Genomic DNA, 69,842 nt, shown 5'->3' with positions numbered 1-69,842 from the left:
CATATAAAGTGTGTGTGTGGAGGGAGAGAATCACATTTTCATTACTTTGAAAGATTTGTAGGAAATAAACCACCCACAAAAAAAGTCTGCCTAGTAAACGTCAGGATGTGATGTAACCCCATGGGTCAGGAATGACCCGATGCTTGCACAGGGGACCTTTACCTTACCTTACAATTCATAATATGAACAGAGGTTTTCTGTTCTACTATTATGTTTTAACTCCCCAGCCAGGGTAGGGATGAAAAGCAATGAGGCTGGAAAGAGGGGAAGGAAGAGAAACACAGAAGAACTAGATGGGGGGTGGGGGGCGGAGAGAAAAATGAAGGCATACCAGGTTGGCTGAGAGGCTAAGCAAACATTTCATGCTAAGCAAATATTTTCTTCAGCCTCAAAATTTAAAAAGTTTGCAGTCATGGAGAGCTTTCTAAAAAAAATTGTTGCTAACAAGCCAGGAACAGATTGCCTGTCTGCTCTGCCTTGCCTGTGCCCCTAGTGGCTGAAGTGCACAACTGCACTAAAAGTAAAATTAAAAGTAAAATTAACTGAAATGCATTTGCTGATTGCAGAATGATTCCAGCTTCACTGGGCCCTCCGGCTGACTTGGTCCCTTGAATTGTGTACCCCCAGTTCCCCCTCTCTTGGCAGCCCTGGCTGTACGATGTTTCTAGTATTCTTAGTGCATTGAATAACTCAAAAGCTTGTACAATGTTGTTATTTAGGTTGGTCTTCACAAAAAGTATTACATGGCTTTTGGTTAACATCTGGAGACTTTGGAGAGGGAGCTGAACTGTGACAAATGGGAAATCTAGCCACTCACACTAAAAATCTTAATAAGGCAGCGCCCAAAGATAAAAGTAAAGACAAAATAAGGCCAGTCATTTACTGGATATAGGTATCAGAAAATAGTGCCTATCCCTGGCAAATAAGGGCAGCTAAAGCATAGGGGGAAGGCCTAGCATTTTGACACTATTCTCTAGAACAAAAAATGTGGTATGGCCTTTCACTTCCCAACTTGCTATTGGATGAGCATGGCCTGATGCATGTGCATTGTGCATGCAAGAGCTGGAGAGCAAGCATTGTGTAGAGCCTCACATACTCTGACTCGTAGTCCTAGCCCAGAGATTGTAAAAAAGTGAACATTTCCCAGATGTGCGACCAGGGTGATAAAGACTAGGTCATCGCCTCAGGGGAATTGATGCCTCCTGATTTTTGTTTTCTTGACTATTTCCCTCATTTTTGTTGCATTGTGGAAGGAAAGCTAACTAGAAACAAGCACTGAATTTGGAAATGTGCCACTGTGCTTCTGCCCATAGCAGCTTGAGGTGGCTGGGGAAAGTAAAAAATATATGCTCCTTTCTATTTTCTTCCTTGCTGTGTTGCTCCTTATGAAGAATAAGAGAATGCACCGTGGTGGATAACAAGGGAGCTTAATCCCTAAATGCTGGCAAGAGGAATTGCACACTCTAATCGCACTTCTCTCCATCCTGCCATTTAAGCTCTTTAAAGTGTTAGCTTTACTCACAAAAATCCTCCCCTCCTCCCTTCTAGCAAACTTCTACTTCTTGCTGCTTTAGAAGGATCAGGAGATTTCTGCTCTCTGTGCTGAGGTGATACCTCTTGGATGAGGTCTTGGATGAGGTCTTGGATGAGGTGGTGAACCCTGGAAGGTTTGGCCATACCAAAGGATTTTGGGGTGTAAACTGCAGTACATAGAAAGAAAGTTGAGTTCTGACTCAACTTGCCTAGTTATTTTAATCAAATAAAAACCAAGTGTGAAGCAAAAATACTTCACAGGCAGATAAAACACCTGATAGCTGGCATCTTTACATGTAGGGCGCTGTCACAGCGGCATAGGGTTGCCAACCTCCAGGTACTAGCTGGAGATCTCCCGCTATTACAACGGATCTCCAGTCGATAGAGATCAGTTCACCTGGAGAAAATTGCCGCTTTGGCAATTGGACTCTATGGCGTTGAAGTCCCTCCCCTCGCCAAACCCCGCCCTCCTCAGGCTCCACCCCAAAAACCTCCCGCCAGTAGCGAAGAGGGACCTGGCAACCCTACAGCTGCGTGACATTATTATTTACATAGATTGCCTCTTAACCCTCAGCATATCTGCTTTCCCTTTATGGTGACTTTGTTCGAAAGGAAAAGTAGATATGTTGGCAAGCCAATCAAACCACGACTGTGATCTTTTCCGTACAAGGACATCCCTCACCAAAAGAATACTAATTCAGCTTCTAACAGTCTTTCCCCATCTATTTATTTTGCATTGTGTTCAAAAGAAATCAAATCCTGTGTTTTAGTCAAGGATGCTCCCAGATTCCAAGGCACAAAAGTCTATACTCTTGCAACTCTAACTCTATTGACACCATTGATCATATAATTTTAGAATGTCCTCTTTATGAATGTCTGCGGGAAAAATTGCTATCTACTTTATTAGCTACCAAAAGATTTTTGAATAATGATCTTAAATGGCACGTTTCTTTTGAACGATTCGATCCCTGAAATAACTAAGGCGGTGGCCCAATATCTCGCAGAAGTGCTTAAGAGTAAAACTGCTTTTAATTAATATATTTTATAATATCTTAGTTTATACGGAATTTTATTGTATCCATCCAATCTATATTATGCTTTAAGTGTATTTTATATGGATTTATGATTATGGCATCGTAATTATGCCAATAAAGGTTTGTGTTTGTGTTTGTTTGTAGTCAAGGATGCATGTTCTGCAAGGGGGATTCATTTCTACAAATGCGCCCCTCTGTCCAGCGATCTCAAATAACCTTTGTGCTAATGGAATCTAGAGATGAGCAGAGAGAAGAGTGGCCTAATTAATATAATAAAACACTTGCTTTGGTTCACAAGCACATGGAAGCTCAGGAAATTGAAGGCCTGCTCATATTCCATAGGGGGTTCTTAAATCACATCACTTCATTTCTAATTTGGTGCTGTGCGGAAGTTCTTTTCCCTCTTCCCAGATGTATGGAGGTTAGCTGTGATTCCTTTGTGGTGAGGAAAAGGCATGCGCACACACTCAAAGTAGTTTACTTTTTTTATCATTACTTCACATAGTTTAGGATTCAGTCCTTGGTAAAATGAAGTCCGGTGGGTCTCTCTAAATCACTGGTTCCCAACCAGGGGTCCGTGGACCCCCAGGGGTCCGCGAGAACTAAATTAAGGTCCGCGAAACAAAGTTATAAACCCACACTAAATTAATATTTTCAATTAAAAGTTCTCTATTAGAAAAATATATATTCAAATATTACTCTAAGCTTAATGTTTAACTAACAGTTATGATTAAAGTTTATTTTCAAATTCTCAGAATTTTTATTTTGAACCTTGGGGTCCCTGAACCGAACAAAAAAGTCCTAGTGGTCCCTGGTCAAAAAAAGATTGGGAACCACTGCTCTAAATTGAAAAAGGTTGTTCTGAACTACCACAGAGGAAACTGAGACTAAATACAGACTATCTTCTAGAGCAGTGGTTCCCAAACTTTTCGGGCCACTGCCCCCCTTGGTTTCACAAACTCAACCCCAGCGCCCCCTACCCTATCTAACAACACAGTTGAAGGGGCCCACCTCTAACTCTCCCCTGCTGCCCCCTTGCCTCTTAGTGCCCCCCTAGGTAATCCCACCGCCCCCCAGGGGGTGGTACTGCCCACTTTGGGAAACACTGTTCTAGAGCTTACTTTCACCTTGGCTGAGTAACAAAAGAGAACGGCCACATAGGCCTACAGCATAGGGCGAAAAGGCCTGCAAAGGGGGAGGGTTTCTCCCACATTATGTACTCTGAGGAAGAGTGGTGTTCCACGTGTTCAGTGTCTCCGCTCATAGTGTTGCATGGATGGGAAAAACTACAGGTGCCGAACATGGCTCTATTTCTAAGCTCTTTAAAGAGACAGAAGTCCTCTTTCTTTTAAACAATGCTTAACGTGTGTAGCATAGCATTTAGATGTGTGGAATACGGGGAGGAGACTCACTCAGGGCATTCCGCATAATCAGTTTCTTACAAAATAAAGGTTCGTTTAAAATACGGCTGCCAACCTCCAGGCATAGCCTGGAGATCTCCTGGAATTACACTTGATCCCCAGACTACAGAGATCAGTTCCTCTGGAGGAAATGGCTGCTTCAGAAGGTGGATTCTGGCATTGTATCCCACTGACATCCCGCCCCTCCCCAAACCTTGGTCTACCCCCATATCCCTAGGAATTTCCCAACTTGGAGTTGGCAATCCTAAATTGTTACTCAATTGTTGTGCAAACATCCATATGCCTCCACTCAAGTTACACTTGTGTTAGAGGGATATTTTATTTTTGAGACATTCAAGACATAATCATTTGTGAAAATGCAATACTGCTGCAGTCCATTCTGATTATCTTTCCCATAGGGAATTTTAATATTTCTCTATTTTTCCTCACATTTTTTTTAGTATTCCTATAATCTCTAGCTATGCAGGCCCAGCACAGAAGCACTCATCCACTGAAGAACGTATGATATCCTGGCCCTGAAGGGTATGGTGGGCACCTATGTCAGTAATATTAATGAACCATTTTGATTGAGAGGCAATGTGAAAGATGACCAGAGACTCAGTTAGCATGTGTGTGACCTTGGATGGGTCACGTCCACTGAAAAAATGGAACACCCTATTTTTGCAACGTCCTTTATAACCTAGGATGTAAAGATTAGAAGTTGCCAGGTGAGGGGTACAGAACGGCATGTTTGGGAAGCCAGGGGTACAGAACGCAATGTTCCACTCTAGGCCAGTTCTGGGATCTGTTCCTAATAACAAGGATAGCCCACTTCTTAGCTTTGTCTTGTGTGTACCATTTGGGGTTATTGATTAGTCTACAGTTTAATTATAACTCATTATGTTCCAGTTACTATACAATTAGCACGATTGCCTATTCCTCCGGTTTTCCCCTTAGAGATGGCTTGCCATCAGGCACACGCTTTGAAAGAGAGCCACAAGTGTTCGGAATCCCCTTTGCTCAGAGATGGCTTTCTAAAAATACCCCATTCTCCACCGAAGGATTAAAGTGATTTTCCAGAGCAATTGCCTAGAGCAGGTTCCTAATCCTGCCACTGAAACTTTCCTCCTTAATTTTGTAGGCCTCACATATTCTCCAGTGATTTCTGGGAGGATCCTGTCAGGGGTGGAGGCAGAAATAGACAAAGGGCCAGCATTAGGCAGTGCTAGAAAACCAAATAAAGCAATAGAGAGGCAGTTGTGAAGTGCAGCGTGGGATCAAAGGAGGAAGACCAACATTTATTAGAAATGACGACATTTTGGGCTACATCCGCCTGCTAAAAGGATTGTGAGAGACGGCACAAGTGATCCTTGAAATGTTTGTCATTGAGGTTGCTAAAAAATATGGCAATTATATGTCTATTATCCAAGAAACCTAAAAAAGAACTATTCAGAGGCAGTGTACTCTAACTGCTGGATGTGTCAGTTGTGATGGTAGAAACGTTTATTTATAAAATCATACTCCGCATGACCATTATAAAAGACTTTATAGATCATTGTATCTGCTAGGACTGTACTGCAAAGGTATTCTTGTTTTCTAATTGACTGCCATTAGAGTCCTTCAGCCAATTCAGTATAATTCAGGGATTCACTATAATAATAAATGGAGTCTTTCTTCCCTTCACAGTGCCACTTACAATATGCCTAGGCATATTGCCCTTTCTTTGTGGATGAGATGCCAGAGGGACTTTGTGATAACATTTCCCTGCTTTACAATAAGTGTTTCTGATTGCTGAGTGGACACGAAGTGCTTAGAGTATACCTTTTGAAACAGTCAGCCCTGGAACCAGGCTCCCACCGAGCATGTGTTTGAAGTCAGATGAAAAGGATTTTGGAAACTTGGGTGGCTGATGCTTATTTATTTAAGCAGTGTCTCTATAAGAAATGTGGTTTGCTATCCCAAATGTGACCCATGACCAGATGTTCCAGTGCTATGAGGTATCAGTCTCTCATTACATGGCATTTAATTCCTTTAAAAGGAAATCTGAAGGACATGCCCTGTTGAGTTGTATTTGCTCTGTCATTGGCAAATCTGAGTGTGTGTTGGCAGTGGTGTGATTATTCAGCTTGGATCACATCTCTGTCTTGACACCAGGAGCACAATCACCACCATTTCGAGTGCAAGAAAAGACTCCCCGATTCCTTTAACAACAGCCTGACAGGCAGGAACTTAGCTGAGGAAACTTGTTCCACTACACCTCCTGTACAGGTGAAGCTTTACTTGCTAAATTCCTGTGAAGCCAGGCTGCTCTGAAAGCCATAAAACCAGAGCTAATAAAAGGGGGAGGGGACAACTCTTCTGTTCCTCAGCTTGTGAAGAGAACCCATGTGATTTTTTTTAAAATGGCAATTGGTAACTGATGAGCGAAGGGAGAAAAGCAAGGTATAAATAAAAATGAAACTTGTTGACTATACCTACTCACAAGAGCAGGGAAAAAACACGAACTAATTCTTCAGACACATTTTCCTAATTGCCCCAGTTTACCTAATATAGCTGCAGAATATTTATTTCTGCATGTAGAATTTCAGTTTTCTTGTAGGAATGGAAACATTTGGCACAGAAGCTGACCCTTAGGGCAGTCAGGGGAGATTATAACAAGCTCATTGTGTTTCTGGTAGTGAACAAAACTGAGAATGATTTCCAGGACATTTCCTCTGAAGGATCCAGAACTGATTTCAGTTTTGAGTTCTACAGGTCTAGAATAGGTCATTGATCTATACAGCCTTTAAATTACACATGCTTTTCAACCTCTGATAAGATCAAGAGACACAGAATCTGAGTACCAGAAGCATTTCTAGATATGGGGTGTGGGAATGGGAAAACTTTATAACTTCTGTGTCAGTCCAATAAAAAGGAGACATCCCTATCAGCACTGCAGCCTGTATATTCTAAGTAGGCGGACCCTGCTTAGCTTCTGAGATCTAACAAGATTAGGCTAGCCCTGGTATTCACATCTTAACCATACATTATAATAGGTCCTCCAAGAGAATGCCCTCTAGCCCCGCCTAGTGGCTAACCTTAATAAAACATAGGGAACATTTCTCACGGTGCTGAAAAGGTAATGGGGTTGAATTTATTATTTTTGATGAAACGTGGATTGGCAAAGGTGCAAGATCTTTACTTTGCTGACAAGAAACCCCCAAAACCTATCTTACTAAATCAGAATTATTTGTTGATATACTGGGTTATGATGATCATACCAATACCCTTTTGCTCAGAATATTTCATTTAAACATGTATACGTCAGACATAATACAGAATTCATGAGCTTTGTTTTTGTTTAAATCACATTGAAAACTACAAGTATGCAAGATCCCAAGTCAAACTCCCAAGTGTTTATTTTATTTAGGTAATTATAGCCCATTTTTCTACTTTCAAAAAAATCCAAGGTGGCTTACAATCATAATTAATACCAAGATAAAATAAAAACTTTAACAGAGAGAATGATTAAGCCATGGCGGAAAATAAATAGCAATAGCAGCAGACATTGTAAAAAAAAATAGCAGTAATAAATATCAAAGGACTTTCAGAACAGATAAGTTTTCATATTTTTCCAGAAGAATAGGGTTAGACATAGGGCCAAAGACGGCCTTTTCCACTGACTTATGCAAATGTAATGTATGCAACTGAAGACTCTCCAGTATTTATTCTGGCTATAGTTTCTTCTTTTGTTAGAAAAAAACTTAAGTTACATCATCTAGATATAGCCCTTAATATTTTTTGAAAAATTAAAAAAACGGGTTCTTGAAATTTCATGTTTAAAGCTTTGATGAAATGTATGATATTTATTTATTTAAAACATTTGTTAGCCGCCTTTCTCCCTTGCAGAACTCAGATACCTGAGCCATATTGGGCTTTAAAGGACAAAACCAACTACTTGAATTGAGCTCAGGGGTAGATTGGTAGCCAGTGTAATTGTTGTAGTATCGGGGACATATGTTCCTGATAACTGGCCCCGACCAGCAGTCAAGCCACAGCATTCTGTGTTATTGTTATGGTTTACATTTAAAAGGGTTATGTGGAAAAACTTTAGTATCAAAGGCAATTATCAAATTGCAGGAGAATTGCAGGAGAATTGTAGGGGGATTTTAATGACTCCTCTAATTTTAATCCCTCCCACTTTGTTCCAGGTTTATTCCTACAGAGTGCTGTGCAAATAATTCATACAGAATGTCATTATTTTAAAAAATAAGGAAGCATCTACCTGTAGCAAAGTCTTTTCCTCTTTGTTTTCACTCTGTAGAGATAGATACAGAGGACAAATGCCCCACAAATCTGGGGTTACCTAACACAGACTTTCCTAGAGAAGGGGTATCAGCTGAGATATAGGGTAGTGGGAGGGCAGGTGGCATGGTGTAGCCCAGGGGTCCTCAATGTGGTACCTGTGGGCACCATGGCATCCACCAACATCTTTTCTGGCACCCGCCAAGTGATTTTAGGATGTGGATGGGGCCAGGTAGGGCTTTTGCTCAACAAGGTTTCTGACTGACCACTGGAGATTTGATTAGCTGGCAGATTTTTTAATATGTTGCTTTGGCAGCAACTGCCACCACACAGTACAAAGATCTACACTGTGTTATTGAAGTTAAGCTGTGGCAATCATTGGCGCTGCCTTCTGCAGCAGCCACTTTGTTACTGCGCCCACCATGCTGTGGCAGCATTCCAAATGGGCTCAGAAAAGTCGGGGACCTCTGGTTTAGTCTGTCAAAGCCCCCTTGTCCCACAAGAGGTCTTTGGATGAAGGTCAAGATCAAAACACAATACTGGGGAGCAAATTCTCACTTCCCCAGGTAACGAGCCACCACCTGCCCCTCTAAGCTAACCTTCAGCCGAGAGAGCGAGGGACCAATCTCCAGCCATACCGAGTGTTAATCAAGAAGTCAGCCCTGCAAGGTAGGACACTTGCAAGTTGAGTTCCACAATTATTTGATACCTGTAGCCAAAATAGGCCAAGGTCCTGGATTTAGGTTGAAGCCCCCCAATCCAAAAAACACTACAGAATAATTAATAATAAGGTTTATTAAAAGAAATGTACAAAAGTATACAAATTTAGAAGCAGTGTAAAGCAGGGAAGAAAATGATAAAACTAAACAACTATCTTAGAACCCTTATTCAGGCTTCAGATGTCTGACCTAGATGTTATCTAGCCGGACTGAAGGTACAGGGTCCAGATAGAACTCCAAAGTCCAAAATCCAGGAAGCAAGTGTTCCAGCCACACAAAGCCCGACCTACAGTCAAAAGGATGGCAAGAAGGAAGGCTGGCTCAAAGGACCAAACTAGAATTAATGGTCTTGCTTTATGACAAGCTGGCCTGATCCTGTTCGGTCAATCAGGTGTATTGCTAAGACACATGACCACATACTCCTGTGGTCGGCATGTTCTCACAATCAAGCAACTTACCCATGCCCAGGGTTCCTTGCCCTAATGAGATGGAATGTGAGTGTGAAACTCCCTCCGGGTCTCTGGCCTTGAAGCTCCCAGGCCCATGTTCTCACTTGCATCGGAGCCTGACTTCATCTCATACCTTATCTCTCTGGGAACTGCAAGTCATCATGGCATTCCTTCCCCAGAGATAAGCTTTCAGTAACTTAACTAGGCCAAAACCTGAACCAACGTTTGAAAGGGGTTGAGCTAAACACTATCAAATATAACAACAGATAAATCTATTTATTTAAAAAGCACAAACATCATTTTTAGGAAGCCTGTATTTTAGGCCCTGTGTTTTTAAATACAATTGTGTACAATATATAATAAAAATAGATTTATTTGTTGTTATATTACATCAGTGGTTCCCAAACTTTTTCGACCACCGCCCCCTTGGTTCCACAAACAACCCCAGTGCCCCTGACCCTATCCTATAAAAAAGCATTATTCAAAATAGAGGTTTGCATGACTCGCTAAAGAAAATAATAACAATAAAATTTCAAAACAGTAACAATTGCACATCTATTCAAAATCAAATTAAAACTTTTATTGAATAAAAAATTTATTCAAGAAAACTGATGAACTGGATCCAGTGTACCTGCTCTTCAAAGTCTGTAAAAAAATTCTGATAGTTTCCACCAAATTTGCCAGCATGGTGTCATAGCTTGATCTGTTGTAAATTAGTGAACAACACAGTTGAAGGGGCCCACCTCTAGCACCCCCTGCTGCCCCCTTGTCTCTTAGTGCCCCCCTAGGTAATCCCATCGCCCCCAGGGGGGTACTGCCCACTTTGGGAACCACTATATTAGATAGTGTTTAGCTCAACCCCTTTTGTTTCCCCTAACTTTTAGGTTGAGTTTCTTTGTTCCTCTTTTTCTTTAGTTGTTTTCCAACATTTGAAAGGCCAAGAAACTGCTAGACAAGGCCAGTTTCTTGACATAGCCCAATCTTGTCAGGTCTCAGAAGCAGGGTCAGTACTTGTAAGGGAGACAACCAAGGAAGAGTGCAGAGGAAGGCAATGGCAAGACACCTCATCTGCCTTCAAAGCTCCTTGCTGGGGTTACCATAAATTGGCTGTGACTTGATGGCACTTTACACAGACATAGGGTGAATGAAACATTGACAGCAGTGGTGTACACTGAGTAATTATTTTCACTTATCAAACTCTCCTTAGCCAGTGAAACCCCTACACCTCTCTGTTTCCTCTCCAAGTTGTGATAGAATAATACAGGGGCCTCAACTTTTCTGAGCAGGAATCTATGGTCCTGCCACCTCTGCCCCCAAATTCCAAAAAGGACTGTTCAGGAATTTGTTCATTGCTTTCATTCTGCATTCTGGGTCTTCACTAATTAACAAGACCAGCTAGGCCTCGACATTTCTTCTGGGGCAGAAGTTTGGCCTGAATAGACAGGATCCAGTCCTTCTCTACATGGTACCCGGGCAGCCATTTGAGTTGGACTCCTACTCTCACCTGCTCATTCCCGTGCTGGAATTCAAGAAAGCACAATGCTTTGCTTGGGGCTAGCTAGCCAGGGTTCTTTTGGTTCTGGACATTCCCCAGCGAGAAGGGATGTTTTAAAGCAGTTAGCAAGGCATTTTCCACTTGGCTGGAAATTTCCATCAGCCAATATATAGCAGAGGCAGCTGGGACTTTATGGGACAAGAGGCTCTAATGGACAGGCAGAAGTATCTGGCCAAACCAAGTGCATTGGGGAAGCAGGCTGGCAGCAAGATCTCTTATGGGATGATAACATGGAGGGACCCAGATAGTCAACCAACAAAGCAATGCAGAGCTGGAGACCAGACTGCCCTCCTCAGCTGGGTACATAGCCAAAGTGTCATGGTATTGAGATCTAGGAAGGAGCAGAGAAGGAGGAACAAGTTATCCCCCCATAGACCCAACTAAAATAGTAGCAAAAGGGCTGGGCGCCCCTTGCGCCCCCTGTAGCTTAAACACAGGTCAAAGGGGATACAAAAGATGTCCCTAAGAAATCTGTGTTATTATAGATGTCAAGACAAAGATGGAAACTGGGAAAGATGGGAAAGTTCTTGCATCAATAGTGGGAATAGGAGGGTACCCAGCACACACCTGGTACAAGAGGTAGAGAAATAAAAAATGACCTGTTAATACAAACCCCCCTCTTAAGATTTCAATGCAATCCAGCAAGTAATACCAATTGGAGTTTTGTGCCATATCTTTACGGGGAAGCAATTTAAACTTCAAAGGATGAACAACCCTTTGGCACAATCCTTTGATATTACTCAGATGTTATTTACTCTATGGTTGTATGGACAGCTTTTGGCAGCATTCTAGAGCAACTCCCATTCTTTATGCCAAGAATTAACAGGATGTGTAAAAAGGTACAAACAGGGAATTGAGAGAGGAAAATAAACACTGCAAATCAGTTAAAATGAAACTAGATGTTCATTTCAACATTTCACCTCTAAAATGATTTCTGGCCCATGAAAACTGTATCACACTCAAGATCATTTTATGAAGATGATTGTTTATCAGCTCATGGGATTTACTTCTGTAAGTATGAATACTCAGTCTGAATTGTTCACTCTTTCACTCCATGATTTTGCAGAGTGAGGATTCTAATCATTCATAGTGTGTCTGATGCTTCTTTTTGGATTGAGTTAGAATTTACAAGGAAGATGAAAAAGGCAGGACAAAAAAAAAAGATACATCACATCACCAGCTCCTTTGGGTTTTTTTTTTTTTTTTAAAACTGTGAGTTTGTTATAGGGGAACTATTGCCAGGCTTCTAAAAGCCCTTGTTTGTGTTTACAAAGTAGAGAGATGTCCCAATTCGCATTGCTAAATTCCTAGTCGCTAACACCACGGCAAGGTGGCGCCATTCTCTGAGTAGGACGAAGTTCTCTCTGTAAATTGTTGTTCAGTACCACGCACGGTGGGGCTTTTGGACGCCCAACCTGTGAGTCGTTGTAGCCAAGGGGGTGGGGGCAGCATCCAGGAAAGGATTCACTCCAGTAATACCTCCTTTTCCATCTAAGAGGCCAACACTTCAACTGCCCTGCAGTGGCCGGGGGCCCGGGGATTCCGGCCCAAACTGCAGAAACCAAGACGTGGATCTGGGCAGGGTTCTTTGAGCAGGAAGTGGTTGTACACTGCCTCAGCACTGCAGATCTGGTGGGGCTGCCGCTGTTGCGCTTCCTCTCACAGATAAGCACAGCTGGAGTTCGAGGAAGCACCTTCCCCTTGCTTTGCATCAGCTGGAGCCCCTTCCAGGGTCGACATGGCATCAGGTAGGGATCAACGTACACCTCCTTAAACAAAAGAAATGCTCCTGTCTTCTTCGTGGCTTGTCACTTCTCCACCCCCCCCCCATCCATCCCACCTTTTATTCCTGTCTATCCACATTTCTCATGGCCTCTTGATTGAGCTGCAGTTTCTCTAGAGGCAGAATGCACCCCTGCAAACTTTTATGGGCATGTTCCCAGAAACCGGGGGGGGGGGGAGGGAGAGAGAGAGAGATTGCAATGGCAAGAGCCCTTTGTGACATGCATGCCCCCACCGGTTGGAAGCTGAAAGGATCCTGGGGTCTCCCCACTGGCGTTGGCGCGCGGCACCCACTGTTGTTAGGGTCTCCACCGCATATCACTCGTTGGAGGCTCCGTCGCAGAGTAAAGACGGGGGGAGGGGGGAGAGGCGGCGCGCCGGCAGGAAGAGCTGTGTAGAAAGCGGATGCTGTGAGCGGAGGGCTCTCCCACCCCATTTCCCTTTCTCCGCTACCTTCCAACGCTTTGCGCAGCGACAGCAGAGAGCTTCGTTTGAAGCAAGGCGGGATGCTGGGGCGAAAACGCACGGGGAAGGCTTGCCTTGGGTTTGCCGCTTTCCAAATGCACATCTCCCCCAGCCACATTCTCACAACTCAAACATAAGCCCCCATGCAGAGTTTTGAGAATTTTAGATGGGAAGAATGTGCATCTCGAGAGCGACAAGCCCAAGGCAAAACCTCCCATGCGTTTCCACCCATGGAGGTAAAGATCTTGCAGTGCAAATAAGTTCAATTCGTAGAGCCGAGGTTGGGAGATGGCCAGCGACCGGGCCTTTTGCTGGTACTTGCCGGTAACAATAATTAACCGCGATTTGTCTGCCAGTTGCAGCAGCAGCAGCCCTTTCAAGTCAACGGCCCGCGCGCCATTTCTCAAATACCGCCAGCCTCCCTCCTCCGCGGGCCTCCCGTCTTGGAAGGGCCGAGTTGGCTGTTCCTCCCAAAATCCAGGCTTCCCCTAACGCCAAATGCCGCCCTCCGCTCCCTATTCAAAATCTCCGCCTGCCGAAGCAACTCCAATTCCCCGGTCTCCAGGCCGGACATTTGCGTCATTGCCGTTGTGCAAACTTTCTCCCCCCAAAGGGTGGAAAAGGCGCAGCTGGCGCCACGCGCGAGCTGCCGGGATCGGATTCGGAGCGGGGCCGCCGCGCCCTAAGGGCGGGCTCCGCCTCCCTTGCTGCCAGGCCCCGTGCCGGGCATCTCGGAAGAAGCCCCCAGGCCTGTGTGGGTGGAGCCAGTCGTTGCACAATCTGCTTTATTGTCTCAAACAGCCCAAAAGCCGGGGGGGGGGCGGGGGGAGCGCCTACTGGCTGGCCACAAATGCCCCTAGCAACAGAGAGGGTTGCGTAGTTCCTTCTGTTTTTGAGATAGGGAGCTTCCGGTAGGAATGAATGGGGGGAGCTGGCAGAAGGCATTTACGCAAGGGAGGTTTTGCCTTGGATTTGCCGCTTTCTAGATGCGCATTTTCCCCATCCAAATTCTCAAAACCCAATAATAAGCCCCCCATGCAGACTTTTGAGAATTCGGATGGGAAAAATGCGCGCCTAGAGAGCGGCAAATCCAAGGCAAAACCTCCCGTGCGTAAAGGGCTTAATACTCCCTCTCCGAATCGTTATAGCCTGATCGCCTTGAAGCGTTTGCGTTTTAAATGAGGTGGTTTCCATGCATGGCTCATACAAAGAGTCTCTCCTTCCCACCCACCGCCCCAGTCCTATTGGTTATGTTTGCTTTAACTGAATAAAAAGCAATGCAGTCCCTTTCTTTGAAATCCAGACGGGGACGGCTGCTTAGAATCAAAAGAACGCCATAGTTATTTTAGGGTGCTTGCGGAAAGCGGTACGGATGCACTCAGGATTCTTGCCCTTTGGGGAAGAGCTCATAATAGTCACGATCCGTTTGAAGGCGTATGTAATTTCTATTAACAGTCAATAGAGCCAGGGGCGGGCAGCTTGGGATTTTCCATTTTTCCCAGGCGTGGGTGGGCGCGGGTTTGTTACTGCAGTACAGGGCGCGCGATTCCTCGGGCGTGAAGCCCCCTATCCTACACGCGTTCGTTCACTAGGGGCGAAAGCGCACGGTCGCTTGAGCCTCCTTTATTCCCTGTTCCAGCCAGGATTCAGCCAGGATCGAACGCACCCCACCCCACCCCACGTTCGTGCGTTCGATCCTGGCTGAACGTTCTTCGAACGTCCGTGCGTTCGATCCTGGCTGGAACAGGGAAGAACGTTCGTGCGTTCGATCCTGGCTGAATCCTGGCTGGAACAGGGAATAAAGGAGGCTCAAGCGCCCGCGCGTTTTCGCCCTAGGGTTTCCCGGAGCAGAGGGGTCGGACGGAACGCTGCCAAGGAGGGCTCACAATCCAGATCGCCACGCGCGGCTAGCCCACCCGCGCAACCCGAAACCGCGCAGGCTTCGAGAAGGGTGCTCCCAAGTGCATGGGATTTCAGCCCGGGTGTTCCCTGCAGGAACCGTCCCGGGCAAAGCGGAGTAGCAAACGCTGCCCCGTGAACTGATGCTCCCCCCGCGGTCGGCTGCGGGGCACTGTGGCCAGTCCCTTGGGGGGGGCACGGCGCTTTCCATCAATCCGCAGCGAGGGGCGCGGCCCGCCTCCGTCTCCGCCTTTTTGGTCGTGAGCCTCGACCGCAGCCGCGCCGGTGCCGAGACTTCCGCGGCGCATCAAGAAGGAGCAGGATGTCGTCGGGCATCGTGCCCCCCAAGAGCGGCTCCCCGCTGAGGAAGCGGGCCAGTCTTCAGGCTCCCGTCACAGGAGGTGAGCGTGGACGGGGAGATGGTAGGCAGTCCTTCCATCCCTGCCCCCCCACCCCACAATTAGAAGCTGCTTCCCACCGCGAGGGAAGCTGAGGATAATGCCCCATTGAGCCCCCCCCCATCTCTACCCCCCCCATCTCTACCCCCCTTCCCTGTGCTTTTCTCCAGGGGTGTTTCCCAGGGCTGCCTTAATGCATGGGCACACTGGGCAATTGCCCAGGGCCCCCACGTGCATAGGGGCCCCATGCTAATCTGTGCATGTTGTGACTTGCTGTCAATGAATAAATAAACACTATGCTCCGCTATAAATATTATAAACATAGTGTTATATTGTACAAGTGGTTGTGTTGATTAGTCTTTGCCGTACGGCATGTTTTTAAATGTTTAAAGACTGATTTTGTTGGAAGTACCAATAAATATATCTTTAATTTTATCGACCATTTACATTTTTGTTCCTGTGTAGGTAGGGGCCCCAGTACACTGTTTTCCCCAGGGGCTTATATTGCTGTTAAGAGGGCCCTGGTGTTTCCTATGGGTTTCAGCAGATGTCTGCTCTCTTGTTAGTCTACTGGCTGGCTGAACACTTCAGGGGTTGCAAGGAGAATAAAAGAATAAAGGGGTTGGTTTGTTTTAAGATGTATTAGTAGAGGAGCTTCAGTATTTGCCTGCCAGAATAGCTGTATGTTTGCACACCTGTTTTGCAAACATGGGGAGCCAAATGCCAGGCTTTTGAAGTTTGGGGAGGCACTGACTTGATGCAATGCTTTACTCCTTCTTTTCTAGTATGTCTGCCTGTTTGTTGAACACCAGAGATTATGCTACTTTTAGCTTTCAGCAAAAGGTTTTCAGGATGCTGAATTTAAAATCGCTGTTGAGGCAGGTAATTTAGTTAGCACTCTCTGGGGGTGGTTGTGCAAGCAGCGCATAAGTCATTGGGAGGATTGACTAGCATCTGGGGGATTGACTAATTGCATCTCTTCCAACACCTGCCATGCTAGCTTGTGGCAAGACATATGGATTCAACCCCTCCCAACCAAATGCACTTAGATCCTGAATGGCAAGTTAGCAACAGCCATGCATTTCCTGTGCAACAAAACCATTATGTGGAGAACAGAAAGCTAAATTGCCTTAACTAATTTTTTAAAATTTGGGGCCTAATTTGGTCAGAGATCAGTCCAGGAATCTCTTTGGAATTCCAGGCTGTGGCTTTGAGACACTAAAGAGATGTTGCTGCTGAGTATGGGTAAAGTGCATTTCTGTCCCAACGAGCAATTATAGGTAGTTTCTGTACATCAAGTCACGTCTAAGAAATAAAGCACCGCTTGTTCTTTCCTGCTTCATTGGTTTGCACTTTTGCTTAGCTTGGCCAGTATCTTTAGTTCTGTACAGGTTGCATAGGAGAGTTAAATGGCAGGGACAGAAGACAGATGTCCAAGTCTCCTGGTCTTAGTTTGTGAATGTTTTGCCTGCTGAAACGTGTCCTTTGTGGGAAACATGGAAGGCTTTATGCGCTTAAAAATAACCTGTTTCTGTTTTGGGGTATGTCTGCAGTGTGCAGTAACACGGGGACCGCAATAGCGTAGTTAGGTACATGGTGTTTGCTCTTCCTGAAGCAGGCTGCTTCTCCATCTGGCTTTTTCTCATGCATCCTTGCAAGCTCTTGTTCTTCATTTGGTGTAGAGATACCAAAGTAGCTGATAGCTAAAAACGTGTACCTTATATATGCACATAGTGTACCTGCCTAATGTTATGTAGTCCGTCTGATAACTTGTTAAGGGATGTAGGAGGTATGTATTTTTGAGACGGGGCATCATGCTAATGATAAATGTCCTGATTTTAAGTGTGTTGATTTCTGCACACTGTTTTTCCTCCCCCCTCCCCAGTTTACTAGACTATTTGGGTTGCATAAACGGTCACTTGTGGCATTTCCTTTAGATTGGAAATGAGAGCACTGAATGGGATTTCAATATCACAATGCTATGCAGTAGTGTTTATCCACCGTGTTACCAAAACCTATGTTTCCAGTAGCCCAATCTCATTTGTCCTTGGTGGCCTGTGAGGTGGTGATTAGTGTTGGACAGTTTAGTCTGTTCTTACTCCACTTGCTTTTCATCATGAGGTTTGCAGTGACTAGGCAGAGGGTGAAAACAGGGAAAGGTACCCTTAATGGAGGGAATGGCTTAGGGGGTTGCCTTCTGGCCCTTCTCCCTTTCCATCCCTCTAATGGAAAACAACTGTCTCCTGGGCTGTAGAATGTCTTGGTTCTTAAACTATCTTTTAAAAAATATTAACAAAAAAGAAAATTCAAAACATAACCATACATACAGTGTATCGAGCCTTCCAAAGGGTACCATATATTAACACCTTCTATTTCAGCTAGGCAATAACTATGTCATTCTTGAAAGACATCATTATATTAAGTTCCAGAATTCCTAAATTGAAATATAATATACTGCATAATAATTAATAGGATTGATCCTTCTTATTTCGCTACACCTCGTCATCTGGTCTACCATTTGCTTTAAATAACGGGCTATCATTCTTAACAGCATATTTACGTGGCTACTTACTAAGTCTTTGATTATTACTTTATCATTTAACATATGGTACATATAAAGTTAATCAAATTGTACATTACTGGTTCCTGCTACTAATAAACCACCTATACACTCTACCCTTTGTTATTCTTACCTACTCTATCAGTAGTTATTGCTCACTTTTGAATTCTACTACATAATGTTGAGATTACAGTTGTACATAATCATAATAAGGTTTTCATTTCTTCTGTAATTCCCCCGTGGGTCTTCTATTCAACAAATGAGTCAACTCTGCCATCACTGCATATTCAGCCATTTTCTCTCTCCATCTTTCCCGCTCTGAAGGAAGGGCATCTTGATCTTTGGGTGTTTCTCGCTCATTGCTAGGGGTAGGCAGGACTTAACTAACAACTTCCTGTCTCCTGGGTGAGGAACGCCTCCACTTCCAGTTCTTCTCCTGCCTTCGCTGGGGTAGAGTGCATGCAGCCATAGCTGCAATCTAGCATAGATAGAGAAGTGGATTAGGTTTTCCTTTTACCCTATTTTCATACCCAGCTGTTCTCCCTCCTTCCCTCCCTCTTGTCTGGGTACGTTTGTAGCTATTTTTAGCTCCCGGCTCGGCTGACTAACAGCTGAGCTGCGGGAGAAACCGCGGGAAACTGCGGCAAACAAAATGGCTGCCGGAAAAGAGGCATCGGAGGAGATTGTGCTCCTTTCCGATGCAGACCAAGAATTGGCCCTTAAATCACTCCCGCTGCTAGCCGCCCCAGCGGGCTATCAGAGAGGGAAGCAGGGAAGACTTTGCCGCCTTCTGACACAGCTGGCAAAACGACTAAGAAAAATAAAAATAACGGCGGGAAGAAAAACAGCAGCCGCAAGCGCCCGTTAAAGCACAGTTCCGCTTCGACCTCTAAGGTCCCCGACGGATCCTCTGCGGTGCCTTCGAATGGGGAGTCCAAGAAGTTGTCAGAGGGTAACATATTTCCCCCTTCTGAAGAGGGGGCCCCCTCTAAGAATCCTACCTTTGAGCAAGTGCATGATTGAGGGATCCATGGAAAGGCAATTCCAGAGGCTTCAGGCTCTTATCCTTTTCCTTCCAACAGAGTTACCCTCATCAAGGCTTCTTCCAACCTTATTCACATTGGGGCCCACTCAGTTTGGTTCTTCCCCTAGGTCCTCGACCATTTCTGAACCCATCCAGGAAGAGCCTGTCTGCAGCCAAAGCGCCCCCTCTAAGGCAGCCATGAAAGCAGGACCATTTGCTCAAGTGCAGTTCAATGACTAAGGCAGCCATGAAAGCAGGGCCATTTACTCAAGTGCAGTTCAATAGGGATGACTGCTCCCTTGCAGATAGGGCCTCTGTAGCCGATGATAAAGAGGAGGGAGAATTCGTGTCAGACAAAGAACTCCCTGTTATGCAGGAACAGCAGCCCAGGCTGTTCTGTCCTGATGATTTTCAAGCTCTTCTAGCCAAGGCTCTGTTTGCGTTAGACTTATCTGATGAAGCTGATGCTTCGGAAGAATCTAAACCTAAATCCAGACGCAAAGGTTCTAAGGAATACTTTCCCCAATGTGATGTTCAAACTATTAAGGTTCCCTTACCGGAATACTTTGAAAAGGTTATTAGAGCGGAATGGGATAAACCCCTCCATAATAAGCAGTTCTCTGGCAGTGCCAAGAAACTGTATGAGATGGCCTCCTATGCTATGGATATGCTGGAGTTGCCCATGGTAGATGCTCCTATCTCCGCCCTTCAATCCTCTAGCAGAGGATGGAGTGGGGTTTATTAAAGATCAACTGGATAGGAAAATGGAGTTTCTTTCCAAAAAGGTACACAAGGCAGCAGCGCTGTCTATTGAGGCCAACACCTCTATAGCTCTCATGGCTAGGGCTTTGAATGCTTGGATTAAGCTCACTCAGCTTCTCTCCACTGCAGATAAAAAAATAGCAGAAGGCCTCTCTCGGGTATTAAAGGCGTCTTCTTTCCTGGCGGATGCATCTTTAGACACGGTGATTTTCGCTGCTAGAGCGGTAGCCTCTAATAAAGCCATACGCAGGGCCTTATGGGTAAGACCATGGATGGCCGAGTACAGGTCCAAGACCATGTTAATGGCTCATCCCTACAAAGGCGGAAAGCTATTTGGAGAGAGGCTGGATAAGATGCTTTCTGAACTTAAGGATAAGAATAAGGTGATTCTTAAGTCCCATAGAAAGGAACACCGCTTTGGTCATTACTCTCAGCCCTTTCGATCCTACCATACCTTATCTAGGTTCAGACAGGATCAGACACACCCACACTGGTCTTCTCAGAGAGGGTCCTTTCGACGCTTTAACCAGTTCAATCGCTCTTCCCAACCACAGCCCTTCCAGGCAGACAAATCTGACAAGTTCTCCAAAGGGAACAAACAGGGACGCCAGGACTCCAGTGGTGGTGGGAAGGTTACAACTTTTCCTTCCACAATGGCGCCACTCCCAGACGGACGCCTGGGCACTACAACTGATTCAACAGGGATATCTAATAGAATTTCATCGCAAGCCCCCAAATCGATTCATTGCCTCTCCAGGCTACCGCAGCGCCGTGAAACATCAAAGAACTATGGAAGCCATCTCTCATCTGCTCCAAATTGGGGCCATAGAGGAAGTTCCTGTACTGAAACGTCTCCAAGGGGTTTATTCCACCTTTTTCACGATCCCCAAAAAGAATGGGGACTGGAGAGCTATCCTGGACCTCAAATTCCTCAATCACTTTGTTCAGGCCAAGCATTTCCGTATGGAGACTCTGAGAACCATCGTAGAGGCATTGCGTCCGAACTCCTTAAGACTTCCATAGACCTTACCGAGGCCTACATGCACATCCCCATTCATTCATCCCACCGCAGCTTCCTGCGCTTCAGTTATATGGCCCTTCATTTACAGTTCAGGGCAATGTCCTTTGGCTTGACATCTGCCCCCAGAGTGTTTTCCAAAATAATGGTGGCCATCGTGGCGTCACTGAGAAAGGAGGGGATCCAACTGCATCCCTACGTAGACGACCTTCTCGTCTCTGCTCCCTCATATGAATTGGCCCTACAGCACACCAGCTGGGTCATCTGGACTCTCGAGATGCATAGTTACCTGATAAACCAGAACAAAAGCCTTTTAATCCCGACGCAGAGGATCAAGCACCGGGGAGTGATCATAGACTCCACTACCAACTCAGTGTATCTTCCAACAGACAAGGCTCGCAAGATTGCAGCCGTGGCCAAATCTGCAGTAAAATCATCTTGACATCGACTCATGACTCTGTCAAGGCTCCTAGGCCTCATGGTGCTTGTCTAGACCTGATTACCAGGGTGCGATTTCACTCCTGACCTCTTCAAGCAGCGCTGCGTCCCTTTCAACTGTTCATCACACACAAGATAGACAAGACCTTCTCCTTAGAACCCGTGGCCAGGGCGAGTCTTTCCTGGTGGACCAACATCACTAACTTAACTGCAGGTCAACTGTATCTACACGACCAGCCAATTCAGGTATTCATAGACGCCAGCCTCGAGGGCTGGGGAGCCACGGTGGAAGGCTCCTTCGTTCAAGGGGTATGGAGTCAGCCAGAATCTTTCTCCACATCAATCTCCTCAAACTCAGGGCAGTGCGCCTAGCTCTCCTCAAATTCCACGACCTGTTTTGAAACAAACATGTACTCATAAGGACAGACAATGTAGCAACCAAGGCCCACATCAACAAGCAGGGTGGGTCTTGCTCCTCTCACCTACATCAGGAGTCTGTGGTCATTTTGCTCTGGGCCGAAAAACACCTACTGTCTCTGAGGGCAGAGCATGTCAGGGGCATCCTCAACACCCTGGCGGAATGGCTAAGCCAACAGACTCTTCAGGAAGGGGAATGGATGCTGGACCCACATGTCTTCCAAGCCATCACCAACCAGTTTGGAACTCCCTTGGTGGATCTGTTTGCCTCGTTCCAGAATCGACAGGTGGAGAGGTTCTTCTCCTGATTTTACCATCTGGAAGCAGAGCAAGTGGACGCCCTTCTGACTCAGTGGCCTCCGGGGCTCATGTATGCATTTCCACTGCTTCCGATTCTTCCGAAGGTGATCAGGAAGATCAGATCAGAGAGGGCGGAGATAATCCTGATTGCTCCCAATTGGCCACATCGGCCGTGGTTCCCGGCACTCCTGGAACTCTCCATTCGGACGCCCTGGCCTCTCTCAGTATCCTCCAATCTCCTTCAGCAGGGACTGATGACTCATCCGGACCCAGAATGGTTTCAATTGACTGCTTGGAGTTTGAGAGGACAAGGCTCTTAGCTCTTGGCCTTTCCAAGGAGGTTGTGGGAACCATACTAAAAGCCAGACGTCCTTCCGCTGTACGAATATATCAGTATACCTGGAAAACCTTTTCCCGATGGTGCCACCGGAAGGCGATCAATCCCATCTCTCCCAAGCTCCCTCAGTTACTGGAGTTTCTTCAGGATGGTGCACAACAGGGTCTTCGAGCGGCTACCTTACGGAAACAGGTGTCTGCAATTGCCACGGTTTACTCAAGACTTGACGGGACTCCCCTGTCGTCTCACCCCCAAATTAAGGCCTTTATTAAAGGAATGGATCAATCTACCCATCCTTTGTCACACCGTTTTCCCATGTGGAGACTGAACGCGGTGCTGTCGGCTCTAACCAAAAATCCCTTTGAACCTATGAGGGAAATCCCCTTACGGATGGTGAAGATGAAAACCTTATTTTTAGTTGCCATAACCTCCACCAGGAGGGTATCCAAATTGAGTGCCCTTTCTATCCGCAAGGATTTATGCGTGTTCCATAAGGGCAAGATTGTTTTACGGACTGACCCCTCTTTTGTTCCCAAAGTGAATTCTAAATTTCATCAGACTCAGGCGATTCACCTCCCTTCCTTTTGTTCCAATCCTTCCACGCCTAAGGAACGGAATTGGCACTCATTGGACTTGTGCAGAGCCATTCACATTTACATTTCTAGAACTGAATCTATTAGGAAAACGGAATTTGTTTATTTCCATTTTGGCACCCAACAAGGGTCTTCGCATGTCCTGACAGGCCATAAGTACATCAATTAGACTATGTATCAGGGAGGCTTACCTAGCCAGTGGTGTCCAGGTCCCGAATGTTATCACGGCCCATTCATTGCGGAGCGCAGCCACCTTGGCCGCCTTTTTCAAAAAAGCCTCGTCGGAAGAGATAGGCAAGGCTGCCACTTGATCCAATGTGACCACCTTCATTAGACATTATTAGATCAATATCTTGGCCTCTGCTGAGGCTGCCATTATCATATAATTGAGGTTCTTAAACTTTATCAATGTTAAACAAGCAGATCAGGGAGAAGGGATTAGCGCAGCCCATTTGCTGATATGGTAGCTTACTGCATGTGAGAGAGGGCCTTTTTTAAAAGGAAACACTTAAAAAAGATAACCCCCTCCCCACTTGTAGGCCAATGGGTTATAGTTCAAAATTCTACCGTGTCATTCTGTGTAATAATCAGAAATCCCAATTTGAGTCTCAGAAAGGCAGACTATAAATTCATCAACATATTACCAGCCTGCTGTTGAAAAATTAGATTTTGCCAGTGATCTTCTGAGTGTGAGTTAATAAGGGCAGTTTCTTTGTTTTCAAGGTATAGAGAAGAATTACTCATATTTTCAGCCTAGTCTGCATCTCTGCTCTGCAGAACTTGCTTTTAGACTGCTGGCATTGAGAGCATACCATTAGTTAGTAGCACTTTGCAGTAGGAAGTAAAGCCCAGTGAAGAACTGAATTGCCCTAGGTGGGCCAGCTAGGATGTCAGAGTAGGTCTGTTCAGGGGTCATGACAAATTTTGAAGCAAAATGTCAGACAAGCTTTCAGTTTCTTCCCTAATTTTTATTTCGGCTTAGTGAAATACTCAACAACTCTGGTTTATTCCCCCATGAGACAAAGTGGTGCCAAAGCTGAGTATCTTATATAAAGGATTGCTGGCCCAACAACATCCACAGACGAGGAGTCCAAAATAGAGTTGATTTATTGGAAAATGTCTACAGGTTTACAGCAGCTATAGGTAAGTTGGCACGAATGAGAACTAGAGGCCCGGTACAAGGCCTATATGAAAGAGTATTGGTCATACCAAGATAGCATTGGCAGCTATGGCAAACCCCCCTCCCAATGAGGGCTGTTCCCACAGGAGTCAGAGTCAGAATAGGAATTTGGCGGTTAACAGGGCCGACCTTGAGCCGCACCTGGTGAAACCAAAACACTCTCAGTCAGGCAGCCTCTGCAGAGAGCAGGCCTGACAGGCAAGCAGCAAACTTGAAAAGAGAACCACAACCTGGCTTGCTGGTAACTCAAAGAAAATAGTTTTCTAAAAATTTCACAAGGCCTGTAATGGGAGGAGTAAATAAGGGGTGGTTTTTAGTGGTCCTTCGTGCTTATTATCTCATGATCCTGCAACATATTTACCCCATTTGTTCAGCTCTCCCAGTAATTGCTTAAAAATTCCACTGTTTGGAAACACACACGCTGAGAAAAATATGTATATTTTCCTGCCCTCTGATTGCTCAATTTGAATCTCCTTGCTCAATTTGGAGATGGTTTTTGTTCTCAGTAGATGCGGTCCTTTGAGTATATAGTCTGCGGAGCAGAATCTGAAGTTGCTGTGAGTGTCCCAGTACTCAAGTTCTTTATCTGCTCATCAGTGTAAGTAAATCACATTCTCTTTAGTGGAGCTGGTACAATCTGGAGCACTTTAGGCAATTGTCTTGCCCTTGATTTGCCCAGGATCACACACAGCTAGGCAAAGGATTGCTTCCAAATCTCCTGAGTCTTCCGCTATAACCACTCATTTGTTAAATGACCCACCTTTGTCCCATAGGGCTGTTAGATACTGGAGCACCATGCAAGTACAGGATACTGGAGTATCACGCAAGTACGGGATTTGTTATTGCTACTTTTTAACTAAGTAAAGCAGGAGGGTAAGTGATTTCCCTCTTTTTTGAATCTGAGAAAAATCATAACCAAACAAACATTTAAAATATTTCTTTTCTAAACATTTCATATTGGTCTATATAACTGGAGAGATCGCTTAACCAGCAGACTTTAGTTTGAAATAGGGCTGGGAGATATGTTTAGCAGTTATAAGTCAGCCATTCATGTTGGTGATTTGGGGGATTTATGGGATGATAGCTGCAATAACTTCTGAGAATCTCACTTAAAAAAAATTAAAATATTGACTTGGGAAACTGTCTAAGGATATGATCTTGCTTACTGAATGGTCCTCATGGGAGAAAATCCATAGAAACAGGATGATCATACTGTGTGACCTATACAACAACGTTTCTCAAATCCAGATGTCTCAGCAACATAGCAGCCAGGGAGTGCTTTTCTGTCTACAGGCACATCTCTCCCTATGGGGAAAATGCCCTGAAGCACAGCAGGCGGGCATCTGCAGCTGTGTGAAGTGCCTGCCAGGAAAGATGGGACCAGTGGGGGCAGGAAATTAGATGAGAAACTAACACTTGGATCAGCAGAGATACCAAAGGCTAAAAGGGGTGGTGACTAGGAGTCTGGGGAAAGGAGCAGAGATTGATGAAAGTTTTTGGCGATCTAAGTGGTTGTTGCTAGGATTGGGGATAGTGGTGCAGCAGTGAAGGAATGTTGGTCAATGGAGAAAATGTAAATTTGGAAGATGATTTTAGGACACGTGGAGGGGTATTTTTGAGAGAGCTTTAAAAATTATGCTGTTTGCATGACTGCAGTCAGACAGAATGCCTAGGCCATTCAGGTACTGACTTTGTAAATAATAACTACATTTCCTCTCTGAATACAATTTTGTTCAAGAGTCTCTGGTTTGTGTAATAAATAAATAAACATTTTAACTTCTTGAGTGAATTTTCATGTCCCCCCCCCCCGCTTCCTTTTAAAATATAGTTGTTTGTTGCTTCACAAGATATTTTCTGCTGTAGGCCTGCTACTTTAGTTCAGTTGTTTTCCTCTTTAATTTGTGATTTATTTGTTGAATTATATTTAAATGAATACTTGTATTGTGGGAGTAATTAAGTTGCTCAAGAGACTAGGAAAACAATCCTCCAAGGCACATCATAGTACGTGGTATTGAGCCAGGTATTGAACCACTGCTTCAAAGAAGAATTCTCCTTCGGTATAGCAACAACCCCCCTCCCCGACACTCTCAATAAGAAGTGGAACAACTTTATCATCCCACATTGATCAACAGATGAACTTTGCAAGCCGTATTCATTTAGGTAAACCTACCTCTTTGCATAATTCATTCCAGTGGTACGATATTGATTTTTATCCGTCACAGGATCCTGTTAGCAATGCAGTAGAGTGTTTAAAAATAAATCTAGTTCCATTTTTGCTGAATTCAGTTTTTGTTCTTCCCGACACCTTATAGCAGGGGTGTTGAACTCAATTGTTCCGAGGGCCAGATATGACATGACTGTCACTTGGTCAGGCTGGGCTATGCCTTACCAGCCCAGATTGGGAGTGGGGTGGTGGCGGCCGGCTCAGCTGGCTCGCAGGCCAGATAAGAGCACTCAAAGAGGCCGGATCGGGACCTCTGGCCTTAAAGCATTCCCTGATGCAAATGTTTATTGTTAAATGAAGCAGTGGGTTGTGGTGCAGACTCATGTGGCCTTCATCAGCATCAAGGGCGGCTAGGTGTGTAGGTGTTAGAGGCAATGGAAGCAGGTCTAAAGTAATGCTCTTGTGCCCCTAGCTAAGGAAACATACACAAAAGATGGGCAGGTGGGGTGACCTTGCTGCGCACGCACACACACACATTATTGTAGCAGCAACAGGTGTTATAACTCAGGAGCTATTGCATTCCTGCAGTGGTGTCTGTCCACACCACTAGAAACCCACTCTCTTTTTCTGGCAGCTTTCCTGTGCATGATGGGCCAACATTACATTGGTAAACCATCACTGCCTCTTTGTAAAAGAAATACATACACATAAGGAACTGTTTAAAGGGAGAGAGAAGTGCTTGGGGGAAAATTGTGGCAACTAGTGTATGCTTAGTCTGTTGCTCTTACTGGATTCATCAGCATCCTTTGGCACTGTGGACCTGCCACCTTATGGAGAGGTTTGGAGGTAGCAGTAGGGATTGAGGAATAAGCTTTGGATTGGTGTAAAACATTCCTTTTGAGCAGGTCTCAGAGGGTTGCTGTTGGAGACCAGTTGTCTTCAGTGTGGGATTTGTTCTGTGGAGTTCCAGAAGGCTCAGTCTTATCCTCCATACTATTAAATGTCTAAGTAAAGCTCTTAGGGGAAATCATTTGTGCTTTTGGAGTAGACTGTCATCATTACGCGATGACACCTACGTCTACATTTCTCCATGCAAATTGCCTGGTGGTGCTGTAGAGTTCCTGTACCAATGCCTTACTGCTGTGAGACGAGTATCAAATTTTTATTGATGGATAAAACCCCAAAAGTCACTGAGCATGTCTCTGAATTTCTTGCAATCATTATAAAGACAAAGAGAGAGAGAATGATGGTATAGGACAAGAGTGGTGACCATAGAGATGTATCAGTGTATTTGTTATTAAAGGGTCCAGATGGTTTTATTAGCTTGAAATATGAGATCTTTTTAAATGTTAGTTATATACTGATTTTAACTGATACTTTATGATGGAACACTTTTTTTAAGGTGCCTGTACAAACACATCTGGCAATGTGGTTATTATGCTAATAAAGGTTCGTGTGTGTGTGCCTTACTGCTGTGATTGAACAGCTAAGGGTTAACAAGTTGAAACTGAATCTTGACAAGGTGGAGGCAATGCTGCTTGGGACAACTGAGGTCTTGAAAGTGTGTTATGCTTCCTACTTTTGTTGGGGCTCAGCTGACACTTGCTGACTCATTTATGAGCCTAGGGGTATACTGGATCCAGCAGTATTGCTAAAGAAACGAGCTACTGCAGCTGTAAAAAATGCATCCTTCTAGCTGTGAAGATGGCCCCCTAACTTGACTCAACCTCCTTACCTAAGGGATGTTTTAGGGCATTCTGCAAGGGTCTATATTTAAAACCATCCTGGTAACTTCAGTTTGGTACAGAACACTGCAGCCTGGTTACTGTTGGGTGCTAGGTGAACATGTATGCCACGCCCATTCTGCAATAATTCCATAGGTTACCAATCAGTTATGGGGTTCAGTTCAAGGTACTGGGTATCACCTGTGAAGCACTTAATGACCTCAAACCCACATATTTGCAGGATTATGCCTATGCTATGCCTCAATGGCTTTGCTCATCTGAGTTAAGCCTTATGAAGATGCCACCTTACAAATGGGTAAGATTGGCCACTGCCCATTCATGTGCATTCTCTGATATGGGTCTCACCTTGTGGAACAGACTTCCTGAGGTTGTTTCACAGAAAGTGCAAAACAAATGTTCTGGAGTACAATTTATAAAGGAATTACAACTGTTGAACACATTAAGCTGCCTTACACTGAATCAGATCCTTGGTCCATCAAAGTCAGTATTGTCTACTCAGACTGGCAGCAGTTCTCCAAGGTTTCGGGCCTTCTTGCCTAGTCCCTTTAACTGGAGATGCCAGGGATTGAACCTGAGACTTTCTGCATGCCAAGCAGATGCTCTACCGCTGAGCCACAGCCCCTCCCCGTTGTACAATGGAACAGTTCTGGATGCCGTTTTTATAAGGCAAAAAAGTCTTTTGTGATGCCTATGGTATGTGTCACCTTGTTTTTACTACATTATCTTCTACCTTTACAATCCACATTCTACATTATTGTGTGACGTGCCATAGACAGGTTTCTTTTTGTTTGGTTGTTTGTTTGCATTGCTTTCTAATTCTGTAATTTTAGTCCTACTGCATTTTTTATTGGAGGATGTTGAATGCTGTCCAGTTAGTTTAAATGTGTGTGTGTATAGTAATATGCCTTGAGTTTCAGTGAGAAAGGTATGCTATAAATGAAGCAAATTAATAAATCCACGGTATGGTTAGTTCTTCTGTTAAATGATGCTTGGTAGGAAGATGGCGTCCTGTGAGTTGTGCATAGCACAGTTTTCAAAGAGTGATGAGTACATTATTTCCAAGGGAAATATTAGATGTTGCAGAGCGTACACCTCTATAAGTGCTATAATTTGAGGGAATTGCCCAGGTCATGAGCTCTTATAAGGAAGCAAAGGCTGCTGGATGCTTTTGATTTAAAAAGTACTTAAAAGAAAAAAAATATTGTTAAGGGCTGGGATTGTCTGCAGCTTGTTTGTGTAATGGACTCCAAGCCTTTTGTGTCTAGAGCCTCTGTATGGGTGGTAGAAGCTTATTTCCTTTACAACAAAATGAATCTACAGGCAGAGCTGTGAACTGATCACGTAGGGCCTTGCCCATTTGCAGGTCAGTTTGTTTTCTGTAGAAGACCTGTAGGTTCCTAGCTTGTTTGTTCCCCATCTTGCTCATAATAGGGTATCCATGCACATTTCTGACGCACTCATGTTGGTGTGCTGCTGGATATTTTGATCTGGTTTACATTTTATTCGTGGTATTTATTCTTGGTTTAGTCTACACTGGCTAAAAATGTGTTGAGGCTCTCATTTTAAACTGTCAAATACAAATATACTTTTTGGCCAGTGTAGGCGAATTCAAGAATAAACACCAGAAATAAAATGCAAACAGCAGAACTTCAGTTTCTATTCAATAGGGGCATCAGGTTGGCTCTAGTAAGATTATTGTATGCCTGAATGTTGTGAAATTGTGCTGATGTGTTTTGGATGACGCTCTGGCACCAGTCATGGATTGGCCACCCCTGCCTTAGCTAGTGCAGTCTTGCAGTCACTGTGATCTCACGTGTAAATTTATGCTTTTTCTGTAAATTGATCCACAGTGTAAACGTAAAAGCTGTGTGGGTGAGAATATGCATTCTATTCACTTCAACTGCATTTCTCACATTAACAACTTGTATGCATGATGCAAATAGTGCAAAAAGAGCCTCAAAGGTACATTTTAGTCTTGTAAAAATGGTTTGGGCCTTTACTTATGTACTAGGCAAAGAAGCCTTTAGAAAGTGCTCGGTGTACTAGCTCAGCTTAATATTAAAATAAGAGTGATGAAAAAAAAGCATGGTTTGATTCTGGGGTTCTGTCTTTTCACCATATATATAGATTTTAAAATGTTAATTTAAATCTATACTATTGCTATGTAATGCCATAAAACACCTGCGGTTTTTTTTTTAAAGGATGCAAGTCCATGGCTGCATTTTAGCATATGTGGCAAACTATTGTAGACTTCTCAAGAAAACCAACAAATCCCATATTAATTTTTATTTACTGATTGATACCAGTTTCAAGAATTCAGCTTTTCAAGCTTTTCATAACTTGCTAACCACAATCTTCATTAACAGCAGCCAAAATTATGATGGTAAGAGATTTAAGAAGTAGTTGTCAAACTGATCTGTAACTTTACAAAATCTTGGCTACTGCTAAAAGGACCAAGCTACTTTATAGGCAACTTGAAGGGTAGATGGGCTACCAATAATTGTCATGTTAAAACCTTTTATTTTGCTTGGAACATCAGAGAAGGTTCTGGCAATCCCACCTTTCTGAATGGCACTTCCACTCCTTGCAGACAGGGTCTAGGATGTGCTGCATTAGACTTTGTTTAACTTGGTGGCGTATCACACACAAATCATGGAATTCAGCCAGCTGGTGTGAAGATCCTTTTGTCATCTTTTCTGGTTTTGTTGTTGAATAAACGATGCCAAGTAACAGCCTCCAATCTTTTCCTGGCAGCAGACCGTCATATCTGTGGTATAGATCCTACAATTTCTCCCATGATCTTGTCATTTGCACAAAAGGTAAAGAAGAGATAGGTGTCTAATGTCTGAATGAGGGAGTTAAATTCTTCATTTTTGTTGAAATTGCTGTCCATTATATTTACCTCACAGGCTTATTCAGTGTGCCTCTCGCAAAGCCGCCTGTTTGCAGGCTACTGCCTTATCTGGCTCTGTCTGAAATCTGTTTTACAGACCTCGTCCCTCTAGTACTGGAGCTAGTTAGTACTGGCTATAAGAGAGTCCTAGGCAGATACAATATCCTAGTGCATCCCTTTCTTGCCCTATTTGTATCCATACCACAGAACTGACACATATTTACTTAAAATAGAGGCTAATTGTGCAATGTATTTGAAGTACATTTCTGCTCTGTGGATTGTAATATCTAAAGACCAAAGTGTTTTTCATGCTGGCTGGTATCTTTTTAAAATGATGTCTGTGCCACTGTTCAAGTAATGGCTCCCTAAAAAAATACTACATGTAATCTCCCCCCCCCAAGGTGTATGGGGTGCAGTGTTACCCATGGGGTACAGTGTTACCCTAACAAACATAATTAGGTTAACCTCTCCAGATTAAAATGCGAAGTATAAATAGTTTTGCTTAGAACCTCACTGATGTGATCGCAGCTACAGTTTTCTCCCTGTCTCTGTGGCCATCCCTTTGCCTCTCTTCTGGGCTTGGCTTACTTGGTGGGAAAGGTTGATCATTATTTCCTAAAGATGTTTTTGCTCTGTTGTTTATTGGGGGTTGGATCCAGTTCTTTTTCTGTTAGACAACAAGAGCTTAAAATCCTTGGGCTGGATATTGCGGCCAGGCCGTTTGACGGCCAGGTAGCTCTCCAGAAAGAGAGGCGTTTCCAGGTGGGGCCCTGAAGCCTGCTGACTGGCTGCCTTCGAAGATGGATCTGGGTAATGAAACGCCTGCTATTGTTACCCCCGAGGCCCTTCATCTCAGTGACTGCCGAGTCTGGGACAGCCTCTTCCATTACGTGGGAGCTGGGGAGGGGGGCATCTGCTTCTCCTGGGTCATCCTTTGTTCTTAACTAATCGGCAGGCTGCCGGTCTCGGAAACAAAAGCTCGATGCCAACCTCTGTGAATCCTGGCACACCCACCCCTCAAGCGGAGCGTGCGAGGCAGCCGCAGTTCCGCCTCACCCTGTGCCACCCTGAACCTCGATTTTGGGACCAATCTGAGGTTGGACTTCCTATACTTGTGCAGTGCCAACAGTGGGACTTGTCCTGGTTTAAACTGTGAAATTTGGGAGGGAGGGGCCTCTCTGGCTAGAACTAAATGGCCACTGGTGTTTATTGGTTGATGCGGGAGGAGCTGCGGGAAAGGGCTTGGTCCCCTGAGATCTAGCCAGGGTAGGATTTAATGTTTCAGGCATACTAAAAATAAAACCTTGTGAGTTGACTTCTGAGCGAAATTTTGGTTGGGGAGGGGCGGAAAAGGAAATGACTTCTAAACTGAACGCTTAGAGGCCAGTTTCTTTCTGAGGCTCACTCTTTTCTGACGTGGTGCTGCTGGAAGTCCTGACGTGAGGCTGATCCCCACCGCCGTTGCTGCTTTTCTGGAATTGGCATCTGTGGCTTGCGTCAGGTTAACTCCTCCTTAGTCAGCGGCCAGGAGTTAGCTCCGCTGCCGGGCCACTGTTGGCTTTGCTGCTGCCTGTGTCTGCCTGTGTCTCCCTTGGAAGAGGCTGTCATTTTTTCCCCTCTCCTCCCTCTCCCCCTTTGTAGCTGTGGTTGGTACAGCCCAAGCCGGCTCCGGAGCTGGAATCCTGTGGGACTGCAGCTCGCCGAGAAGCGGTTGTGAAACGCCGGCAGCAGCGAGAGCAGGAACCTCTTTCTGATCAATCTTTGACACCCTCCTTGCTGGCGCTTTGCAAGCCCGAGCGTCCCCTGGGGGCTTCCTGGTCCATGCTCAGGTAGATGGTGATGGGATGCTTCTGGCGTAGACTGTCAGCTTCTTGCTTTCCAGATAGCAAAGGCAGAGCCTTAGTGAGGCCCTAAACGTAGCCAGGTTTGTAAGTATTTGGAAATCTCTTTTTCCTTTCGTTCTCCCTGGGCTTGAGTTACACCTGCTTGTTTTAGTTAGGAATCATAAGAGGTTTGCTGGGTAACTGAAGCCCTTCTGTTGTATTTAGGGGGGTTGGAGTGGGAAATACTGTCTTCAGGGATGTAAAGCACAAGCTGGACGTGTGAAAGTCCTCGTAGGAGGGTAGCAGGGCATGGGCTGCTGCGATATAGAAATACCCTAAAGTTAGAGTGGGAGGATTGGCAAGTTCTGTGGGTATTTGCGTGTGTGTTGGGTTCAGCATTTGAAGGTTTTTTGCTGGGGAGAAGGAAGTGTTTTGTCAAGGGAAGCCGAAACTGGCAGCTCTGAGACATTGTGCTGCTGTCACCTCTAGCGGCTGGCTGCTTGCGCTGGAAGGGGTCCTCTGTCTGCCCTCCTTGGCAGATGCTGGAGCAGCCGTACGGGGGCAAATGGTACGGACTGGAGCTTCTCCTTCAGCTGTTTTGCTCCGTATTTTGTTTTGGGTTATATAGCAAGAGTGATGGTTTTTAGTGATGGGAAGATGCTTGAAAGCTCGGGGTGGGGGGGAACCCAGGCACCTCTGTCCCTTTCTTTCAGCCTCCATTCTGTTTCTGGGTTTCAGTTGGCAGGGGGCTTCTAATGAGAGAAGTCTATAAAACATACATTTTGTATATGTTCAACAATATAAACTGCATTGACCACGCACTGAAAGATGCAAAAAAACCAACAACCTAACTGTAGCATTTCTCAAAACAAGAATGTTAAATTGCTACAACCTAGTACTTAAATATAATATTACTCTTTGGAGAAGGGTACAGTATTATTCTCACAGTTTATAAAGCTGCCCAGTTCTTTTTCTTCCCCAGAGTACTCTGTTGCCATATTTATGAAATGCTACCCATTCTCATGATGCCAGAATAGGTAATCCTCAGTGGGATATGAGAGTTTTTCTAGTTTTCCACCAAGACTTTTAGCCACCAAGAAAGTGCCGTTTAATTATAACGGCTGCTCATAATTGCTTTCTCAGGGTATGGGGAAAGCCGCAAGGATAGCTTGGGTGAAAGAAAAAGGATGCGTGACACTCAAAGGCAAATTGTAGTGCCTGAGAACCTCTTGCTAAAAAGGTGTTATCGTAAGATAGCCGCACAACATGTGTTCATGAGGTGTCAGCTACATTGTGGCATCATCCTGCCATCTGCATTAGTCACATTTCTGTGTTCATGTTTGAGACATGGGATACCAAAGTCCAGTCATTCCAAAAGAACAGTGACAGATGTACGTGTGACTGACCCAGCATCCGTAGCTACATTCTTGGTAGAAAAAGCCTCTGTATGTCAGGGGGCTGATTGAGCCGTGGTCCAGGCTCCCTGTGCGTGAAGAGCATTAGAACGAGAACATAGCAGGGCTGATTCGGGAAGCACTGTAGAAAGGGTATGTCTTCACTTCTATTAGCCCTCTGATGCCTGGTCTACAAATGCAACAGAATAATTTGCTGTGCAGTTTCAAGCTGCAGGTGAAAAAAAAAAACCTCACATCATAATGCTTCACAGTGGGTAGCCGTGTTAGTCTGTCTGCAGTCATAATGCTTTCTCCTGTAAAAACTCCCTGCAAATTAATAGCACAGCAGGTAGAAAGGTTCTTGCCTAGCCCTTCATGTAGTGTGCTAGATTTCCACTTGCAGGGAGTTATTAAATTACGGGAGTTTTGAAAAATCCTTCGTCTGCAGTCAGAAGTAATATAGTCCATTCTGCTGCCTCAGTATTGCCTTATTCAGCTGCATGTGTAGACCAGGCCCACGGGTGGGCAAACTAGGTTACACTGCTGACTCCCACCAAAATTTTACTCCAGCACTGCGGGTGTGTTGTGCTGCTGGGGGCTTGGAATGGGAACTGATTCTCCCCAGTAGTCTTTGGTAGGTTTCAGGAGAATGTCAAGCCATGCTGGTGGTTTTGTTGCCACACCCTGAAGCTGGTGTTGGGGATGGCCGATGAAAGCCGGCATGGTGTAGTGGTTAGGGAGTCGGATTAGGATCTGAGAGACCCAAATTCGAATCCTACTCTGCCATGGAAGCTTGCCAATGACCTTGGGCCAGTCAACACTCTCCTCCTAGCCTTCCTCACAGGGTTGTTGTGAGGCTAAAATAGGGAACGGGAAAATGTCTCGAGGCGCTTTGGGCCCCTACTGGTGAGAAAAGTGGGGTATAAATGAAGTAAGTAAATAAATCACACAGCAGACACTTGAGAAGATCTCCGCCGCCATCCATAGTGTCAGCCAACTAGCATTGAGAGTGATGGGTGGTACTTGGCTGGCCCCCTTGAGAGCTAAAGACGCATGCTGGCTTTGATGGGATTGCCAGGCACTACCCTTGCAAGAGGCCTGGCTGCTCCCCAGGCCTGCTGGCTTTTCCTAATGAATTGACTGTTTGCACTGCACACGGGGAGCCCATTAGGGAGACATGTGATGGCCATTAGTGAGGCACAGAGGCGCTTGTCTGTTTAGCCAGTGCCTGGAAGGTTGGTGGGGGGCAGCAGGAGCCTGAGCAAACACTTCTTTCCTCCATCAACCCAGTCTCTGAGACATCTACAAAAGTGCTCCGAATCAGTTTGACAGCGGATGACTTCACGCTGCCTGCAGAGCGGCGCAGGTTGAGGCTTCGGCCGCACGACTGTCATGTGCTGACCTCCTGAGGGCCAGGCGCGAAGCCGCCGTCGCAGCCTTTTTGTCATGAAGGCTTCCTTGTGCTGCCTGTAAAATCCTGGTGTCAGGATGTGTGAGTAACTTCAGAGAGACTAAACTGGTTGCTCTTACGTCACCCCACATGTTGCGAGATAATTGTAGCACTTGCCTAACCTAGTCACTGAGGAAAAACAATGACGTGTGTGACACAGAGATTCCGGGGAGCAGGCTGCTGATCAGCCGGCTTCCTTCTGTGTAACAACTTCCATGCCGAAGGGAATGAAAGCCAAAGGTCTGCACAGAAAACCACTTCACCAGGTACTGCAGTGCAGCAGCTTCTGGGATTCTTCGAGCAGCTATTTAACTGCACAGCACTGAGTTGCATAGTAGCTGAAGGACAACTTGATCAAGCCCTACAAAAATTTTGCATGCTATAGAGAAAACGGATACAGAGAAATTTTTCTCCCTTAATACCAGAACTTGGACTCTCCCTACGAAACCAATTGGCAGTAAGTTCAAGCAAATGAAAGGAAGGTCTGCTGATGGGTAATTGGCTTATGGAACTCCTTGCCATGAGATACGGTGAAAACCTCTGGCTTAGAGGGGTTTAAAAAGGGGGCGGACAGATTTGTGGAAGATATGTCTGTCATTGGCTATGAGCCATGACAGCTGAAGAGGACTGCTGGATTAAGGAGCAGAATTGTTGGATACTGGGGAGCAGTCAGCAAATGAGGGGGATGCTCCCCTGTGGCATCTTACTGGCCCCCATGCTGAGCTAGGTGGACCATTTGTCCGACACAGAAGGGCTACTTCTATATAGCATACTCCAGATCTCCTATTTGTATCTAGGAGATTGCGACTGTTACATATAGTTTATGTAATACTTTATGTAATACTTTATGAGCCTTTATGCAAAGCATCATATGTGATGTGGGGATTCTTGTTGTAGCTCCTGGGCGTATTACTAAGGCACACATCTCTCTTTCACACAGTGTTTTGCAGTTTCTCTTCCACACAGTGTTTTGCAGTTTCTCTTCCACGTATGGCGGAACAAGAATAACCCATCTTTCTTGTAAGATGTAAAGCATCTGTGAGTCAAACACCCGAGAGAGAGATCTATGGGGAATCTTGTAATGAGCTGGGACTGAACCAGTTACTCTTTTCTGTGGAGTTAGTATTATTTATCTTTCGGGTTGTTTTCAGCTGTTGGGAAGGAGGAAAAAATGTGGAGTGGCCGAGCAGGTTGGGAGGGGCAGTTTAAATGCCATGCTGGCTCCTCAGAGCTTCCATGAATATCAGATTTAGCAAGGCTCTGGCTACAGTGGCCACCCTTCTTTCTGACAAGCTGCCTGTGTCAGTCGCTGCAGGGCAGGTGAAAACCTGACAGGTTCAGTTTTTCCTTTGCTGGATACACTGATGAGGAAAGCATCACCTGTTGAGTTTCTGCCTATCATGCAGCTACCCAAGGCACTGGAGCCCTGCTAGAGAAGTAAAGGGCGGCAGCCCTAATGCTGTTTTTCTCTTAGAAGCCTTTCTCTTAGAAGGCTTTGGGTAGCAATGAGTAGGGAACAACCAGTGTGGTTGTGGCTGCTTTTGGAGAAAAGGGGGCTGATGCCGCTCTTGAGGGGGATGTGCTTTGTGTGTGTGTCTCTGCGTGGACAAGAGTAGTATCTTCTCCAGTGCATTCTGAGCACCAAGCAGGCAGGACTTAGATCAGCTGGGTTTTATAATGTCTCCCATAACTCTGTGTTCCTTCCCTTGGGGGAGTCCACATTGTTTACCTTGCTTTATTTTTAGGAGTTTTAAGGTCAGGCTTGTAAATTCCGGTGCCATGAGTTACAGCAGAAGGGAACATGGGGAATTGCCTCTGTGGTTTTAACAACTTGTTTGGCTCAGTCCTGTGTGGCAGAAGGTAGTTGGATCAACCCCTGGATTCCTGTGTGGTTCCAGAGAATCCATTGCATGGCAAATCTTGCCAGTGGAAAACAGAGGGCTATGGAGGTAATGTTTATTGATTTCTCCTGCAACTCTCCCTGTGCCTTGCATGGGATGTAGGAGTGGCTGTGTTATTGTAGCAGCAGGAAGGAAAGGTCTGCTCTGCAGGCAGTTGCCCTCATTAAAAAAAGAAACCATTAAGGCTTGAGAGCTGAAAGCCCAGTCACCCCTATCAAATGGACTTTGAGCAGTTTCTCCTGCGATCGTGTCCCTGCAGCTTAGTCTAGGGTCTGGCTGATCCATCCGTGGTGTTTGCCTTTTGCCTCTGTGGCTGCAAACAGGAGAGAGTGTGTCGCAGCTGAGTTCCTTTCTTGGAACAAAGGATATGTTATTCTTCTTACGGTCTCTCTGGAAACTAAGATATTAGTTTCTGAGCTGGAGCTTGTTGTTATCTCCATGTCAAAAGGCAGGACAAGACTTTTCGCCCACCTACTTTAAGCTGTGGCATGGAAAAACGACCCTTTTTAGTGTGTTTGTTCTTTTGAGGATGAGTTGGGTTATAACAACCTGCTGTATAGCGAGCCAGAATAATTTAGCCCAGCGCCTGGACTGTCTGTCTCCCTGGGCTTGGGCAGAAGTATTTTTCCTAAACTACCTAAGATCCTTCTACTGGACAAGACAGAGAACGAAACCTGGGCCTGCTCTGCACAAAATCTGTCCTCTGCCATAACTACCAGTCTCCCCCCCTACCTTTTCTTTTCTTCTGCAGTTAGGACACTGTTATTTGTAAGGGCCTGAATCTATTCTTGGTCCTACTAGAATTTCCATTTTAAACCTGGCACGTATTTTTATCTCTCTGTTCTGGAGCTTTCCATCTGTACAATATAGAGATGCTGATGGAAAACGTTAATTTTGTTAATGTCAGTCATGCATGAAGAAACTGCAGAGCAAAGCAACTGCACGAGGACTGAGGAGTCAACCTGTCCTAGATGAGGTTGCAGTTGCCCTGAAGGACAGGTTTGTCGCTTGAGGCCTGCTGGATCCTGGCCTATGGTTAGAGGCTCAGATCTCCTCTGTTGCATGTAGCGTGTTTTGTCAGCTGCAGCTGATACCCCAGCTACAGCCCTTTCTTGGTATGATCCGGCCACAGCATCCATGCTATGATCACATCCAGGTTAGATTGCTATAATATACTCTTCGTGGGGCTGCCTTTTGAAAAATATTCAGAAATTCCAACTGGATCAAAATGTGGCAGCCAAGCAGTTAGGGATGAGATACAGGGATCATATCACCCCGTGCTGAAAGATCTGCACTGGCCGCCCATCTCTTCCCAGATGGTATTCCACAACTGGTTCTTAATTTTAAGGCCCTAAATTGTTGGAACCAGGTTACAAAAAGGTCTGCCACCAATCGCGCTGTCCAACACACCAGATAAGATCTTCCTCACAAGCCCTGCCTTTGATGGCCCTGCCTTTAGAGGTGACGTGGGTGGCAACCAGGGACAGGGCTTTTTTGGTGGTGGCACTTCCCTGACTCTTCTAGGCACCAGATTTTACCATCATTTTTATAGTCTATTTTTAATATAAACTGTTTTGAAATTCATTTTAAGCTACTTGGTGTTTTATGTTTTAGTGCTCTGGTTGGGTTTTTAGTGCTGGGATTTTTAATGAAGAACTTTCATGGCATTTTGTTTTTGTTTTACTTTGTAAGCCACCTGAAGCAGGCTCTCTGGAGAGGTGGCAGAGAAATTTTCTAAATAAATAGGGTGTGGCCAGTTGATAATGTATTGTTGGCCCAGTGTGGCCTGGCCCTTGGCTCTGTAGCATCTCCTACATTTTCATTTGCCAGGGTAGACGTAAACTCTGTGTCTGAGACCTAGATAACAGATAGTGTTTGTAGGTTTCAGTCTGGAAGATGAGGTTGTGTAAAAAATTTACTGGGTGTCCTTTACTTTAGCACCCCCCCCCCAATGAAATGGGTGTAACCGTGACTTCTCACAGGGTTGTTGTGAGGAGAGGTTAGAGCATGCACATTACAGAAATTAAAGAAATGAATGTCGGCGTGTTACTTGAGGGGAATCAGTGTTTTGATGTCAAAGAACTATCTTGAAGTTCTTCTTGTAAAATGATGGCTTACAAATTAGACAGAGAACAAAAGCTGTGGGACTCACTGGTTTTATCTCTGCTCCTGAACCTGCTGTAATGGCAAAAGGAAAGAGGATCTTAAGGTTGTTCCCTTGCAAATGCTTCAGAACTGTCTTAGGAATCAACAGCAAAGATTGACAGCTAATGATTTGACAGGGGGCTAGCTGACCTTTGAGTTGGATCTTAGGGGCTGGGCGAACAGATCAAGCAGAGGAAGATGTAGCGTTTGAACTCGGGAGCAGCTTCCTTGTATTTTCAGTGTAGACGTTGATTGTTACTGGTGAATTTGCCCAATTCATGAACACATGGCCGAGTCGATGGAATAGAATCCAGAGAGTCGCGCATTTGTTGTCAAAAGCTGGTGATTATTAGACGTTTACATAAAGCCGTCTCATTGCTGTAGCCATCTCAGTTGCCCTGCTTCTAGTTTAATTTTCTCGCTATGTTAGTGCTGTGAACCAGTCTGAATCTTAGTGATGTCATATTTTGCAGTGCTGGGAGATAGGAATGGTGTTTGGAAAGCCTTCTGAGAAAGAAAGCAGACAATCAGATTCTGCTTTCAAGGGTTCTGGGAGTGAAGAGTGCCTGTTTGCCATTTTCTTGCGCAGCACTGATTTCTCCAACACCTTCACTCGAATGCTTGGGATTCCTGTGTGTCTGTTGGAAATGAAAGGAGGGATGAGTATAGAAAACTAGACTTTACTGACTGGCTTACATACTGTGGCATGAGCTTTATTTATTGGGGACATTTACATCCCCTTCTCTTCATTTAAGAATGAAGCGACCATGCTTTGAATAAGGTTCTGTAAGTCATTGCTGTTTCCACTCATTGTCTGTTTCCTTCAAGTGTGTGTTTTGCAACCGTTGGAATGAAATTACGGGTTTGTGCTAATTGGCAGAGGTTTGCAGTTGACCCCTAGGAATACAAGGCTGTGCTTTGAGCAGATCTCCTTCTGATCCTGGGGAATGCCTATAGAGACTTATCCTCTTATCCAGTGTCTGTTCTTCCCTCACACTGTTCTTGCAAAGCTTGCGTTTGGTGGCTTTCTCTGACCTCACAAGCTGCTGTCTGATATGTTTCCACAGAGATCCACGGAGGGCCGCGGTCCCGTCAGCTGCAGCCTGCACGTTCCCTCCCAGGGCCTACCCACTGCCTGAAGCATTTTCCCGTTGACCTGCGCACCTCCATGGATGGCAAGTACAAGGAGATTGCCGAGGTAGCCTTTCATCATCCGCACTGTTGCTTTCATTTCATAATAACCTTCAAATAAGGCCTGTGAAGGCTCAGACTTCCTCTTTTCTTCCAGTTGCTTTCCTTGGTTCTTTGCAATATCAATCTTGCTAGGTTGAAACCCTGTTCTTGGGGAAACTCTTGAGAAATGCATGTGATCCTTTGGCATTATCCAGAAGAAAATTTGATCACTGCCACCTTCAGAGACTGTGATTGGAGTATTCTGTCACTTAGGCATGCATGTAGTTTGGGTTTCTGTAGAAGATAGGGTTGCCAGCATGTTAAACTCTCTGCTTTGGGGTGAAATTAAGGTGTTGCATTGGCTCCACTACCACAGTAATTCCATAGGCTGACAATTTCTGCAATGGTTGTAAAGCCAGGCTAAGCTAAGAATTCCTTGCAGAGACCCCACATCAGATCTTGTATTGCTCACAAGTGTCACGTTCGCTGGCAAATTTTCTAACATAAGCTCTGCAGTGAGCAAGAATTGCAGCTGGGCTCAGTTTATAGTGGCCGTTTCCACAGTGAGGCCCTGGACCGTTTGCCACAAACATATATTAGTCCAAACCTGGCCTGGAAAACTGGCTGAGTCTGGCTAGTGAGCGCAGGGTTCTACTCAAGACTGTTTGAATCATTTCTGAGGCATGGGGGCACCAGAATGCATGATTTGTGAACTTTGCTGATGGTGATAACATTGTTAGAGACCTGAGAAGACAAGGAAAGGCCCTCAACGTTGAGAGAGCCAGGCTTAAGCTGTCCATTTCCGACGATCAGAGCAAATTGCTATTTCAGGTAACAGATGAATAATCTTTCAGAGAGAGTGAAAGCTTTGGCCGGACTTTGTTTTCATCAGCTTTGGAGAGCTTGATGTGTTTTCCATTTGGTAGGACCCAGAAGGGTCCAGGTTTTCTACCCACCAATTTGTGGGTCATTACCTAGTGGTCATGATGGGCCACACCATTAATTCCAACACTGCTGCGATTTTAACAGACGTCAAAGAAATTATTCGACTGTAAATGCTGGTGCAAATATTTGGGTTTCAGCCTTTACTTTTCAGCAGTGAGTGCAACTCACAGCAGGCACATTTTCAAGAATTGGGTCCCAAGTGAATTAATTGAAAATGCATTTCCTTTGACCAACGGGCAGGTTAAGTAATTGAATTGATTGTCTAATTCATTTGGGAGGGAAATCCTTTCAGAGCAAGCCTGACTCAGCACTTCTTAGCCCTTATCTGTTTTGTGGCACGCTCTGCTTGCTGTTTGTGCCTCAGTGTCGATTAATTGCACCAGCGATACACGCATAGGAAATAAGCTCTCCTGCATGCAGTCAGTTAGTGCTTTTCAGGCTTTGATTAGCATTAAGATTTAAAGTGGGGCTGCGAGCTGCTGTCCACCCGTGTTGTCTGAATAGCTTGGAAGCCAGGACAAAATGGTCTTTCTTACTCCCATTCCTAACAATGCCTAGAGCAGGCTGTTCGCTCATGGCGTGAGCCTGGCTTTGTGACATTCCTTGAACAACACTGGATCAGCCATTTCCCCCCTTCCTTGAGTGTGTGAAATTAGTTGTCACCTTTTTTTTAGATGCTTATATTGTGGCTTAAATGCATTTCAATGTCATAAACGTAGTCTTTCACCTCTCTTCCTTCTGAATTAACAAAAAATTTTAAAACCGCTGAGAAGCTTTTACAGGGATAGGTGGGATTAATGATGTCATGAGCACTGGCCAATGTGAGGGTCTGCTCTGTTCTGTTTCTGAACTGCCCGTACAAGCGGCAGGTCAGACCTGTTTTAGTAGAATGGTTCAGGCTTTGGCTGGACTGTTTCCCGTGTAGGCCCCTGCTGGAATGTCCTGCTTGCTTTCCTTTCCTCGTTCCCTCCTCCCCCTCTGACCTTGGCTTTCGCAGGATTGAGTTAACGAGCTTTCTTGAGTCTTTGATGTCTGTTCAGCCTAGCTTGGTACTGTTATCACTCCGTTCCCAAAACATGTAACCAACACCTGCAATGTAGAACTGTTTATAATCTCACTCCTTTGTAATAGCAAACACTTGCAGCTTTGGACTGTGTTAAGGACCTAGTCTACCTGATGCTTCTCAATAAACTTACCTGCTTCTGGATGGTCGTCTGAGCGAGTGATTTTATGGGAATTGCCCAGGGAGGCTGGAAAGCCTTACAGCCAAGAGGCATGTCAACTTTTCCATACCAAAAACCTGTGGAACTGTTGTTGTTTTTCCAGAGCTTGATCTTTGACATTGAAATGTACATGCATTTTCAAGGCATCAAAGGCCCTTTCTAGCAAACTACCAAAATGAAAATATTGTTTGATTTCCCCTAGTTATAGGTGGAATCATTTGAATAGTTATAGGTGGAATCATTTGAAGACTGATAGAAATGTCACACTTCTGTCTTCAGAGTATCAGCTTTAACAAATTGTATGCTTCAGGCATCTGCAGCCATTAAATCATACATGTTGGCAGAAGAACCCTGTGGGTTGCTCCCCCCCCCCCCCCCCGCCAGTCCTTCGCATGCTTGTATTTCAGTTCAGTTTATTCAAGGGAAATGTAAAAACAAACAAAAAAACATTGGCTGTTGGGCTCTCAAAATATATCCACTGAATAAAACTCGTGCATATATTTCAAGTTGTTAAAATCAGAAAGGAATTGATCATAAGCAGAAAGGAGGTGGGTTCAGGCTGTATAAAGGAGGAGGATGGTGTAATTGGGAAGCATTAGAATCTGCCTGCTTTAGCTTCCCTCTGCTAAACTGTCACATTAGGCATCAACTAAACCTCCAAGCATCTTTCTGATGAATCCTGGGCTGGTGGGAGGTCTGACCATAGGAGGTGCTTGCGGCTTGGTTAATGGTTTAGGAGCTGTAGTTTCTTGATGTTGACGTATTAATGTGTCAAAAACATGTTGGAAGGAGCAGTGGTGGGGAGGGCCTTGACTCTATATATAAATCATTAACTTATTGTCTGATGACCTGGGCAATGAGAAGCCAGAAGCAGTGACACCCCTTCAGCAGCAGTGAGATTCACCCAACAGCCATCCCGAACCACTGCAATTGGGAGCTTGGTGACCGTTGCCACCATGGCAGAGATCCTTTCCCACTAGCCCACTGAGTACTCGCATTGATGCTTAAGGAAAGGTTTCGATTGGCAATCGATTACTTCAGGACTCACTTGAACTGGTGCCTTGTACTTCTGACTGTGCTGCTTATCAGGGGCACACTGTGTGAGAGGTTTACCTCACTGCTGCCCCCCCTCCCCCCGTGCTGTTGTGCCCACAGGAGTTGTTCTGCCGCTCGTTGGCTGACAGTGAGATGCGCAGTGCCCCCTATGAGTTCCCCGAAGACAGCCCCATTGAGCAGCTGGAGGAGAGACGCCAGCGACTGGAGCGGCAAATCAGTCAGGATGTGAAGTAAGTTGCTGCCCTTATCTGGCTTTCTCTTGATCTTTCTGGCTCTTTTGGCACTCCCGTGAATAGGAGGAAGTGTTTCTGTGGAGTCTAAGGATAAAGATGACCAATGAACAATGTCCTGGGAGAGATGGCAAGAAACCCAATGGGAATCCTCTTTAGCCGCTACCCAGAACTGTAGCTCAGGAACTGGGATGAAGAAGGAGGTATTGGAGCGCCAAGGTTTTCCTTACACTGCAGTATTTTGCAGCAATAGTAGAAACGGGTGTAAAATGCAGCTGGCAGGTTAAGCTAGGAGCTGCACATGTGCTACTGGCTGGGATGTCTGTGTGCCACAAGCATGGCTGTGTGTATGTATGTGTGGCTGACAGTTTTACACTGTGCTTGTCCCACACACAGTCTGTCTTGGGTTCCCTGGGCTTTTCACAGGTGGGTTTGCTTTGCAATGAGTGGAGCACTTCCTTACCAGCAGGCAAAGAAGACGTGGGGTTTATCCTACTCCATCTGGACCTGATTTACCACTAGAGTTGGGAAATCCCTGGAAAATAATGTCTTGTCCCTTTAATAAAAGCTTAATGAGATGTTTACCAGGTGGTGCTATTGAACTTCATGCCATGAAAAAATGTCAGCTGCTCATTTCTACACATGATGTTTCTGTTAAAGGGGTGGTATGTTTTCTCCAGGCCTGTTGGCAACCTGCTTTCCACAGATGAAAATCAGAGTGGTTTGGCTTTTGGGAATGTTCTGCAAGTTGTCCTTGCTTTCCCTTGCACACTGATTCCTTTCTTCATTTCTTGGTTCATGGTAATCCTGGTTTGCCATGGCATGCAGATCAGGTAGACTGAAGATACTGCTTAACGTAGTGTCCCTCCAAACTAGAATCAGGAATTCATGCCAAATCAGTAACCAGACTTGCTGGATTTGGGTGGTATGGCAGACCATAGTTACTACAGATTCAGAAATGGAAGAGGGAGTCAGTATGTGCATGACAACAGTGTTCCTGGTGGCCAAGCCATTGTTGGTCTGTGATGTGAAAGCCAGGCCACTTCCATTCATTGCTGGTGAATTTTGCTGTATAGTGTCTGCCATTTCTGGTGTTGGTTTCTGCATTAATGCCAGTGTTTTCTTTTTCTCCTCCTCTTCTTCCACTACTTCCTCATCTGTCTCTCTCCATTTCCCTGTTTGTCCTTATCTCGACGTTGGCCTCCACTACCCATTTGTCCTCAGACTAGAACCCGACATTTTACTCAGAGCCAAACAGGACTTCCTGAAAATTGACAGTGCTGCTGACTTACAGTGAGTGCCCAGCATTAACTCTCTATGCCCTTGACTCAGGGGTGGGGCACGGGAGCACCATGCAGGCTGAAAACTCAATCCTGTCCCCATCTTGGCAGACATGAAGTGAGTGACACTCTTGCTAAGTTCTGTCCACTCGTATATGGCACATCCCCACTTACAACTGTATGACTTCTGAGCTGATGTTCAAATAATTAGTTCAGGAAAACCTACCCTACAGAAAGTAATAGTATTGGAAGCACCCCAGAACCTCAAGGAAACAGGCTTGGAATTGGACATCAAGGTGGAAGGGAAAGTAAACATCCAGGGTGAGTCTGATCTCAGGAGGAAAGATGGAGAAGTCCTCTGGAAGGGAAAGGTCAAAGTAAACTGCTGGGCTTTTGGTTGGGGTGGGGGGGTTGCATCAACTTGGCAAACCTTTCAATAAGATGTCAGAGTTGGCATTGGGAGCTTCACTGCCTACATTCTTAGAACCATGGTAACTAGTCCAGACATTTGATTTTTGTGCCCCCACCCCACAGGCCTGCAGTGTCCCAATACTGGTGAGTGGTGAATTCCTCACTTTGCACTGCTGGTCACCTTCCCTTGGTCTTTTGCTGCTAGCTCCATTTCCCTCCTGTCTTTTTTTTTTCTGTTCATGGTAGGCACCGTGGATAGAGCCAGCCTCTTGTCTGTGTGTTTATATTTCTCTCCCCCCCCCCCACTCATTGTGCATTGGCTGACTTAGCCATTTGGATCCTAACATGCCACCCGCTCAGCCAGGCAGGATCCTTACCAGGGATCACTTGTTAGAGATGGTTTAAAGACCGGCTCCTTCTGATTCTGTCCATCTTTTCCAGTGTAGAAATGGGGCGAAACATCCCCTCCTCCTAAGCGTATTCCTGATCACCATCAGGGAAATCTCTCTGCTAGGTGCACTCCTTGTGATGATGCTCATGGACCAGCAAGTACCAGCTATCTTTTGATATCTCTCCCTCCCTTTCCATAGCTCAGGGTTGCTGCCACCAGGGGGGCCTGGAAGTCCCTGTGTTGCACGTCTTTGTGTGCAGTGCGTCTTGCTTTAATGTCTTCACGTGCCTGTTTGAAGAGGGGGCTCCAGTAGCAGGGCAGGATACGGGAAGAGGCCGGACCATCGCTTGCTGTTGTTTCTTCACCTCTTCCCTTTTTGTTTCCGTCACAGATTGTTTAAGGAACAGGGTGACGACCTGGTGGACCATCTTCCTAAAGAACGGGATGTGCTTCTAGAGAGGGAGTTTCAGAGGGTCACCATCTCTGGCGAAGAGACATGTGGGGTAAGGCTGCCTGAGGCTGGACAGAATGGAAACTAAGATTTATTCAGGAACTATTCCTGCTGCCCAATACTATTCCCTCAGCCTCCAGAGCATACTGGTTTCTGATTATAAGACTGTGTTAGATTATGTCTGGGTGGGGGATGATGACACTGTATCCCTGTGTCCCCGTCCCCCCCCCTTCTCCCCCCTATCTTTCTACTACTACTGTCTTTCTTTACAAGGTTTGGTGGCTAAAGGCCCAATATCTTTGTTTCCTCTCCCACCATCCCCAAATGGAGCAAGCCATTGTCCCCTTAGCACTTCCATTTCGTTGGCTTTTTAATTTATGTGATTTTTCAGGTGAACCCAAAAAGCTGCTTGCAAGTTCTGCCATTGTGTTTGTTACTCTGTGGGTGGCCGGCCTGTGCTGGGAATAGAACCCACAATAAGGCACTGCTTGACACAATTAAGTGTAACGTTGAGCTGTTATCTGTATTTATTGTAGTTCAGAACTATTATTTCATCTCATGAGAGCCATACTGGAAGTAAACATACTGGAGTCTGAGGCATGTTTTTTTCTGTCTGAGGCATGTTTCTGTGAAACACAGGTGTTTGATTTAGATCACGATGGGTAGCCATGTTAGTCTGTCTGTAGTAGTAGAAAAGAGCAAGAGTTCAGTAACACCTTAAAGACTAACAAAATTTCTGACAGGGTATGAGCTTTCATGAGCTACAGCTCACTTCTTCAGATACCTGTATCTTCAGATACCTGTATCTGAAGAAGTGAGCTGTGGTTCACGAAAGCTCATACCCTGCCAGAAATTGTGTTAGTCTTTAAGGTGTTTAATTTATCATTCTAGTTTTTGGCTATGTTCCAGAAAGTTTAGGTCTCATTTGAGATCACTTCATGCATGCATGTGCGTGACTTTTCACCACACAATTACTCAACATTAGGTCACTCACAGTTGAATGCATGAACTGCTTCTGTTGGAAATTATTGGGTTGTCTCCAATAAATTCCACTCACAGAATGGAACTTCAACTTCCTTCCTTTTGCGTAGTGCCCACCCCCCCATCCCGGTGTTCCCCAAAACACTGTCATGGGGTTCAGGGGACCCCAGAACAGAACTGAGTGTGATGTGTGGTCTGCAGTGGAAGGAATGAATAGGTGAAAGTATGCACATATACGCTCCCTCCCCATGGTCATATATACTGCTTTCCAAGCATTCCTGATCATGGGGAGGAAGCGTATGTGCGCACACTTCCTCTACACCTAGGCACAGGGCTGACAAGGCTGTGACCATATGGAGGCAGGGGGGTGGGGCTAGTGTGTTCATGTCTGCATTCCCTCTCTCTGTGTTGAATGAAGGTGCAGAGGGGTTGTGAGCTCAGGGCGACTCTGTTAGACCTCTGTTCCCTCAGAGTCCCAAATAGGCTCTGGCAGCCTGTTATGAGGTAAAATAGAGTAAAAGTGGGGGGGGGGAACACTGTGGGAGGACCTCTTAACAATACTGCTTCATGTCAACCATCTTGGAAGCTTCCTAGTCAGATCTTCTCTCAAAGTCAACACTGCCTACTCTTACCAGCAGTGGCTGCCCAGGGTCTCAGACAAAGGTCCTTCACATCACCTCCTACCTGATCCTTTTAACTGGAGATGTCATAGATTGAACCTGTGACCTTCTGAGTGCGAAGTAAATGCTCTAACACTGAGCCATGGCCTCACCCCTAATTTTGTTACATAAGAGGATCAAATGTATTGGAAAAGGAATGTGTGCCCTTACAACTCCTCCCCAGTACTTTGTCATGCAAACTTTTCTCACTGTAGTCACTGCTTCTTCACGTGCTATGACCAGCCTTGATGGACTTCCCATTTGGGTGATAGTTATGACTTACTGAAGAGTTCAGTGGTAGCATAACAGAGGACAGCAAATTCCTGACATATATTATTTTTGACTTTTACAGACCAGAAAGGTAGCAATGGTTACCTTAAAACTTCAAAGAAAATAAGTGCACATTACTAAATGCAATCTATATGAACACTTCAGCATGTGCTAGTGTCGTTAGGTATTTTCACCCTCAATGTAGGCACATATTTTTCACAATGTTGTTACCAATTTGCCTTTCCTCAGTCAAGTTTGTATGAGGAGAGAGAAAGAGAGGATACACAGTCCTCTCTCTGTGTGCAGGGACCAGGCATTCCAGGTGCTAAGTAATGCACTGTGGTGAATGGAGCTTGTTTAGAATCAACATTGATTTTTCAAGATCATAGTTTGTAACAGTATTGGGTAAAAAATGCCGAAAGGAGTTAAAAGCAACAGAAAAATACAAAACTATAAAAAAATAATTTTGCTGTGCCACGTGGTGCTTTAAAGGCCAAATAAACAACAAAGAAACTCACATTTCTCAAATTCCATTTTTTTCTGATTAGATCAGTAGTAATTTTAACAAAGAAAATATTTCAAGCATTTTAGTTTTCTGTCATTGTACATGGAACACTGTACCGGTAGCTGGTAACATGGGCAATCCTCTATGTGTCCTTCACCTCATATATAGTGTCTCAGAATAGAGTATTCATGTAGTTTCAGTCCAAAACTTCAGAAGACAACTAAAACTCAAGGACTGTTGATGCTTTCCAGTAAATAAGTTCCAGTAAATAACTTTCATGTAATACCATTGATTGTCTTCCTTCAGTTTCCTCATACCAGGCTGGCTGGACAAAAACATCCTGAGCTAAGGCTCAGTTTAAAGATAGATCCTTGGGCACATGGAGCTACCAAAGTTTTCATGAGAAAATCCATGTGTGTGAATTCAGTCTTCACCAGCTTGGAGCCCCCTCCATAGCATTTTGGGGGATTAACTCTCAAAGAAAAAGTTTAGAAAATCTGCTTCCCCTTTAGGCTTTATTTGAATACAATAATTAAGAAGGCGTATGTACTTTAATCTCAAGTGGGAACAACCCAGTTTCAGGTCTAAATAATATGAAGGGGCATCCCGAATTAATCTTAGTATTATATGTCTAATTCAATAGTTCTGTGATAGCTCCATAGACCTGGGGACTCCAAACCTAACTCATGATCTACTGCAGCTCACTGACTGCTGCAGAGTAGCTCATGAATCCCAAGGATAAAATAATGAAAAGATCAGGCAGAACTTTTTTGTTCTCATTTTTTGTCTGATTTTGCTTTTTAACATGATAGCATCCATGGGATGCAGAGAAGTAAATCCCTAGATAGCGGTAGGATCAAATTTGCTGTTTTTTGGTCCTATATTTTACAAATAACATACAAAACGAATCTTACGCAAACAACAATTTTTTTCTTGTCTTATAACTGGTTGTTTTTACAATATTTGGCCAATACAGCCCAATATGTGGGAAAACTAGAATCAAAGGCAGTGTACAGATTGCAAAGGAAATTGGGGGACTTTGATAACCCCTTTAATTTTAGTTGCTGTAGTATCAGAATCACATGCTCCCGGTAGCTGGCCCTTACCAGCAGTGTAGCCACAGCAATTCTGCACTAGCTGCAGCTTCCAAACACTCTTCAAGTGTAGCCCTAAGTAGAGTACATTGAAATAGCCCATTCTAGATGGAGCTAAGGTCACTGTGGCTAGATCTTACTGAACCAGAAACAGGCACAGATGATGGACTAGCTGAAGCTGGGCAAAAGCACTTCGGACCACCGCAGCCACCTAGTTTTCTAAGGTGATTGCTATGTCAAACAGCACCCCTAAACTGTGAAGCTGGCTTTTCAAGGGAATATAACCCCATCCAAGACAGGAAAGGTCTTGTCCCCAGTCTGCCTTTCTACTGCCCTAGAGAACCTCTGTCTTGTCAGGATTAAGTTTCAGCGTGTTCACTCTCATCCAGACCTTTACTGACTCCAAGTACCAGTTCAGCACATTGACAGCATCCTTGGAATTAGGTGGGAAAGAAAGACAGAGCTGGGTATCATCTGCATATTGGTGATACCTCAGCCCATACCTCCTGATGATGTCTCCCAATGGCTTCACTTAGATATTAAATAGCATGAAGGATAATATTGAACCTTGCTGCTTCGCCGACAGCCATGTGGCAGAACAGGAATCCCCCAAGAACACCTTTGGAGACCCACACTCCAATTAGGACTGTAACATAGTGCCCCTTAGCCCCAGTGTTGAGATGCAGCTCAGTAGGCCTCTGAGAACTTGCAGGGTCACATTCCTCCTGTCTAGTTCTCGATAGAGGTCTTTCAACCAAGGTGACCAAAGCAGTCTCTGTTCCAAATCCTGGCTTGAAACCAGATTGAAATTAGTCCAGAAAATCAGTCTCTCTTGCAAGAACCTCTGGAGCTAAGAGTCAACAACCATCTCTAGCACTTTGCCCAAGAGTGGAAGATTGGAGATTGGCTGGAAGTTCTCCAACATAAAAGGGACTTAATCATTTCATTAAACAGTGTTTTGAGTCTATTTGAACGTTGAAGAAACACACATGAAGCTGCCTTATACTGAATCAGACCCTTGGTCCATCAAAGACATTATTGTCTACTCAGACCGGCAGCGGCTCTCCAGAGTTTCAGGCAGAGGTCTTTCACATCACCTACTTGCCTAGTCCCTTTAACTGTAGATGCCGGGGATTGAACCTGGGACCTTCTGGATGCAAGCAGATGCTTCTTTGTGTGTTAATGCATTTTTGACTTTTTGCCCCTTGTGGTTCATTTCTGTTCCATGATCTAAGGGGCCTGCCTATAGTGGTGCTGTGATAAAAGGAGATGGTTTTTTCCCCCCTCTCCTCTTCAGGTGCCTTTTACAGATTTGCTGGATGCAGCTAAGAGTGTGGTGAAGGCGTTGTTTATTCGGGAGAAGTACATGGGGCTTTCTCTGCAAAGCTTCTGCAAGACCACTGCCCGCTTCCTACAGAACCTTTCAGAGAAGCCTTTGGCCCCAAGGATGTATGAGGAGATGCCTGAGACTCCAGTGGCAGCAGGTGAGGCTTGAATGTGGGCCTTTGTGTGAGAGAGTAACTTGAGGCAATAAATGGCAAAATTTCCCAATGATTGAGACAGTAAAGAGGTAGAAGAATAAGAAAGTTGAGATCAGCTCCTGGTTACTTTTGAGGCAGCCAGTGCGCTAAGCATGCACTTGCAAGTCCAGCAGGAAGATGAAATGGAGAGGAAGGTGGTTTTCAGTCTATAGGCTTTCCCCATAGCTGGTGACAGCCATGTGAGCAAGCCATGCAGTGTCTCTAGCTGGGAGTGGGAAAGCCTGGGGAGCTACAGCTCTATCCGAGCTTGCATATTCTGCTTGGACTCATCTCCAAGAGAGATGGCCACAGGCAAAGACAGCTTTAACAGGGAATATAGACAGATTCATGGAGGATAGGTCTGTCATTGGCTACTAGCCATCGTGACTAAAGGGAACCTCCACATTCAGAGGCAGTAAACCTCTGAATGCCAGTGCCAGTGCCAGGAGTCACATTCGGGGAAGGCCTCGGCCTCTACGCCCTGTTGTTGACCCTCCAGAGGAACTGGTCGGCTACTGCGTGAGGCAGGATGCTGGACTAGATGGATCACTGCTCTGATCCAGCAGGGCTCATCTTATGTTCTCACCAACTCTAATTAGCAAAGGAACTGGGTGAGGGAATGTGGCATCAGAGGGAGGTGATTCTGGAGAATGTCATGGTTGAGCCAAGGTGTGACTTCCTGTATGCTTCTTCCTATGTTGCAGATGCTCCAGTGCACCCACCATTTGCAGTTCAGCATCCGTATGAGAAGTGTGATCCTGAATCAATGCCTGGAGACCTTGGCTTTGGCCTGAAGATGGTTAATGGAGTAGTTCATGTGTACACCAAGCAGGACATCACTGACAAGTAAGGAGGAATTTAGCAGCGTTCATTAGAGTCTTGGTAGATACAAATACCTTTGGTGCTCTAGCAGTGCTTCTAGGAGAAGACAGTCCTTGGAGCTAGAATATAAAACTAGTGGTATTGGCACATGGTACTAACTGCCTCTTCATGAAAAATGGAGCTGGGCATTGCCAGCATATTAATGACCTCAAATTCTCATATTCTCCCCAATGGGTCCGCAAAGTGGCTTCACAGTCATTCTCCCTTCTTTCATTTTACCATCATTACAACAGCCCTGTGAGGTAGGTTCGAATGTTTGGCCCGAGGTTACCCAGTGAGCTTCCATAGCAGAGTGGGGATTTGAACCTGGGTCTCCCAAGTCCTAGTCTGACATTCTAGTCACTGTACCCTGCTGGCTCTCAAACTTGTATTCAGAGCATTGTGTTTGTCAGTGTTCTGTTGAGCTAAAACTGTCGGCAGTAGTTTCCTCCCACCCAGTCTAGCCAGTTACTTAGAGAACATTCTCTGGTGCTGCTAGCCAGGCTGGTCTTGGCTCTACATCTCCTGTCCTACAGGCAGTGACCCTTAAGCCCATGTCTGGATGCCATTTGTTTCTGTGCTCCACTTGGTGTTCATTCTTTCAGTCTTATTTGGTCTATTGCTTTATTTCTTAAAGAACCACAGAACTGGACTTACCTTATCCTGACCTGCAGGAGTTCGTTGCCGATATGAACGTCCTAATGGCCCTGATCATCAACGGTCCTATGTAAGAGATGCAGTTTTCCCTACTTCCTTCCTTCATCCATCTGTGAAAGAGCCAGGCTTACACGACCCTTTCTTCCAGTGGCATTTCTGCTAAATCTGGTCATGCTCATATTCTAGCCGCATGAATGATGCTTCTGGTATCTGTCATGTAGAACTCGTTTCCATAGTAACACGTGGAGGGATAGATCTGCTGGCATCTGCTGACCACGACAGTTGATAGTATAAACATCGTGTCGAAACCGAGACGCAGTATACAGTGCTGACTGAGATGCCAGGAATGAATGGGGATGGATTATGCTTTGCTTTTGCATTTCTCTGTAGCATGTGGCTGGTCATTTTTAATAACAATGTTGAGCTTGATGGACCATTAGTCAGATCTGTCTAGGCAGTTTTGTATGGTCTGATACTGTTGATCTGCTAGTTCCCATCTTCTGCCTTTGGGAATCAGCACTTAGCTGCTCTCATTCCCCTAAACTCCCTTAGGAAAGGCGAGTTATGACTTGATTGCACGGAACCGAGTTAGCTGCAGGGGGTGGATCTGGAACTTGGGTTTTCTGATTTGCAGTGGTGGCTGCTTTGCCACCAGAGGCTCCGAGCAGAGCGGAGCTTAACCTGTTCCCTTTTCACACCGGGCCAGAAAATCCTTCTGCTACCGACGGCTGCAATACCTGAGTTCAAAATTCCAGATGCACGTCCTGCTCAATGAGATGAAAGAGCTGGCAGCCCAGAAGAAGGTGCCCCACCGTGATTTCTACAATATCCGGAAGGTATTAGCACTGTGTGTTGGAGGAGTGTGTCTGTAGTTACCCTTTGCGCTAAAACGAGATCTGAAAATTCCAGTAGTTGTTGCATGGTGGTCCGTCACTGAGATTCGAGCGGTACTTTTGCCCTCTGAACTACCTAAGGCAGAGAAGCAGATCAGGTGGAGTCACAAACTTACATTTCCTGTGGCAGTGTATCTTTGAAGGCTTTTTATATATTGATTTTTTGCACCGAGGGAGGCTAATTGTTGAGTCTGCCAGTCAGTCATGGTAGCAAGAATCTTGTAGATGTTCAATAATAATCTATATAAGGCTTTTAAACTATTCAGTGCTCCTATAACAGTTAGTAATCCTTAAACAAGACTGGGTCTAGAGACCAAGTCCTATGAGGAAAGGTTTGTATCAACCTTTGAGGAAAGGTTGAAGGAGCTGGGTATGTTTAGCCTGAAGAGAAGACCAAGAGGTGATATTATAACCATCTTCAAGTACTTGAAGTGCTGTCATATAGAGGATGGTGCTGAGTTGTTTTCTGTTGCCCCAGAAGGTCGGACCAGAACCAGCAGATTGAAATTAAATCAGAAGAGTTTCTGTCTAAACATTAGGAAGAACTTTCTAACAATTAGAGTGGTTCCTCAGTGGAACAGGCTTCCTTGGGAGGTTTTTAAGCAGAGGCTTAGATGGCCATCTGCCAGCAATGCTGATTCTGTGACCTTCAGCAGATGATGATAAGAAGGGCATCTTGGCCATCTTCTGGGCATGGAGTAGGGGTCATGGGGTGTGGGGGGGAGGTAGTTGTGAATTTCCTGCATTATGCAGGGGGTTAGACTAGATGACCCTTTTGGTCCCTCCCAACTCTTTGATTCTGTGATTCAACAGCACTTTACAGTAAGTCAACATTATCTCAATGTTGTAGATTGGGAGGGGGTTTGTCTCCAAGGCATTCTTGTAAGTTCATGGCAGCAGGGACATTTTAACTGGTGACCCCCTGGCTCCACCCTTTTAGCCACCGTGCGTCTCCATCTCTTGTGCAGGTAGACACTCACATCCATGCGTCATCCTGCATGAACCAGAAGCATCTGTTGCGCTTCATCAAGCGGGCCATGAAGAAACACTTGGAAGAAATCGTCCACGTGGAGAAGGGCAAGGAGCAAACTCTTAAGGAGGTCTTTGAGACCATGAATCTCACGGCCTACGACCTCAGTGTGGACACTCTTGACGTCCATGCGGTATGTGTTTGGCAAGGCTATCAGAGGCTGCTAATTTTAGTTGGTTACAAAATGTTTTCACGGTCCTGTGAAATTAATATAGACTGAACGGCAACCTTTTTTTGGCACAATGTCATGCTGGATAATAGCTGTCACCTATTTCATATGAGGAATGATAGTTCTTGGTTCTCTCTTTCTGTTCAGCTGTGATCATGTTACTGGTATTTACTACTTGCACAGGTGATCCCATGCAAAAATTCAGTTTCCATTTCCCCGTGTTGATACAAAGGACAGAACACCTGGTGGTGATTTTCGCACAGAAAAAGGTTTGCACTAGAAGGGTTACAAAAGGTGGAGGAAAAGAGAGTTGGAATCCCAGGTCTTGGTAATTATAGCTGTTTAACTATGATGAACTTGTTTGCTGCCTTCTCCTTTAATAGGACCGCAACACCTTCCATCGCTTTGACAAGTTCAACGCCAAATACAACCCCATTGGAGAGTCTATCCTCCGTGAAATATTCATCAAGACAGACAATCGAGTCTCAGGGAAATACTTTGCCCATATCATCAAGGTGAGGGCAGCTTGGAAGCTCTGTTTATGGCCACAGTTTTGAATAAGCTTTGCAAACTCAGGTATCTTCCTCTGTTCTGTTTTTGAGGAAAGCTATGGTTTTGTCATCTATGCTGGCCTCCCCACCCTTCTCCCTGTATTATTGAATTGATGGGGGGCTCTGGTTGCTTGCAGGCCCCGCCACGATGCCTGTAATTTTTTTCTATGAGTACCATCTGTGGTTTTAACTTTATTTTAATTGTTAAATTATTTATCATTATTATGTAGTCTGTTGAGATTTTACTGTACCTTTTGTTTTATTGCATCTATTATATGATGTGAGCCGCCCTGAGCCCGGCCTTGGCCAGGGAGTGAGGGCGGGATAAAAAACCAAATGAATAAATAAATAAAATGCATGGGGCATGGGGCATGCAGATCAGGTTGGGTAATCAGTCAAGTCAAGAAACTGTAGGGTAGGAGTTGTACGGGTCACATCTTACTTCAAGAAACTTGATTCACAGCTTTTGCCAGACCCTTTATTTGTTCATGAAGGCATTTCTATACTACTTTTCCCCCCTAAAGCCCCCAAAGCAACTTACCAACATTTTCAGAACAAAGCTTCTTAAACGATGTCATGTAAACAATCCAGACAACAAACACATTCTGGGCAGGTCCTGAATCACAGGGTTGGCTGTTGTAGGCCCCCGGTTGGGAGCCTGAGTCCGAGAGCTCTTTGGCTGATGCCCAAGGGCTCATACCTCTGTCCACACCCACACTTTTATACCTGCCAGCAGGAAGGAGACCAGCGCTCATGTAGGTTTTATGCAGCTGGCGAGATGCTTGCAAAAACTTCCTTTACTTCCACTTCTTCCTTGTGTCCAGAGTTTTTCTCACAACTACAAGGTCCTGAAACTTAGGCATGTGGCTTTTCTTTTAAAAAGGAGAGCTCACGTTCCTGGTCTACCAGAATCTAGTTTTAATGTTTGTGCAATATATTCACCTTTGCCTCCTTTATTCCCAAGTCATAGGATCTTCCTTCTTCCTTCTTTCTTCCACTAGACTTAGGAGTGACTGATAGAAGGCCATCAAGGGGCAGGTGGGAAGCCAAAAGAAAAGGATTTTGGGCAGATGGTTTCAGGTTCTTGTCTGCTTTGTGATAGCATCCTAGTGAGTTCATGTCAGAGTGCATGTGTGTGTTTTTCCTTCTGTAGCCTAGGAGAACAGGCTTGCCTTTTCCGCCTTCCTTTCTGATCTTGTCCATCTCCAGAGAAGCTGTGTGGCTGAGGCTAACAAATCCTTTCTTGTCTGGCAGGAGGTGATGTCCGACCTGGAGGAGAGCAAGTATCAGAATGCAGAGCTGCGCCTCTCCATCTACGGCCGTTCTCGGGATGAGTGGGACAAGCTGGCCAAGTGGGCTGTGCGCCACAAAGTGCATTCCAACAATGTGCGCTGGCTGGTACAGGTGCCACGTCTGTTGTGAGTACCACTTCCCAATATTCCAGGAATGAGAGCAGATCTGTAAGAGGCCGGGCCCTAGAAGGCTGTTGCTCTGATCTACAGCCTCGTTTTTCTGAAAGTCTTTATTTATTTGTAGTTCGCTTTTCTCACTGAGACGCAAGGTGGATGACGCAATGTAAATCAATGCACTTAATGGGATGATAACATGCAGTAAGTAACGTAATAGGACTAGGAATTGCAGACATTTGAAATGGAGCTGTTAGCTCAACAAAAGTATAAGTATTAAGCAATAGTGTGTTAAACAATGCAGTATATGGTATTGTGTCAGTAGCACTATTTAGCACTATTTCCTTTAGAAGAAGAAGAGTTGGTTTTTATATGCCGACTTTCTTTACCACTTAAGGCAGAATCAAACCGGCTTATAATCACCTTCTCTTCCCCTCCCCACAACAGACACCCTGTGAGGTAGATGAGGCTGAGAGAGTTCTGAGAAAACTGTGACTAGCACAAGGTCACCCAGCTGGCTTCATGTGTAGGAGTGGGGAAACCAACCTAATTTGCCAGATTAGCCTCCGCCGCTCATGTGGAGGAGTGGGGAATCGAACCTGGTTCTAGAGTCCACCTCTCCAAACCACTGCCCTTAACCACTACACCACACTGGTTCTCAAAAATGTCATCTTGAACTATTCTGTTTTATATAATTTGTGAAATGCCAGGAATGTGGGAGCCTTGCTGACCTCTTGAGGCACCCTGTTCCACTGGGGGAGGGGGGAGGGTGTCACTACAGAGAAGGGGCACCTGTACAGGCAGTTGCCCATCAATAGGGTACGCTTGCAGAAGGCCCTGCTCCGATGAACGAGGTTGTCACAGCGGGACACAGGTGGAGTGGTCTTGCAGATATGAGGGTCCAAGGCCATGAAGGGCTTTATATGAGATAGCCAGTACCTTAAATTGAGCCCATTAACTGATGGGCAGCCAATGCAGTGCCTGCAGAATGGGTGTAATATGCGTACTCCGCCTAGATCCTGGTAATTAAGCGGCAGCATTCTGCACCAACTGGAGTCTCCTAAAGAAGACAACAGTATTATTTTCTTCTATATGATTATAATAAAATAACTACTTTTATGTAGCATAGGAAGGGAATTGACAAATACTGGCTGCTTAGACAGCTGCTGCCAGTACAAAGACAAATGTGAGAAATAAAAACTAGCCTGGTGTGTGTGTGTGTGCGCGCGCGTGTGTGCGTGTGTTCTCCGTTTCTTTTCTGTGTGTGTTTGAGCAGCCAAGGAGATAGGTCAGGCAGATGAAAAGCATACAGAATTGTTGACTCTGCTGTCTCCAGGATCCTGGTGTCTCCACGATCAGAGGCGTCTTGTTTGAGGACTTCCTAGAGGCACCTGGTTGGCCACTGTGTGAACTGACTGCTGGACTTGATGGGCCTTGGACTGATCCAGCATGGCCTTTCTTTTGTTATGTTCTTATATGAAGCTGACTTGACCCATATCAGACCACTGGTCCCTCTAGCTCAGTATTGTCAGTTCTCCCTGCCTAAGAAAGGGAGAGGTCTTTCCCAGACCTGCTGCTCAAGATCCTTTAATTGAAGTCACTGGGGATTAAACCTCAGACTTTAGTGCGTGCTCTAGTACTGAGCTATGGCCCTTTCTTTCATTGAGTGGATATTTCTTGGAGTAAATATGCTTGTGACCCCAGCCCAGCAGAGGAGCATGCTTGAAGGCTTAGCTGCTCAGATGTATTTCCAACACAGCTTGCAAGCACTGCTTATGTGCTCCAAGCTGGACACCTGTTTCACTTGCTGGGGAAAATATTTATGAAAGCATCTTTTCCTAGTTGTCCTGCACCAAAACAAAACACACACCCAAATGCAGCAGCTTTCCTCAATTTTTCAGGTTGTGGTTAGAAGGCAAGGAGGTTTGTTGATGAGTTTGTAGAGCTAAATATGTGGAGATATTTAGAGGGCCCCGAAGGGCAGCTTGAATAAGCCCACGATTTTGTAAAAGAAGGCTGTGAAGGGAAGACAGGCCATATGTGATTTGAGTTATGGGTGGATTCCGATTAGAAGCATCCAATGTAATGGCTGCTTTGGATAGCAACAATTGCACTGTGCAGTGTTTCTTCATTTTAAAACCAGCAAGCAAACATGTTGAGAATATACTGAGGAAAAATAAAATCACCAGGTGTAAGGAAAATCTCAAATGCCCACATTAAAAGAGATCAGTAACAGTACCTGAGAAGATGCTGTACCCTTCCTCTCTTCTTCCATTTCAAAAAGGGGGAGAAAGATACGTATTTATTGAAGTCCAGCAGGTGTGTCTGGCAGGAGCAGACTCGGAAGTGAAAGTGGCCCCGGAGCAAGCCGAACTGAGTGGCCCCCTGCTGTTCTACAAGCCAGCCCTGCAGGGCCACTCGGTTCAGTGGAGCTGACAAGCAGGCATTAGTTCACCTATTGTATCACACCCCCAGTGGGAAACAGTGCCGAAGGAGGCCATTTGGGAGGTGATGCCAGTTGCTGATGAGGGGGTCTCAGCCAAGTGGCTGCTAAAACATGGGCAGAGTTGCTGGGGTTTTGGGTCTTCTTGCTCCTAGCCACCAGCAGACCCACTGGGGGCCATAGCCCACTGGGAAATTTCCCAGTAATTTAAGTGGACAGTCCGCCCCTGGTGTGAGGCTTGCATAAGTTTGACATAGGTGAGATTTGAAGGGGGACTTCCTGGCTCCCTAGTTTGGTCTCGAGCTCACTATGCTACCTCTGCTCGGAGAGCCTTTTATATGAAATGTCTCACTGTTGCATTGAACATGGCTGCCCGTAGGGTAGTGCAAAGAAACAGGGATTCAGTTGCCAAAGAACCTTGGGGATCAGACGATGGTTACATGGAGCACAGTGATAGCCCTGTGTTTTAGGATCCAGGGTGGGTCCTCATGTGTATCTGTTCCCGACAGTGATGTGTACAAGACCAAGAAGCAGTTGGCAAACTTCCAAGAGATGCTGGAGAACATTTTCTTGCCCCTCTTTGAAGCTACTATCCATCCTGCCAGCCACCCAGAGTTGCATCTCTTCTTGGAGCATGTAAGTAGCAAGACTTGCAAGGCATGCCAGCTTTTCTGGTGATGCCAAAGAGACGGCTGGTAAAGTCTCTATATCTGGGCAGGATGACAGTTATCCAGGGCTTGTGAGCATCCTGATCTTGGTATTAACTTTGGCCAGACAGAACACCTTCAGGCAACAGGTCTTCTGTCCTGGCTTTAGACCCTTTGATCTTAGTGAAGTAATTGACTCGGCTGCTCTTCCTGACTGGAGTCTTTGATGAGTAACACTTGGAATAACATAAAGCGTTTTCCACACGGGATGAGAGAAGTCATGAGCCTTTTGCTTTTTTTCCCTGGCAGGTGGATGGCTTTGACAGTGTGGACGATGAGTCGAAGCCAGAGCACCACATCTTTAACCTGGACATCCCCTTGCCTGGGAACTGGACGGAAGAAGACAACCCACCTTATTCCTATTACCTTTATTACACATATGCCAATATGGTCGTGCTCAACCATTTGCGCAGGTAGGTGATGAGCTCTCCTCTTACCTTCCTTCCTCAATTTCCTGTTTTCCTGAGACACCAGAGTGGCACCGTGGTCCCCGGTAACTTCTCAGGCTCTGAGTGATTACTTCTTGAGCCCGGACTCTTTAGAAGCCTGGTGATAGTGTTGCACAAGGACATATCAGTCTTGATGCCCAGGGCCCTCCATGTCTGGCTGCTCCTAGGTTCTGCATTAATTTCACATTTGTTATTGGGACTCCAGTCTCTTTCCATCAACGCAGCTAATTTTATGCTCCTATACAGTGACACTGAGCTATGTTCTCTGCCGCCCTTTCTCTCTAGGAAGAGAGGCTTCCATACGTTTGTGTTGCGACCCCACTGTGGAGAGGCAGGGCCCATCCATCATCTGGTATCAGCTTTCATGCTGTCGGAGAACATATCACATGGCCTACTGCTCCGCAAGGTGAGAGAGAAGCTGATAGCGGCACACATGCATACAAGAGCTGTGGACATCCACATACATGGAAAACTGCTGGATTTTGCAGGATGAGGGCTGGGTTGGTTTTTTCATTAAAGGAGGTACTGTGATGGTTGTGACACTAGGTATCTGACAGGAATCCAGGCAGAGGGTCGAGAAAAATGTGCACAGAAGGCAGTTTGTAAGAAGTCTTGCCCTGAATAATCTGATCATGTATTAGATAGAGCCCCGTGGCGCAATACTGCAGTCACAACTCTGCTCACAACCTGAGTTCAAACCCGACGGAAGTCAATTTCAGGTAGCCGGCTTAAGGTTGGCTCAGCCTTCCATCCTTCCGAGGTCGATAAAATGAGTACCCAGCTTGCTGGGGATAAAGTGTAGATGACTGGGGAAGGCAATGGGAAAACACCCCGTAAACATAGTCTGCCTAGTAAATGTTGTGATGTGATGTCACCTCATGGGTCAGTAATGACCTGGTGCTTGCATAGGGGACAACCTGTTCCTTTTTTTTTGGGGGGGGGGATAGTGCTGTATCACAAAGAGATTTCTACTCCTTCTGGCCTTGCTGGAGGAGAGAAGGTCAATGTTTTTGTTGCTATTCCCTCTGTGCCAAGCATTTGCAGGTCTTCCTAACTCCAACTTTGTCCACAGGCACCTGTTCTGCAGTACCTCTACTACCTGGCCCAGATTGGCATTGCCATGTCTCCTCTTAGCAATAACAGCCTGTTCTTGAGCTACCACCGTAATCCGCTGCCAGAGTACCTCTCACGGGGCCTCATGGTCTCCCTGTCCACAGATGACCCCTTGCAGTTCCACTTCACCAAGGTGAGTGTGACAGTAGCCAAGGCCAAGCAGGGCTGTAGCCCACAAGGGAAGAGGTCGCTTGCAAGGTCCTGCATGGGTGTGTGAGAATCTGGGAGAGAGAAAGCATGAATTGTGTGTGTAGCTAGAATGGAAGAATCTGGAAGTTTGGCTTTGAGAGCATGCTCTCTAAAGGTCAGGAGTCATGGCATGGGAGATATAAGCTGTCCTTCATTCCCCGGCCAACCTCTGGAATTGCAAAACTATTCTAGCCGTTATAAGCAAAGTGTACTTCTAGAGACGGAGATCTAACTTTCCAAATTGCTTAGGAATTTAGAGTTTAAGGAAAACCATTAAGGAAAGAATGCATGTTCTTGGTTTACCATGGCACTCTGTAAAAAGGCACGCTTAATTTGGAATCTGCATTAGCTATATGGAGTTAATACTATACTTCATGAACGAGAACTCCGATCCTCTTGTTCTGTCATTGCAGTGCGAATTGGCTGATCATGCAAACACAGCTTACCTTTTTTGAGCATCCATGGTGTAAGAGGCTGTGGTGTGGGGTAGGAAGTAAAACCACACGTTGGGATATATTTTTTAAATTAACAGTCAGTGAGGGGTAGAATACCCCAAATTGCCAGCTGGTACCTAGCTGGATCCAGATACTGGATTGAAGATTGGTTTTTTTTTCCCAACTGGCAGCTCCTCCTAAAGCCAGCTTAACATAGGAGTGTTTTTCCCCCCAGGTGACCCAGTTGTGTGGGTCTCTCTTGACTTGCTTTCCAGACGTATGTTCTCCATATCAGTCAGTTGCTTCATGTTCTAGATCTCTGCCTTGAGGACTGAGGCCATTGCCTTATGGGAAAGTTCAGAGTATCTTCTTTCTGTTGTACATAAATGTAGTCTTCCATTTAAGTACACAACATTGTATGTCGCACCTGTCCGCTATTTCTGTACATTGGGAGACCTTTCAACACCTATTCAGAGTGAATGTTGATGGCATAAATCATGCCATCTAGTGGCCGTATAGTCAGTTGTTTGAGCTAACTTCAGCCCTTAGTTGCAGCAGCTGAACTTAGAGCAAAAATGAATAAATGGAGTAAAGTTTGGACTTCATCCTTCAGGGATAGTCTTGGTGAGCTAGGATAGAGCTGAATTGCAGTTACGGTACAGCCTGGTAGCTTCTGAACCCGGCCTTCAGTGTGCAGGTCAAAAAACCCCACACAATGGAACCAGGTATTTTTGTACAAACCCAGGGAAAGCCCCAGTTTTGCAGAAAAATCCCGAACATTTTTTTCTAAACATTTGGGGGACTTACAAAAATCCAAACCCTAGAAGCACTGTCTGGGTTTGCATAAACAGTGTAAAGAAAAAAGTAGCAGCCAAGATCTTGCAACACTATGTTGTAAGATGTTGGCTGTAATTTTGGGCAGTATAGCAGCTCCATTAAATTTAGTACTAGATGCACTTGAAAAAAATTCGTGTTTTTCAGATTTTGGGAATAATTTTCATAGTGGTATTCCAGAGTATTTGGGTCCCTATTACTGTTCTGGGATTTTGATTCTTTTTTTTGGGGGGGTGCAATTCCAAAATTTTTGAGACTTGTTATTTCCTGTGGAGGATTCTTTCCAGGGAACTGTAATGTCTAATTTTCAAGCAAATTATATCAGAATTTCAGGGAACATAGTCTTGCCTGTCTCCTAAAGACAGCCCCCATTGGATCAAGGGGTCCAAATCTATGGGCCCCTGAACAAGATGTCCCCAGCCATGCTACGTCACTCCTTGTTTCCTAGGGGGAAAATATTCCATGGTTTCTTCATGGCAGAGAGGCCAATAGCCGAACACATAAGAGGCCAATAGCCAAACACTGGCCCAAAGCCTCCAAATACAAAACAGAACCAGCAGGTCAATGAGCACCAACATTAAACCAGTGAATCTCAGCAGAACTACAGGCCATGTGGCAAGTCCAACACAACCAGTGTTAAATCAGAGAATCCAAGCCAAAGCAATTGAAACAAAAACTGCTATTGCAAGGGCAACAGAACCAATGTCAAACAAGAGAATCAAAGTCAGAACAGCCAGCAAGATCTGGAAAGACACTGACTGACACAGACATACCCACATACACTAACATCTTTTCCCCAAGGAAGGTTGCAGAAAGCAAGAGGGGGGAGGGGTTTTGGGGGCTCGGATTACTACTCTATGAAGTCTGCAGCCTATACTGTCACTGGCTGACAGGAGGAGCCTCAGGAACTGCAGCTGCCATTCGTCAGTGGTGCTCCTGTTCCCTCCCACCCCTGTAAAGAAGAAACACAGCACCAATACAGCATGCATGAGCTTCAACTTTATGTGGGTTCTGCTTGTTTTAATTGTGACACCCATTTCCTGTCCTAAAATCTCTTGTTCCAACGACGTTTGTGTTGTTGTTTTAATGAGGGTGGCAAGGGCAACATTTTTGGCCTTATATTTATTTACTTTCTACGCAGAATTGTGCTGAAAGGTGCTCTGCTGCCCCCCCTTCCCCAACATTCCCTCCCATGCAGCCCATAGCTAGGGTTCAGTTGAAGGGAATGTTTTTAGAACAAAGCGTGGAGTAAGGATTTTATGTAGTGCCAATCAAATAGGGCAACTTCCCTTCTGTTTCTTTTTACTTCTGAGCTTTAAGTTCCAGGGCTAGGTAGTTTAAGAGAGGCAAGCTGATCTTCAGGAAGACCAAATTACTGAACCTTCCAGGGGAGGGGACGTGAGCAGTGTGAGGCTTGGAAGGCCTCTTCATTGCACCACCCCAGCCAGAAGAAGGCTGGTGGTGGAAGACTGCTGTGAGGAAGACCTTCCACACAGATGAGGATAAAGCTGCAGCCCTCCCCTCCGCCCTACTACTGTTCTGCTTAGCCTTTCTCCCCTGGGACCCCACTACACTCTCCTCCTATTGTTTATTCTGTTCTCCTGGCCTACTTCACCAAAAGTAAGTTAACTATTACACTAGGCTACACAGCACAGTCTCAGCACCAATTCGTCTGCTATTGAACCTGCCTCACTAACCTGCGGCCTTGACTTTTTCTGTCTACCTGTCCTCCTGAGCACTAACCTGTAGTTGCCTTTTTTCCCACACAACCTTTCCTTTTGTAAAACTATACCTAGGCTTGCTCCAGTTGAATTCTTTCTTTAAAAAATACATGCTTCTGACTTCCTAGATTAAAAGCTGACTAATTTTTTGTAACTACAACCTATGGTTGAAGTTTGGTATTCTCTCTAATAACCTGCATGCATTTTCCAATTCTACAAGTGAAGCCTAATTCTCCCCCCATCAAACTAATCCCTAGTCTTTCTGAAAACCTGACTTCAAGTTGTTGTTTTTTGAAGACTACAAGGTCAAGCTAAACCTTATTTTTTTAACCGCATGGCTTCAATTGTCTTAAAGCCTTGGTCAGCCTAATATTTTTTTTAAAAAAGTAAACCCTATGCTCAATTGATTTTTTAAAAAAACGCTTGCCTTTAAAAAAAAATCCTAGCCACAGCCTATTTATTTTTATATGAGAACAGTTAACCCTAAGCTGAAGTGTTTTGTTCTTTAAAATACCTAAAGCCTTGCCTACAGTTAACCAGAATTTTTATTCAGAATTTACTGCAGCTTTTTTATCCTCTTTGCCCATGCTCAGAGAGCCCTGGAGGGCTGTGAGAGAATCCTCATGATTGGGCAGACAGTTCTAGTGCTCCCTGTAATGTCTGGTCCCATTGCCCGGGAGAGCTGCCTGCCTTTCCCCTCCCTGTCCAGGAAGCCTGTTAAATTGAAGAATTCACAGGCCTTGGGAGCCTTAGAGTCCCTGCCCTGGATGTTCCCAATTATTTCCAGAAATTACTGACACTCCAAGAATCCCAAATATTGCTCTGGATATATATTTGAACCAGAAATATCCAACTCTGCATCCCTATAGCTAGAATGAGCAGCAATAGAGGTGACCGCTCGTGGAAGGGGGGCAGGGCAGAGAAGAAGCCAGGTGGGTAGGGGGAGAGAGAGCTAGCAAGTGGGAAGGGAAGAAGGTGGGTGGCAGGGCAGCCATCACTAAATGAAAAGTGCAGAGAAGAAGCTGGGAGGAGGAGGAGCAGGGCTGGGCTGCTGCTTTCTTTCTTTCTCCAACCCCCGCCCAGGAGAGAGGATGGGCAAGCAGCTGGGGGTGGGAGGAGGTGGCAGTGGTAGCCCCCCCCCATTCCTTGCAGGCCCCTCTTGTATTGATTGTTCATGTCTTGCAGCTCTGTTAGCCACTTAACTGTTCTCCCAATTTATCTAGTGGAGAGAAATCACAGTGGTTCAGACGGGTGTCTCACACACTCAGCTTGTAGCACTTACCTCCGTCGCATGTTTGTGCAGCGAAATTCCTGAACCTAATTCAGTGGCCTATTTTACTGCTAGCTAGTGCTCTGCATGCATGCACCTGCAGTAGCCCCTTATACTGAGCTGACAACATCTCTTACAGGAGCCCCTGATGGAAGAGTACAGCATTGCCACCCAGGTGTGGAAACTCAGCTCCTGTGACATGTGTGAACTTGCGCGAAACAGTGTGCTCATGAGCGGCTTCTCCCACAAGGTAAAACTGGACCTTTTCTGAAACGTGAGAGGTCATGCCTTTACATCTCACTGGCTGTACCAATTAGGGGAGGAGCTGTGGCTCAGTGGTAGAGCATCTGCTCGGCATGCAGAAGGTCCCAGGTTCAATCCCCGGCATCTCCAGTTAAAGGGACTAGGCAGGTTAGGTGATGTGAAAGACCTCTGTCTGAGACCCTGGAGAGCCCCTGCCGGTCTGAGTAGACAATACTGACTTTGATGGACCAAGGGTCTGATTCAGTATAAGGCAGCTTCATGTGTTCTGCCTTCCTCTCCCACCTTAGCGTTCTTCAGCTCAGAATGTGAAGGACCTGTGTAGTTTGGTGCATCTTCCCTGAACTTATCAGCTTCTGAAAATTATTGTGTTTTTACACTGTTGCATGGACATGAATATGATTCTTTTGTGTCCTTCTGAGCACTTCTATATTTATAAAATGACAACTTAGAATTTGTTTAAATGCGGTGGGGAGAGAGACAGGGCTCCGAGAGAATGTGTTCCCCAAGCCCAGTTCTCAGTCCTACAATCCTTTCACCCTCACTGCCAGAAAGGTCCTTGGGTGCAGGAAAAGGGAGCCTGCAGGTGACCTTGAACTCCAAAAGGGTCAGGGCAGGAGGGAGAAGTATAAGCTTGGAAGATGCAGGCCAGAGGGTGTGCCTTGTCCAAACCCAGGAGGCGCATTATCAGTGCAGCCCTATGCAGAGTTACTCCAGTTTCACTTCATTAATTTCAGAGGGCTTAGGCTGTAATAACTGCATAACTCTAGCATAGCACAGTCAGTAGATGTGTAATTCAATTTCAGATTTTTGCCCCCCCTCAGAAAGTGTTTTTTAAGGGCAAAGGCAAAATGCTGGATGTTCTCCAGAGTACCCATGTGGAATATCTTGGTCCCACATAATAGTTCTGCTGCAGGGAGATGGCATCGATATCTTCTTTTTAAAAAAGAAAGAGGCAGATGGGTATTCTTCTACTTGATAGCCACAGAGCATCCAAACAATTATTTTAGAAAGAAATTGACATAAATGGAGAAGGAAGGATTTCTCATATGAACGGAAGAGAACTTTCTGGGGCTGGGCATTTTTGTTTAGTTAAAAACATTTAGCATCTCCAAGGTGGGAAGCAAGCAAACATTAATACCAGCCATTAAAAATACCATTTAGCATCTCCAAGGTGGGAAGCAAGCAAACATTAATACCAGCCTTAAAAACAGAACACACATACCACGAGCTTTTCAAGGGCTTCATGAGTGCTCTGGCCGTTGGAACAGTTCAGCTGGGAGTGCACATAGCGACACGTCCTGGCCATGGATTAGTTTTTGTCTTTGCGTCCCAGGTGAAGAGCTACTGGCTGGGACCCAACTACTGGAAGGAGGGGCCAGAAGGCAACGATATCCGGCGCACCAACGTGCCAGACATCCGGGTGGCCTACCGCTCCGAGACACTGTGCCAGGAGCTGACCCTCATCACGCAGGCTGTGCAGACGGAGGAACTGGAGACTATCCAGGAGGAAGACCCTCTGACCATGAGCTCCAGCCTGGGCGCTCGCTAAAGGACGCCGGTTTACAATCTCCCACTCTGACCCTCTACGGCCTGCCGAGATGGGGCTATCCCAGAGCATGAAGGGACCCTGGCTACCTCCCTTCCCCCACGGAGCTTTTAAATTTGCTGATTCTCTCTCTCCCCCCCCTCCCCCAAGCATAGTGTTACCTTCCGTATCTCTTGGAAAGGGATTTCTGTTTTGTTTGCACATGGTAACCTGCTGGGGCATGTTGGATCGTGTCTGGAATGTAGCTTGGGATGGGGGAGAGGAAGAGAGAATCCTGCACACTGGATTGGAGAGCTGTAGCACTGCTGTTGATAAATTCAGGCTGGCTTCATCGCATAGGGCAGTTGATCAAACTTTGGAGGCCCTAGCTGGTTGTGCATAGGCAGAATGAAGCACTGGCGTGTATTGCATTTGGCGTGGGCTGCTGTCCTTTTGTGCTTAGTCCTGTATCCCCAGCCCAGGGGGAAAGATGTGGCGGTGCAGCCAGTGGGCCAGGGCATGTGCAAAGGATGGATTTGGTGTACCCTGCTACCTCAAACAGCTTTCCGTGTTATGTTTTGTTTTTGTTTGTTTTTGTGGCTTGGCTGTTGCTAGCTGTGACTTCACAGTGGCCCATGGAGCATCCTTTTAGGCTGAAACAGCCCTGCCAGCAATGCAGCATGCCACTACAGTTGCTGGTAAGCAATAGCCTGTGTATTTTTGGTATTAAGTGTCCAGTCTGAAGCATAGCTGAAAAAACCAAACCGTTTGCCTTTCCTTGCAAAGCTGGAGTATTTTGATACCAGTCTGTTCTTGGCTCGGGAAAAGGATAAGCCCTTGAACCTCTGTCTTAGGAAGCAGACTTTTGCGTGTGGGAGCAGACCTGCAAGGTAACAGAGACGAGCTAGTGTGCCAGACACTGGCACTTTTTAACTTTGCGTCTCTTTTACGGTTCTCTCTGTCCCTTTCTACAATTATGTATCAGGAGTTGTTTTTAAAATGTAACAAAGGGAAGCTGATGATGGTTTTGGCACTGGGCAAATAAGGCTGTTTCAAAGGGAATAGCCTTAGAGCTGAGAATTTTGCCCAACATCGGAGATTAAGAGGAAATGGCCTTTGCTTTATTCCAGGTACCTGAGACGTGCACCCATGTGGGATGCTCATATCAGGTTGCCTTTTGGAAAGGTTGGTTGCTTCTCAGCTGCCTTGGGTTGATAACAAGGGAGAAGGTTTAGCTCCCAGTACACCTTACAGAGCGGGACATCTACTTGCTTGGATGTATCATATGAATTACATCCTTCTCCCCTCTGACTGGTTAGGGAGAATCTCTCTCTTTCCTGGTCTGCCCTGTCTACTGTGTGCATAGATTTTCTTTATCCGGCCAGAAGAAAAGCCATAGAATGCTTCAGTTTTCTTACCAGCAAAGTTGCTGCTGTTCTGGGACCAGCACTAAACTTCCTCGGGGTTCAGGGACA

The 69,842-nt window shown here is 45.4% G+C and overlaps 1 protein-coding gene across 2 annotated transcripts; it reads left to right on the top strand.

The window, feature by feature from the left end:
- The first annotated feature begins 15,420 nt into the window (after window positions 1-15,420).
- On the top strand, window positions 15,421-68,482 carry AMPD2 (adenosine monophosphate deaminase 2). 2 transcript variants are annotated; one of them, XM_056867555.1, is made up of 18 exons: window positions 15,421-15,521; window positions 40,730-40,860; window positions 44,159-44,289; window positions 45,514-45,582; window positions 46,763-46,874; window positions 51,629-51,815; window positions 52,556-52,697; window positions 53,350-53,439; window positions 54,076-54,205; window positions 55,231-55,425; window positions 55,845-55,976; window positions 57,267-57,430; window positions 60,371-60,497; window positions 60,818-60,981; window positions 61,303-61,423; window positions 62,090-62,263; window positions 66,718-66,828; window positions 68,176-68,482. In XM_056867555.1, exons 1-18 carry the CDS (start codon window positions 15,443-15,445, stop codon window positions 68,389-68,391), a joined length of 2,475 nt encoding a protein of 824 aa, XP_056723533.1. In that variant the 5' UTR covers window positions 15,421-15,442; the 3' UTR covers window positions 68,392-68,482. The 2 variants fall into 2 exon arrangements, with proteins under 2 accessions (XP_056723533.1, XP_056723534.1); XM_056867556.1 differs by lacking the exon at window positions 45,514-45,582.
- Window positions 68,483-69,842: the final 1,360 nt, after the last annotated feature.

The sequence above is a fragment of the Euleptes europaea genome, chromosome 2 (genome assembly GCF_029931775.1).
Source record: "Euleptes europaea isolate rEulEur1 chromosome 2, rEulEur1.hap1, whole genome shotgun sequence".
NCBI classification, from domain to species: Eukaryota; Metazoa; Chordata; class Lepidosauria; order Squamata; family Sphaerodactylidae; genus Euleptes; species Euleptes europaea.
This window is presented reverse-complemented; position numbering and strand designations above follow the sequence as displayed.

Bases quoted from the DNA above. Each gene is read 5' to 3' on its own strand.
- AMPD2 (XM_056867555.1), top strand. From the start codon at position 15,443: ATGTCGTCGGGCATCGTGCCCCCCAAGAGCGGCTCCCCGCTGAGGAAG. The intron at 45,583-46,762 runs GTGAGTGCCCAG...TTTCCGTCACAG, and splicing joins GACAGTGCTGCTGACTTACA to ATTGTTTAAGGAACAGGGTG. The intron at 51,816-52,555 runs GTGAGGCTTGAA...CCTATGTTGCAG, and splicing joins TGAGACTCCAGTGGCAGCAG to ATGCTCCAGTGCACCCACCA.